At 45.1% G+C, this 67725-nt stretch overlaps 3 protein-coding genes across 9 annotated transcripts; 1 reads left to right on the top strand and 2 right to left on the bottom strand.

The window, feature by feature from the left end:
• Nucleotides 1–17455: 17455 nt before the first annotated feature.
• On the bottom strand, nucleotides 17456–41389 carry LOC111955930 (anillin-like). 6 transcript variants are annotated; one of them, XM_023976310.3, is made up of 24 exons: nucleotides 41203–41389; nucleotides 34221–34374; nucleotides 33309–33785; nucleotides 32754–33106; nucleotides 30930–31428; nucleotides 30468–30718; nucleotides 30168–30275; nucleotides 29852–30041; nucleotides 29416–29636; nucleotides 29064–29215; nucleotides 28670–28817; nucleotides 26129–26264; nucleotides 25776–25955; nucleotides 25367–25493; nucleotides 25203–25251; nucleotides 25045–25098; nucleotides 24505–24531; nucleotides 24226–24244; nucleotides 23929–24041; nucleotides 23530–23583; nucleotides 23077–23163; nucleotides 21190–21297; nucleotides 20797–20969; nucleotides 17456–20421 (listed from the first exon to the last, which is right to left on the bottom strand). In XM_023976310.3, exons 1-24 carry the CDS (start codon nucleotides 41218–41220, stop codon nucleotides 20307–20309), a joined length of 3813 nt encoding a protein of 1270 aa, XP_023832078.1. In that variant the 5' UTR covers nucleotides 41221–41389; the 3' UTR covers nucleotides 17456–20306. The 6 variants fall into 6 exon arrangements, with proteins under 6 accessions (XP_023832078.1, XP_023832079.1, XP_023832081.1 ...); XM_023976311.3 differs by having other exon boundaries at nucleotides 30468–30715; XM_023976313.3 differs by having other exon boundaries at nucleotides 30930–31425.
• Nucleotides 41390–42447: 1058 nt separating this feature from the next.
• On the top strand, nucleotides 42448–52638 carry LOC111956175 (putative tyrosine carboxypeptidase MATCAP2). Of its 2 annotated transcripts, none has more exons than XM_023976625.2 (7): nucleotides 42448–42768; nucleotides 44173–44933; nucleotides 46995–47138; nucleotides 47782–47914; nucleotides 48347–48652; nucleotides 50065–50162; nucleotides 50939–52638. In XM_023976625.2, exons 1-7 carry the CDS (start codon nucleotides 42744–42746, stop codon nucleotides 51095–51097), a joined length of 1626 nt encoding a protein of 541 aa, XP_023832393.1. In that variant the 5' UTR covers nucleotides 42448–42743; the 3' UTR covers nucleotides 51098–52638. The 2 variants fall into 2 exon arrangements, with proteins under 2 accessions (XP_023832393.1, XP_023832394.1); XM_023976626.2 differs by having other exon boundaries at nucleotides 42449–42768; nucleotides 44177–44933.
• Nucleotides 52639–59533: 6895 nt separating this feature from the next.
• On the bottom strand, nucleotides 59534–67417 carry LOC111956224 (endonuclease/exonuclease/phosphatase family domain-containing protein 1; the record flags this gene model as incomplete). Its single annotated transcript, XM_070436377.1, has 5 exons — nucleotides 59534–60053; nucleotides 60287–60481; nucleotides 60640–60784; nucleotides 60960–61088; nucleotides 67301–67417. Coding segments are annotated over 5 exons (774 nt in total), but the record flags the coding sequence as incomplete, so codon positions are not given.
• Nucleotides 67418–67725: the final 308 nt, after the last annotated feature.

The raw sequence follows: 67725 nt of genomic DNA, 5'->3' as shown, positions 1-67725 counted from the left end.
TCATATGGCTGAGTTCACACAGGCAGACCAATTCTGATATTTGTTCCTCGAATTGGTGGGGGGAATGACGCACGTGAACAAACGTGAATTAAAATGCACCGTGGTGAATGAGCGAAAACAGACGGGCCGCGAGCTTCTACCGCGCGTCAGATAGACCGCTCACGCATGTGCGCCCGTCATCGCGCGCATGTTGATTCTGTCCACCCACAACAGACGCGAACTGGACACGCAGGTGGAAATATCAAAAATAACTCTGAACCAACTACGTTCATTTGGAAGCAGGTCGAAAAGCATTAAACATTATAGAAATTTAGCTAGCTTGCTGTTGCTAGCTAATTTGTCCTGGGATATAAACATTGGGTTGTTGTTTTACCTGAAATACAAGTTCCTCTACTACTCCACAGATAAAGGGCAAACCGAGTTCGTTTCCAGTAACGTTAATCACCTCCTTCAGGCTTCTTCGGTCTTTGTCTTCTTCGATGATGTTTAACGGCGGTTGGCATCCAATAAATGTTGTATTACCACAACCAACTAGACTGGAGTACAACTCCCTTATACTTCGCTTATTTATATTTTCTCTAAAACAAGAAATTAAAATTCAACAAATACCCTACCATCTAACACTACTCTCACAAAAAATAAATACCATACTCCACTATTTAAATCTATTTAGTCCTACTTCAGGCCAACAGCCTGAAAGGATGGGACACCACCACTTAAAACCTCTTGAGAATACAGGGGGTAATATTTTCGCATTAGCATAATTTGCTCTACAGATTAAACTGCCTCTTATTCAATTATTGCTCTTACTATATGCATATGAATCATACCATTGGAAAGAAAACAATCCCTAGTTTCTAAATCCGTTTCAATTTTGTCTCTGAGTGATACAGAAGTCATTCAACAGCACTTTCCATGACCAAGAACATAAAATCAAGATGTGTTATGCTGGCTTCAAAGCTCTGCCTATATATGGTCGTGCCCCCTATGACCAGAAACACACCACATTTTTCGCACTTCCTCTGGTTGTCAAGATGACGTCAGAGGAGAAATTCTTTGTTTATCTGGGACTGACGTGAAATAGGACCCATTTCTTTGGCGTGACCGACAACTTCCGACATCTTAATTTTCCAATTTGAGCTGCGTTGGTGTACTGTTTTGCTGGCTTATGTATGCAAACTATCTCCGTGTCGAATTTTGTTTGATACATGTGACCATATCATCGTAATGTATGTTTTTTCAATATAGTTTAATCAGATTATTTGAATTTTTCCGGGAGTTTTTCGGTGTACCGTTGTCGGATTGTATTTACGTTTGAGAAATTCGTGCCACTCGACCGGTACCGGTGCTAAATGGAGTGGGAAAGGAACATTTCTGAACGGAACCAACGACTCATCTTGACAAAGGACACTTTGATCAACATTCTGATGAAAGATCAGCCATAGTAAGACCCAATTTACGATTTTATATCATATCTGTTGTGCATGTGAACTGGACGTGGGCGCCTAGCCGAATCTGCCTGGTAAAAATATCGTGTCCTCCGCTAACGTGGTTAGCTAATAGATTTACATATTCTGTCTTCCCTGTAAAACATTTTAAAAATCTGAAATGGTGGCTTTATTCACAAGACCTGTATCTTTCATCTGGTGTCTTGGACTTGTGATTTAATGATATTTAGATGCTACAAGTTACTTGTGACGCTATGCTAGCTGTGCTAATCAGTGGGGTGAGTTGGGGGGTGCTACCGGATCAGGGTTGCTGACTCGTGAGAAGTTTTAATAACACACCCTGTAACTCGTCGATGTCAAGTCTCGCACACCCAAATACCTTTCTGCAGCTGCCACCACAACCTCTATTTTCTGCGACTTACTTTGCATCCTTTAGTAGAGTTGATAACCATTACTATAAATGCCAAAAATCCAATCTTACTGAAACATATCACTTGTTGATTTATCCCTCTGTACAAGTACAGATCTACAACTCACACCACTTCTCTCAGGATCCCTCCTTCCCATCTTCCTCTACTTTCTTCACTGCCTCAGCATATGACAACTTCTGCACTACTCTAACCCTGGAAACCTCAACCTGCCTCTCTTGCATGGGACATTTCTGATCCCCAGCCCAATGGGCACCCCAACAATTAACACATACCCCTACTTTCCCCAATGCTACACATTCCTTTGTCTCATGCCCTTTGAACCTTATGCATGTTGCCTTGGTGGAGTCATTTACTGTTTCAATTTAATGCATGGGAAAGTATATCCGGATACAATAACAGAAACCTATAATCTTTTAATCTGAAGTTAATACCCTATTTGTCATCACCCTAGATAGTTTACAATAGGGATTGTTATTGGAGATGTCCTTCTCTCCTAACATCCCATGCTGTTGAGATATTCTATGTAAGGCAATATCGCGAGTTTCAAATTCGAACCTGGTGAGAGGGTTACACTTCTTTAACAAACCATCTTCTTATTTCCCACAATTTTTAACCGACTCAAGCTCACCCTCTTCCTCCTTCGACCTCCTCTGCCTCTTTTTCCGTCCATACCTCCTCCGTATTCCAAGTATAACTCTCCTTATGATAATACTGCACTTCTCCTGACATCTTGTTTTTGCCTTGTCAAAGGACCCCATTTAACCGGCTGTCACAATCTCTGTACAATCAGCACAAACCCCTCGGGATGTAGCGCTCAAAAGTGCATTGTAAAGCCATATGACTACCACCTGACAGGCAGGGCAAGAAGAGCATCCAGCAAAGCAGTACCATTCTTATTATACCTCAGTGAGCCATTGGACTTCATATGGAGGTTGGCAACCAACTTTAAGGTGCATTACAACTACCAACGGGAGTGTGGACCTCAGTTCATCTTTCAGTCACCCACGTGGGTATATGCTCCTAAAAAGCAATGAGATGGGAGAGGCCGGTACCAGAGCGCCAAGTCTAGGACCAAAAGGCTCCTCCACAGCTTCTACCCCAAACCATAAGTTGGCTGAACAATTCATAAAATCGGCAATAGACAATTTACATTGACTTTTAAATGTCTCACGTCAGCCACGGAGGAGGGGGTCCCGCAGTCCTTGGTAGCGGGCCGCGTCGGTGGCACTGTATTCTCCTCAAAGCAGGCAAAGATGGTGTTTAGTTTGTCTGGAAGCAAGACGGTGTCCGTGACGTTTGCTGGATTTCTTTTTGTAGTCTGTAATTGCCTGTCGACCCTGCCACATACGTCTCGTGTCTGAACCGTTGAATTGCAACTCCACTTTGACCCTATACCGACATTTCACTTGTTTGATTGCCTTGGAGGGAATAACTACGACGTTTATATTCTGCAATATTGCCCGACATCTTTCCATGGTTGAATGCTGTGGTTCACGCTTTCAGTTTAGCACGCATGCCGCCATCTATCCACGATTTCTGGTTAGGGTAGGTTTTAATAGTCACAACATCAACGCACTTCCTTATAAACTCACTCCCCCAGTCAGCGTATAAATCAAATGCTATTTTCTGAGGCTACCCGGTCTGCATGATCAAAGCAATCTTGAAGCGTGGATTCCGATTGGTCAGACCAGTTTTGAATGGTTCTAGTCACGGGTACATCCTTGACTAAGGCAGCTCCAAAATGCAGGTGTTTTAGCCTAGCTCAGTGCTTTCTGTGGTGGTGGGGCAGCCAGTGGAAAATACGGAGCGTAGGTGTTGGTAATGTTCTCTAGCTGCGCCATGATTATCTCAGTATTCTGTCACTCATGGGGATAGTACATCATGACAACATACTTTCAAAATCTTAGCTAGCAGTCATCATCATGAATCAAGTTGACAAATCTACTGGCAAAACCTTTTATAGATAAAATGTATCGGTTCTCATTTGCCATAAACGTTACACAAATTGGCAATCGCTAATTCAACAATGAGTGGTTTGGAAGGAATCAGTGAGTGGCTAACTGCAAGCATTGAAAAGCAAGCACTAGCCTGCTATTCAGTGGAGTTGCTGTGTGGTCCCAAATCTGGGATTAAGTGTGTTGATAATACGTTTACAGGAGATCAAGTAGAGACATTAGGACGAGGTGGATTTTTGTATAATAAGGCGGTTTATTCATATGTAAAAATATCTTAGTAAATCGTGCAGCACGGTCCCTTCTGTCTGATTCGTATGGAATCGTCTGGAAAGAGGACGCTAAACATATTGTGCTGATTATATATGTCACAAAATGAAGTAGGTTGATCTGGTAGTCTGGCCTTCTGATTGGTCGCTCTGGGTCGTGGGTAGTCCTGTCCGGGCTGATGTCGACGTTTCCATTGGCCCTTCCCACAGTTCTTTGTCTTAAAGTCTCATCCTTGAGCAGAATGCATGTGCGTCTGTTTTAACAGGGGCCTATTCATGGGGGAGGGTTGAGTGTGTGGGTCTGTGGTTACTTATTAGGGTACAAAGTGTGGGGGTATAGTGGGGGATGGGTGCATGTTGTGCCAAGTATAGCTTATGTTGAGAAGTGGTTAAAACAAGTTACCAGTATCTAATACAATTTCTTACAAATCCCCCTCTTCACGTCTCACAAGAGACGTGACATAAAAGTAAAAAAGACAAAGCTATGGGATAAAATTTGTCAGAAGACAAATTTATGATTCCCCCTCTTCACGTCTCACAAGAGACATGACATAAAAGTTTCTTAGTCCTCAAATAGATAGACAGGTCCAGCTTCCCCATCATCAAGCAATGGGAACATTTGGGCCCTTTCCTGATTAGGGTCTATGGCGGCAGTGATAACATGGCTAGCAAGCGTCCGCGCACATGGAATGCAACAGCATCCACAAAGTACAAGAATGCCTGCAAAAACGGAAATAGATACTAGGATAGAGGAAACCAGCGTCTTATATTTACCAAAAGCATCCATCCATGAGTCCCACATAGAAGTGTCCACTCCAGAATGCTGTTTCATCTTACCATTAAGGGTACGAAGTCCCTCCAATGCTACAGTCAGACTCCCATCCGTAGCTGTGTTGTTGGGAATGAAAGTACAACACTGTTCACCAAACATAGTACAGACCCCCCCCCGTTCTGCCAATAACATATCAACCGCGATTCTATTTTGAAATGCCATCAGGGATGTAGCTGCCAATTGTCCATGGACCGCCTCAAAGCCTTGTTGAGTCCAATTACCCAGTTTCTGGACATTAAAATGAATGTAATTAATTTTGTCCACATTTTTATTAACTGTACACCACCAGCAAAATGATGATTCAAAACCCGCGGCTACTTGGTCAACCAGTTTATACTCATCTGGTACCCCCCTGGGGACTCCAATTGCATCAATGTAAGTTGGGTCCCCAGCAGAAGGGCCCACCGTGCGCTTGGTCCTGWTAGGCCAATATTCAGGACCCAGAGCTTGTATACGGGTGAGCAGATCTCGGACGCCTATGGGGTAAACAGAGATGGGCAACAGAAGAGTTACAAGTGCACAGGTACCAGTGGCATTGTGGGGAAGTCTGTCCAACAGACTAGTTCCCCCACACCACCACCACACATCAGCTCTAGACACTGGTTTAAAGATTGCCGTGAGCATGTGAGTGTACAAGCACCAACTATCAGGGAGCTTACCCAACAATATCYCTCCACCTGTCATRGTTATGCATGTGAAGTTAGCTCTAGCCACACTGGAGGAGAATATTGGTTTCTTGACCACCGTGGTGACTACCGGATAAACAGCGTCCCACTGTGAACACTTCTCAGGTGGGTTGTCTTTGTCCATAAGGGGCATTAGACAGTCTCCGCTAATAGCGGCTGGGACTATGCGGAGCAATGGCCTAGCTCCCATGCAAACGACGCAGCTTTGCAGGGTCATGTTAGCTGCTTGTTCGGCCAAAAGGAGCCAGTTGTTATAGAAACCTGAGATTCCAGTGGCAGTAAGAATGGTATCATCAGGGGTGGTAGGAGTGGTGACCATATTAATAGGACCCCAATCGCCCTTCCCCTTAGATGTTAGAACAGTAAACCGGTCAGTAATAGCAGAGGGCTGAGCCTGCTGTGTAATGCAGATTTTCACTGGCCAGTAGAGTAGATCCTCGCTAGAATCTACATGTGGTGCTAGTATAAAATCCTGACAACCCGTCCCAGTACCTGGTCGGATAATTAGTGATAGACCCCAATTATGCAATCCAGTCCTAGTCAGTGACAATCTTTGTCGCCAGATAAGAACTGCTTGCCCTGATGAATAACTGGACCAGTCAGGACCAGTCTCAGCGACCAGGCTCTTCCATGACCACTCCTGAAACCCCCCTCTTGTCATATACCAGTTAAATCTGGTGTATTCCAGAGCATGCCCTCCCAGGCCATTCCTAGCTTTTCCCAATAACCCCCAAGACAGTGTAATGGTGGTGGTCACATTAGCGGGTACACATAAGGTGGTGCTTCTAACCTCTGTTGGAGTGCAGGGTTGGTCTGTGATTGTAGTGCTACGTTTGTGTATGGCAGGACTGGTGAGATCGAGRGTAATGTTGGACGTGACATTAGTAGTTGTAAGATGTGAGAGGGGTGGATGTGTGAGCTGTTGTATAAGCCATGTGAAAGTTCCTAGGGACACTCCAGTAATGATTATGAAAATAACAAACAAGGGACCGGAAATGCCCAGTTTCTCCCAGGGATTGAGATATCCCGGTCCTAGGCGAATAGCCTTAGTTCGTGGAAACTGGGGCTGGCGTCCCATTTTCACCAACTAAGGTTTGTTTGGTTGGAGTCGAATTGAGATTGGCCAAATTGGCCCTGACTTCAGTCAGAGTTCTGGAAGGAGTTGGGGCTGGTGTACAATGTGTAAGGTGATGCCAAGGTGCGCCCGATTTACCTTTGACCTGGACTGAGTGTGAAGTAACCTCCTTYACTTCGTACGGTCCAGTCCACCTGGGTTCTAGCCACTTTCTCTTGTGGACTTTCACCCTTACCCAGTCACCAACTTTTACCTTCCGTGGTGCCGGCTCTCCCGTCAGCTCCCCCTGCTGGACCTTGTGAATCTGTTTGGAGAGAGCTGCAGAAAGTTCCGTCAGTTTTCTCACATATTCAGACATTACAATTTGTTGTACATCAAGGGCGGGCATATGACCTCCCTCTCTCGGTGGACCAGGCATGACTCTACCCGTCATTATCTCATGAGGAGACAGATGGGTGCCTGCACCTGGCGACGCTCTCATGGCCATCAATGCCAGGGGCAGGGCTTCAACCCACGTCAACTTCGAACCTGCACATACCTTAGCTATCTTAGCCTTAAGGGGCTGATTTGAGCGTTCCACGAGGCCCTGCGATTGGGGCTTGTACACTGACCCAAACTTGTGCACAATACCAAATCTTTCCTCCACCTGTCTTAGGTGTTGGTTACTGAAGTGGGACCCATTGTCAGATCGGATTTGCCTGGGGACTCCATACCTTGGTATGAGTTCGGTTTGTAGCCACTTAATGACCGATTTTGCATCCTCCCTTGCTGTTGGTATTGCCTCAACCCATTTAGAGAACCTGTCTACCATCACTAACAGGTACCTTTTTCCATTTGTCACATTATCTTGCCCCATATCTGTGTAATCTATGCTGATGTCCTGAAAACAAGCGTTAGGGACTGGGTATGAACCCATGGGCGTTTGATATGGTTTCTTTGGATTATGGCTACCACAAATGCTACACTCGTCACAAAACAAATCTGTCATGTCTTTCATGTGGGGGTGCCACCAGATGTGGGACACCTTCTGTAAAGTCTTCAGTTTGCCTTCGTGTGTCGTGCTCCAGTGTTGATGTCTTTTCCTCGTATTAGTTCTGGCACAGGTAGTTTGGCAGGGCCACTAGTCTGCCATCATGGCATCTCCACAGTTCGTCAGGTCCTTTGGTGGCCCCTTTCTGTCCCCATACTGAGTGTTCATAGGGTCCTGCTGTGAACTGGAGTTCTTTATGTGTTGCTTTGTGAGCTCAGTCCGAGCTGGTTGGATCTGTAGTACCATTTGTCTCGGGGTGTATCCGCCAGCTTTCTTGGCTGCTTTATCAGCTGCATCATTTCCCTCGCTGACTCTGTTTTTTCAGTTGTTGGTGTCCTTTACACTTCATGATGGCCACCCTCTCAGGTAGTGGAGACCGATTTAATCAGTTTTTCCATCTGTGCCTTGTGTTTGATTGGAAGGTTCCTGTGTGGTGAAGTTGCGTCTAACCCATTGTGGTCCATCAGTATGGACTGCTCCATGAGCATACGCTGAGTCGGTGTAGATGTTCACAGTCTTTCCTTCAGCCTTTTCCAAAGCTGTGTTAAACCTATGATTTCTGCCAGTTGGGCCGATGCAGGTTGTGGGATAATGGCAGATTCCAAGGTCACGTGTGACCCTGTCTGGAAGCTGTTGTACCACGCGTATGCTGCTATGTTCCCTTCCTCTCCTCTATAGCAGCATCCATCTGTTAATACCATAGGTCCGGGTTGGGTTGAGTGGTTCGTCTCCCACAGGTCAGGTCTCAGTTTCAGTCTTTGTGCAGCTCTTTTCTGCACAGGAGTGGGGTACGACTTCTTCAGCGTTGAGTGCGTCTGTCTTCATGTTTTCTTTCTGTGTTGACAAAAAGTGCATGTGTGATTGTGTGTCATTTATTTTTCTGAGATTTTGTGTGTTAGACTTCTTTCTGACTAACTAGGCGCATGAACTTCCTTGTTCTGAATTCTTTATGCTCATTCAGAATATGGCTGGCAACACCATGGTGGGTGTGATTTCCAATGGATGGACACATTACCATGTGGGCTGTTTTTTCAATAGCTTTTGCCACTGCAGCTAATCCTGGAACATGTGGTTTGTCTACTTCGATGTGGTCCAATTTGGAGGAGTGATACATCAACACTCTTCTCCCCTCTGTTTCTGAAAAAGGAATGGATGATGTGAATCCTTCCTTTTCAGAAAACATCCAGATGGAATTTGTTCTTGTAGTCAGTGCTGTCAAAGCTGCTGCCACTGAGAGATCTGTTTTCAAGAGTGCAAAAGCCTTTGATGCTTCAGTGGTCCATGTCAATGACGAGTGTAGGTTCCTTGGTCCGCCTCTCGCACTATCTCTCTAGTGGCTCCGTTCTGGCAGTGTACTCTGGGATGTGGTTCGGCTGTACCCTGTCAAGCCAAGGAAGGACAACATTCCCGACACGTGATGGGGCGTGGATGATGAAGTATAGAGTCTCTGTGGGTTTTGGAGAGTCCTGCTCCTTCTCCGAGATTCTCTGCCAAGGAAAAGGACAGTTCTGCGACAGGCTGGCTTTGCTCATTTTGACCTTGTATCCTTTGACAGCAAGGAGTCCAGTAACGTTTTTGTCATTGTAGACAGAGATCAGAAGTGGGAGCCCCCAGCAAAAGGTCGTCTACATATTGGATCAGTATCAGCATCCATCTCTGGCGTGGATTTTCAGCTCTGCCAGGTGTGTCTTAAGGATATGATTGAATATTCCGGGTGAACACCTATAACCTGTGGCAAACAAAATAAGTGTACTGTTGATGTTCATACGTGAAAGCAAAGAGTGGGCAGAGGCTTCGTCAAGTGGGATGCTAAAGAAAGCATTGACCAGATCCACCACCGTGAAGTATTGGTGTTTTGGTGACAGATTGCTCAGAGTAATGTGAGGGTCAGGGACAGGTAGATCTTATCGGTGCAGAACGTCATTTACTGCTCGGAAGTCTTGAACCATCCGGTATGTTACTCCTCCAGCTTTCAGCACTGGTAGGATGCGGCGTGTTCCATGGAGATACAGTTCGATAGATAACCTGTGCTCTCAGTAACCCATCAATGGTCGTTTTATCCCCATGATCTGTTCGGGTTTCAAACGGTATTGAGATCGGTAGATAGGTATTTGACCTGGATTTAGCAGGGTGATGGTGACTGGTTTCCACCTGTAGTTGGCCCACATCAAAAGGGGTGTGAGTCATATACTTTCATCTATGGTGGAGATCAATGCTTTGGTAGATGGGTGGTCAGTGTATGGCTTACCATGGTGTCTTGGCAGGGTAAGTCGTTCGGAAGACAGTGTTCTTCAGTGTCAACAGTCATGAACCTCCACATGTTTTCAGTGGTGGCCTTTTGTTCCCCGGTGTTTGGTGGGTTCCCACTGAAGTTTAGATGCTCGTTCTGATCATAGGGCCCAGGCTTCTTGCTTCGAACCGTTTCCCACGCTAGTGTAACATGGGGAGCCGACTCCTCCCCTAGTAGGTACCAGGATTTCAGATGAGGTGGTAAGATGACTGGTGCTGCTACTCCTTCTTGTCCACACACAATGGTGCAACACCTGATGGATGGCGTTAGGTGCATCATGTTCTCATCCCAGTCATCGGTGTATGTGTTCTCGTCATTTTCTGTCACATTCAGTGTACAGTGGATTCCAGCTTGCGGGGTTTTGTAGGGGTGTAATGCATAGATCTGTGTTCAGTTGATTGAACTTAAACTGGACCTCTGGAGTCCCAGGACCTGTCCTCCATGCATTTTAGCCAATAGATTTCTTGTGTTGCTGACAACTCMGGGGTTGGGATGATGGGTAACATCAGCACCCTAACAGGGTGCTCCGGTGTTGAAGGAATGGGATCAATGGAGACCTCCACGCCCCTTTCAGTAAGGTAAATTGAACATTTCAGTTTACACAACAGGTCTCTCCCAAGGAGGTTGATTGGGCAATTGGGACAGTATAGGAACTGATGCTTTAGCTTGGATGGGCCCCAGGAGAAGAGCAACGGAACGGTTTTTTGTTGTGCTTCGGGTGTTCCTGATACCCCCACCACCTGTATTGWTTCCGAAGAGAGTGGTTGACGGGATCTTATAGCTGAGTATGTACACCCTGTATCTACAAGAAATTGGTGGGTCACCCCTTCCACCTCACACAGGATTGTTGGTTCTGTGTGTAAGGGGAAGTGCTGGCCCCCCTTCCCGTCCGGTGGTGGTGGGCAGCTTCAGGGCCATGGGGCATATTCGTCTGACATGCCCTGGAAGGGAGGAGGTGGCTGCTGATTTGGGTCTGGATTCGGGTGGTTGTATGCGGGTTGAAAGGCCTCACGTGGTTGGTACATCATTGGTCGGACTCCTCCCCTCTGTCTCGGGGCGTAACCTCGTCCCCTATTTGCCATCCACTGGTTTTGGGCCGCTGTCACTGGGTATGGACACTGACGAGCCATATGTCCTGTCTGCTTACAATTGTAACAGCTCCCCCAGGGTACAGTGTTCCTTGGTTGTTGTCCCCATGTAGACGAATAGCCTGGTTGTGGTGGGTAATAGTATGGTTGGGCTACCATTGGCACTGGCTGCTCCTTGAGCTGTGATGGTATGGGAGGTCCATGTTGGGTCGAGATGGGTGGTTGTTGTTGTTGTATCATTTGTGAAACAGTTTTTTCAATAATTTGTGAGATATCTGGTTGGTCTTCAGCCACCATCTGTTTCTTGGGTTTTTCCCCTTTCTGGGCCTCTTTCAGTTGCAGTTTCAAAAGTTGTACCTGTAGGGACTGGACTTGTGTTTCAGCYCCYCCCTTRTCYTTGTTGWATTGGGTGATRTGRTGATGYACATGKGAGTTGAACTGAGCCTGGGGAAGTGCCATTAACCCCACMGTGSCCCTRAGTTTAGTWCGGACCTCRTTTGGAGCWCCGCTCACCACCATCTCCTTCCACATGCTGACCGTGGTGSCAGTRTRGTCATATGGTTCTTCRTGRACAGTTCTCCATGTGGTYTTYGCTCTGTCKAGGTAGGCTGCYGGTTGTTCCCCTGKATTGATGGTGAATGATGAWAGGGTTGCATGGTTTCGTTCTGTGGGATATGCCCTTCTCAACACTGSMCACAATTGTGCTCGGAAGTCTTCCTGGGCCAGTGCAGCCGGGGCTGTGGCAAGATCTGCATCTCTTATCAGAGCACTCATGGTGGTATGGTCTGTTGCTCTAGCCAGAAGGGCCCTCATGTCACCTAGACAGAGCCGTAGGCCTGACGTCAGTGTTTGCAGTTGAAGGAGCCATGCAGAGGCCCCCCCATGCAGACTGGGTAATTGTTTCATCAAAGTGGTAAGGTCTGTCATTTTCCAGGGTTGGTATTCTTCATGCCCTCCGTCCGGAGTGGGCCTCAACGGCATCTGCATCTCCTTTCCTCCCTTTCTACCATATTGGGGATCCCAGTCTGCCCTGGACGAGACACCCCTGCTGTTCTGTTCCCTGAGACGTACGGACTGTCTGATAGGTTCGACCAAATCTGTCACCTTCCCCAACATTACCCCTTTTATATGGTACGAGCCTTCTCCACGTTCAGCATCTTCTATCATAGATTTGGCCTGTGCCACTGAGTCCCTGATGTCTCTCTCCACCTCTTCTTCATCTTGTCCTAATCTGTTCTCACCTTCATCGTCCTTGCTGTGGTTTCCTCTTAATGAGGCCCCAGAGGAGCATTGTCCTGGAGGCGACCATGACCCTTCAGTGACTATTTGACTATTCCCCCTTGTTCTGTTTCTGAACCAGTCTGGGTTTGGAGTGGAAGAAAACTGAATCAGCTCTCTGTCTTCTCTCTTCAAAGGGCCTGGTTGAGACCCACCATGTCCCTGTAGTGAGGCGGGGTTCGAACCCCCCCCACGTCCCTGTGTGTGCGCTCTGTCCCTTTCCTCCCTTTCTCGATGATCAGGCCTCTCTTCACACACGAGTTGCCCTTCTTGGATCCCCAAAGTCATGCTTCCTTTTAGGTGTCCTTCATGCACCACAAACACCGGTGCCTGTACCACAGCAGGGGTCAAAAAAGGGTTTTGAGGGAGGTGGGTGAATGGATTTTGAAAATAGGGAGGTGGTGTTATTTTCTCTCCCTGTGGCAGTTCTGGGTATAGATGGGTTGGGGCCGATGGGGCKGCTGTGGTGGTAGGTGGGGCATCATTATTGTTGGACATGCCCTCTTTGGTGTCAGTTGGGGCTCCAGTGACCACCCCCATCATATCAGGTTTTCTATAAGGGAGCGCCCTTCTGATTTCTTCAATCGCCCACGTGCCTATTTTTAGTTCTGCCTCTGCTTTCTCCCTTTGTTTTGAACCTTCCTTTTTGAATAATTGGTTCTTATTCCTTTCAACTTCACTTTCTATCCCTTCCTTCACTACTTCCTCTAATTCTTTCTCCATAGTGAGGAGTTGCCCTTTTGATGGGGCCRCCCCACTGAGGTAACCTGCCTGCATCCATTTTAGCCTCACTTCTTCCCACACCTTCTTAACTATTTTATACTGCATCTTTCCCCCTGCTCTGTCTTTCATTCTCTGATCTAAGTATTCATTGAATTTGTGTTTGGGGACTGTGGTTGTGGCCATTTTGTCGTTAAGCTATGTCTGGCTCTATGCTATTTTGGTGCACTCAGCCCGTCACTGGCCAAAACTAGCTTTGTATCTCTGGTGTCTCCCCCTTGTGCACAAAGAATTTTATTGCTTTATGTTTGGCGAATTAATTAAATACTTTCCCAAAGTATTTCGGCAATATCCTTTTGGAACAATATACTAGTATTTTCAAGCGCTTCTATTTTAAATATAATAATAATTTTAGGAACTATTTTCAAAAAATTATTATTAGTTTTCACTTTTTCGATTATTTAAATACTTTGCCAAAACATTTCAGAAATGTCCTTTTGGGACAATATATTAGCATATTCAAGCGCTTCTAGAATAATTATCAAATGAATTCTAGTCCTTAAGGCAAACCCAGCAGCACGAGAGGGAAAAAATCAAGTCAACTTATCAGCAGAAAAATAGCTTCAGAACAGCTCACCCATTTTGACTCGGCGGTCACTTTCACACAGCCTCAATTTAGCATATGACTAGTTAGTAGCAATCGGTCTCGTGGAACGTTCAATCCCCCACATTGATTTGGAACATACAATATCACATTAGATTTTCAGGTTTAATACCTTCTACCATTAATTTCGCTAACACAACTTAAACATACAATATCACATTAGATTCGTCACGGTAACACCTAGCTGATCAATCTATTGCCCGCCTGTGTGAATCGTATTTTTATTTTTATTTTTTTTAATGGGTCCTCACGGTAACACCTAGCTGATTGCCAATTCAACTATCGCCCGACTATACGGATCTCATCTATTAATTATGGATTCCTCACGGTAACCCCTAGCTGGTCAACTTACAGCTATGGCCCGCCTGTATGAATCGTATTTTAATTTTAATTTTGTGGATACCTCACGGTAACCCTCTAGGTCGTCAACTCTCCCCTATGGCCCGTCTATTTGAATCCTTATAAGCTTATTCCTCACTGTACACCTAGTCGATCAACATATCGACTAGTGCCAGACTATGTGAACAAGTCTTTAACCTATTATTACTTAGATATCTTTACACAATGCCTTAGATTCTAAACAATTTCACATAAATATAACAATTCATACTCACTTCAGTACTCCTGATCATAATTTAGATATTGGCTATAATACAATATGCAGATTTTGATTAAACCGGCTCTGCTTACCTTAATATTTTCGAGCTCTTTGATCAGTTTCCTGGGTGAGTTGAATCGCCGACGTCTCCTTCGAACAGGTCACCCCTCCTTCTAGAATCTTTCTCCCACTCGCCTCCTGTCTCATCAACTCTCTATGGACCGAATTGTAAGGCTGATTACCATCCTCTGCTTACCAAGTTTTGTTGATAATACGTTTACAGGAGACAGGAGATCAAGTAGAGACATTAGGACGAGGTGGATTTTTGTATAATAAGGCGGTTTATTCATATGTAAAAATATCTTAGTAAATCGTGCAGCACGGTCCCTTCTGTCTGATTCGTATGGAATCGTCTGGAAAGAGGACGCTAAACATATTGTGCTGATTATATATGTCACAAAATGAAGTAGGTTGATCTGGTAGTCTGGCCTTCTGATTGGTCGCTCTGGGTCGTGGGTAGTCCTGTCCGGGCTGATGTCGACGTTTCCATTGGCCCTTCCCACAGTTCTTTGTCTTAAAGTCTCATCCTTGAGCAGAATGCATGTGCGTCTGTTTTAACAGGGGCCTATTCATGGGGGAGGGTTGAGTGTGTGGGTCTGTGGTTACTTATTAGGGTACAAAGTGTGGGGGTATAGTGGGGGATGGGTGCATGTTGTGCCAAGTATAGCTTATGTTGAGAAGTGGTTAAAACAAGTTACTAGTATCTAATACAATTTCTTACAAGTGTCTCTTTTCCAAGTTTAAAATGATAAACATTCAACATTGGCCATACTGTCAATGAAGCATGATTTGTGCCACGCTCAAAACAACTGTTAACTCGGAACTGTGAAAACGTGACTTCAAGACAACAGGGAATTCCTGAAAAAATTTGTTCAGACTGGGAAATACAATTCTGAGTTGGATGACCGTTCAAAATGTAATTCAGGAACTCAGGCTTCTTTCTAGAGCTACGACCTGAAGATCAATGATATCATGATTCGACCTCGTCTTGAAAGCACCACAAATCCAGAGAATGCCGACTGATAAAATTTTCCCATGAAGGACCACCGTGCCACCTTCCTGTTCAAGTGAGGAGAGCACAAGGTCAGCACAAAAATGTCTTGTATGCCGCAGCATAAATTATGTAATATGCCAGAGAGATATGTATACTGTAGCTAAGAAAGTAATACTAAGTGTATTTTATGCAGTAAGCTGTTCGTAGCCCATGTGCCTCACCCTAATAATCTGGTCTATTTGGCCCTCTTAAATTTCACCTACTGTTCTGATTTAATGTACACTAAGAACAGGCCATGTTCTGAATTCTGTCACTGTGCATTTCGTAGAGTTAAGTTTTCCTTTCACTGGAACTAAAGGGCCTAGCCCGAACCATTATTGCCTTCACCAAAATGTAGTTGGTAAAATGCATTCAGGCCGATAGCATTCTCCCGGCATCGACAAACTCAGATTCGTCAGTCGGACTGACAGATTGTGAAGCACTATTCATCACTCCAGAGAATGCGTTTCCACTGCCCCAGAGTCCAATGGGAGGCAAGCTTTACACCCCTCCAGCCGATGCTTGGCATTGCGCATGGTGAATTTAGGCTTATGTGCGTCTGCTCTGCCATGGAAACCCAGTTCATGAAGCTCCAGCTGAACAGTTCTTGTGCTGACGTTGCTCCCAGAGGCTGTTTGGAACTCAGGTGAGTGTTGCAACCGAGGACAGACGATTTTTACGCGCTAAGTGCTTCAGCACTCGCCAGTCCCGTTCTGGAAGTTGTGTGTCCTACCACGTCGGGGCTGAGCCGTTGTTGCTCCTAGACATTTCCACTTCACAATAACAGGCCTTACAGTTGACCGGGGCAGCTCGAGCAGAGCAGAAATGTAACGAACTGACTTGTTGGAAAGGTGGCATTCTATGGCGGTGACACGTTGAAAGTCAATGAGCTTTCACTAAGGCCATTCTACTGCCAATGCTTGTGTGGCTGAAACAGCCAAAACCACACATTTAAAAAAAGGGGTGTCCACATAATTTACACACTGCTTAGCTTAAGCCAGGGGTGTCAAACACACGGCCCGCGGGCCGGAACCGGCCCCCAAGGAGGTTCGATCAGGCCCGCAGGATAATTTGAAAGTGGAAAAAATGCATAAAAGACATGGAATTAATATTTTTAATTCGCTGCAATTCATGGATTATCCGCTAAGGGGCGCACTCTTTCCATCAGAGTAGAAGACAAGCTGCATCACTGAGACAGACTGAAAACAGCAGACGGTATCAATGCGCCAAATGCTGCTTGTTACGACGTTGTTAATACCTTGGTCTCTACCTCTCCGCTACACCCTCATTAGCCAAAATGTCGTTATCCAAACGGAGAAAAGTAGATAAGGAGTGTAGAATTTAAAGAAAAATGGACCACGTCCTATTTATTTACAGAGATGCACGGAAAACCTTCGTGCTTGGTGTGTTTGCAACAAGTTTCGGTATTGAAGGAATATAATATTCGACGCCACTACGAGACTCATCACAGCGAAAAATATGACGGCTTGCAAGGACAACTGAGAAGAGATAAGATTAACGAATTGCTGGCGGGTCTGAGGAAACAGCAGTCAACTTTCATCCAGAGCCGAGAAGTCAGTGAAGCAGCGGTAAAAGCCAGCTACCTAATTGCTTCTTTACACCAAAACAAAGGAAAGACATGATATTTTGGTTATTTATAGCAGAGTATGGTATAATTTTAATGGTCCGGCCCACTTGACATCTCCCTAGGCCGTATGTGGCCCACGATGCGAAATGAGTTTGACACCCCTGGCTTAAGCCATGTGGAGTAACACACTCTACTCTCACGCAAATGTCGACACTGTTTACTGAATCTGTGTGGTTTCGGCATTATTCTATCAAGGACATTACGTTTAAATTTAGCCATTCTATTTAGTTCAATTGTACATGGTTCCAGCCTATGTTATATTGACATGCTCTTCTACATGGTCTAAAAACAAGATAAAGTACCCTAAATAACATGAAACTGCAACTCTGATCAGCTTGAAAGAAACCCAACTATTTTGGTTAAAGCTGGCTTTTATTTAAGTCTCATTTTTAGAAATACCAGTACATCCAATGAATCTTTGGAGTGCTTGTTGTTCCAATGAAAGACTGGCATTTAGACAGGACAGATCAGGGGATATGATAGAACTGCCAACATTTGGAGAATAATGAACATTTTGTGCACTAATTAATGGGTAGATAAGGCATATTATCCTCCCCAAAACATCACTGTAAAAATCACAAGAGCGAATAGCATCTTCAGTCCTCCAAGCACATGCTTAAAACTTGAACTGAGAATAAGCTTTTAACTTAATGACAGTGTAGAGCTAGCTATACTAAAATGAGAATAGAAATCTGCCCATACAAAAAAGGATTTGCAATAATCTCAACTGTCAAAGTTTTCCATTACAATAGAATGGTGGTATAATATACCAATACCTGCAGATCCACACCCCCTGTTTAACTGTAACCCTTTAAAACCTGGACACAAAAATATAAAACATTGACATAAAAACAAACAATATTAAAGGCCTTTTTGTTCGGTAGTCTCGACAGCCTAGAAGTTTCTACCCACAGTGCGCAACATGATAAATATAAGGTTAGCGAAGATTGCAAAGGGGGAAAAAAGGGAATAGCAAAAAAGGAAAAGGGTATTGAAGTAGAGAATTGTGTGGCTAAATCTAAAATCATCAGATAGGTGTTACGGTTGTTCAACAATGCTTTCAATCATGCCATTCTCCCAATACTATGAAAAAGTGGAGCATTCACACACAATATTCTGGTGCATAACCTTCGCACCGACAATTCTAGAATTGGTTTTGTGACACATCAACTTAAATATTGATTCAAAATGTTAAATTAGACAAAACAAAGTCAACCTATGAAGCCATATCTCATCAGCAAGATGCATAGTGGGAGTATAAGCATAGACAACCAAAATGCTACTTTCTCAATTCTCTCAAATATTTGAGGGTATGGCCTCCCAACACTTTGGACGTGCGTATAAAATACAGGGTCAGTGTGGACTGTGTAAAAGCACCAGCAGCCCTTGTCAATACTGAAATATCTACACAAGTATGGCTTTACTGATATTTCTCACACTCATAACTTAAACCAGGAATAAGCAACGTTGATAAGGGTGGGGCCAACAAAATCCTAACTCATCATGAGGGGCCCCAGTGGCTTGTGGGTCTGAGTACCCACATCCATAAACACACATGCAGTGACCTTGAGAAAAACATTTTAAACGGCCCCCCTTGACAGCGGACTAAATGGGGCCCCCATCTGTAATCTGACCATGACTAACTTACCAATCAAAAAAATGTTTGCTGACATGGGATAATTGAGTGACTGCCTTAACAGAAACTGCCGATGCACAACCACATATCTAAATTCTACCTCTCAACGGTAAGTTGAAAAGATGATATAAAGTTGCACCTGCAAATTGTCCGGGGGGGGGGGGGATCCCATTGTGAAATGTTTTTGTTGTTGTTGCCTATTCATTGATAGAAATACATTTGACTTGTCATGCTTATCGGTCTATAGGTTCATTTGCATCATTTAGTGGAATTAAATTGGCGCATGCGTAGGCAACAGTATATTCTTTATGCATCTTATTTATCACACCCCTACAGCATACAGACAGAGCGGAAAATATGTAAGACAGTGAGAGCTGCTGCAGCATCTCAAACAGCAACAGAAGGCAGGCTTCATCAGCGCGTCACACACCACTTTGGAGGCAGTAGGCTATGCATTTTGAAAACATATACTTCATTGTTTGAAACCTGAACCTAGCCTATTAGATCTCCTCTTTCTAAATGTCTAACGGATATTTTCATCTATCACATGAAACTGCTTGCAGGTGCGGTGCTCTTTTGGTCTTTTCCCAGTAACTGTATTATGGAACAAACATTTGCACATAGCCTACTGCCTTGTGAACATTGCTGAGCTTATAATGTCAATACATTTACATTTGTCATTTAGCAGACGCTATTATTCAGAACGACTTACAGTAGTGAGTGCATATATTTTCGTACTGGTCCCCTGTGGGAATCGAACCCACAACCCTGGCACTGCAAGCGCCATGGGATCATAGTGTATCAACATTAAGCTAAACGTTTGAATTGGTTGCATCAGATTCATTGCTTTAAGGTCATTTTTTTAATGTCGCCTAGGTCTACTGATTGTATGAATTTGGGCTCCATCTTCCCATAACCGTCTCAGAGTCTGTTTGGAATAGGCTATTTCTCAACAAGCTGACCAATAGAATAGGTCAACTTTTCTACTATGAAGGATAGTAGATTGACATAGCTAGTGGTTTTGCTGTCCGTTGCTCGTGTTGTTGGCCGAGGAAAGGTAAATGTGGACAGTTATTCTAACATCTTCAAAGTGGCCATCAGAATCAGGACCGCACATCGCTGCAGCCGACTTGAATGTTCTGTTAATATGACTTACCATAATCAAAATGTGATTTCTGTCATTCTGAGCACTGTGGGTGGACACCCTAATCAGATTACGCAGCCAATACATATGGCTCCGGCAGATTTCTCAAATGTCCTGTAAATTAAAATGTGGCTGGTCAAACGTCCATTTTCCTAATGAAAACCCTGGTTGAGACCCAGACTGAGTTGGAGAATGGGGGGATACAAAAGGGGGCCCCCAGTTGCCCATCCCTGACTTAAATTGTCTTGACTGTCCACTAAAGCATCTCTAAAAATATAATACACCTGTAAATCCTATTTAATAACTTTAATACTGTATTGCACTTAGTCATCGTAAGTGTCACTGATCGTGACAGTCCATATGCAAGACCCAGAACCATGCAGGGTGTTGTTAGCCCTCTAGTCCAGGCGGGGGAGCTGTGCTCTCACACAGGCCTGTGGCAGGAGTCTGGCTGCCACATGCGCAGGTCCACCAGGATCTGGTTGAGCTTCTGCATCCACAGGTTCCTCTCGTCCTTTGTGTCAGCACACAGCCAGTTCCTGCAGGTACACGGAAAGAGTCATATTATGCTTTCAGTATACTGGACCGGAGACCCAAGTCAGTTTACCTCCCTTCTCCCGGAAGCGCGCACTCGTTCACTTCCCTGAATGATTTAAAAGCATTGGATTGTTTTAAGAAATATGGTAACACTAGACACTGCCTACACACATCCAATTGTTTTAAAATCTTTGAGGGGGAGTGAACAAGTGCTCACTTCAGTGAGTAGAGTGCAGAAAATAGAAAACTTGGTCTTCAGTCTGTCAAATGTCATAAAATAAGCCATCAATCTTCAAGACTTCAAATAACTGCTCCACACAAGGTATTTGCCTACAAAACAACACAGGGTACTATAGCAACTTCGACCAGTGACTTACTTGGTGACACACATGGTGTTTTCACACTGGCTGACGAGCGTCTCTCTGTCGTTCTCTCTCTGAGGCCGGACGGTGATCAGCTCAAAGGTGTTAGGTCTGGCACAGAACTCTCGGTTGGCTGGCTCCACCTTACGACTGGTGCAGTTGGCCAAGTTGATGCGACCCATTGGGTTCTAGACAGACATGAACCCACCCAAAGAAATGTAATGACAATTAAAATACATTAAAAGCTACTCTAATTGATAGCAACATGAATTGACATACTGGTACATTAAAACCGTCAAGAATAACCACAAAACCTGAATGCCTATTCCCACTGGTCCTGAAAAATTACTCACAGGGCTCATCATTCAAAACTAAAGACTCCAATAGGTGGCTTCAACATCCCCCTACCTTGCGTTTCTCATCATCAGGGTAGGTCCAGTAGGAAATACAGTATCCTGACAGGACACACCATCTCCTGTGCCATGCTCCGAATCCACTCACATCCTCAAACATAGTCTGTAAAACAAAAAATATACAGATTAAGAAAGCGTTCAAGCCTGTCCAAGGTGAAATTTCAAACGTCTCCCCTCTAAATAACAAAATGTTAGTCTGACAACCTGAGGGCATGGGTGATGTAGATCTGTAAATCTATGTTTAGGCTACAGTGGGGCAAAAAAGTATTTAGTCAGCCACCAATTGTGCAAGTTCTCCCACTTAAAAAAGATGAGAGGCCTGTAATTTTCATCATAGGTACACTTCAACTATGAGGAAAAATGACAAAATGAGAAAGAAAAAAATCCAGAAAATCACATTGTAGGATTTTTAATGATTTTATTTGCAAATAATGGTGGAAAATAAGTATTTGGTCAATAACAAAAGTTTCTCAATACTTTGTTATATACCCTTTGTTGGCAATGACAGAGGTCAAACGTTTTCTGTAAGTTCTTCACAAGGTTTCACACACCTGTTGCTGGTATTTTGGCCCATTCCTCCATGCAGATCTCCTCTAGAGCAGTGATGTTTTGGGGCTGTTGCTGGGCAACACGGACTTTCAACTCCCTCCAAAGATTTTCTATGGGGTTGAGATCTGGAGACTGGCTAGGCCACTCCAGGACCTTGAATGCTTCTTACGAAGACCACTCCTTCGTTGCCCGGGCGGTCTGTTTGGGATCATTGTCATGCTGAAAGACCCAGCCACGTTTCATCTTCAATGCCCTTGCTGATGGAAGGAGGTTTTCACTCAAAATCTCACGATACATGGCCCCATTCATTCTGTCCTTTACACGGCTCAGTCGTCCTGGTCCCTTTGCAGAAAAACAGCCCCAAAGCATGATGTTTCCACCCCCATGCTTCACAGTAGGTATGGTGTTCTTTGGATGCAACTCAGCATTCTTTGTCTCCAAACACGACGAGTTTAGTTTTTACCAAAAAGTTTATTTTGGTTTCATCTGACCATATGACATTCTCCCAATCTTCTTCTGGATCATCCAAATGCTCTCTAGCAAACTTCAGACGGGCCTGGACATGTACTGGCTTAAGCAGGGGGACACGTCTGGCACTGCAGGATTTGAGTCCCTGGCGGCGTAGTGTGTTACTGATGGTAGGCTTTGTATCTTGGTCCCAGCTCTCTGCAGGTCATTCACTAGGTGTGGTTCTGGGATATTTGCTCATCGTTCTTGTGATCATTTTTGACCCCGCGGGGTGAGATCTTGCGTGGAGCCCCAGATCGAGGGAGATTATCAGTGGTCTTGTATGTCTTCCATTTCCTAATAATTGCTCCCACAGTTGATTTCTTCAACCAACCTGCTTACCTATTGCAGATTCAGTCTTCCCAGCCTGGTGCAGGTCTACAATTTTGTTTCTGGTGTCCTTTGACAGCTCTTTGGTCTTGGCCATAGTGGAGTTTGGAGTGTGACTGTTTGAGGTTGTGGACAGGTGTCTTTTATACTGATAACAAGTTCAAACAGGTGCCATTAATACAGGTAACGAGTGGAGGACAGAGGAGCCTCTTAAAGAAGAAGTTACAGGTCTGAGAGCCAGAAATCTTGCTTGTTTGTAGGTGACCAAATACTTATTTTCCACCATAATTTGCAAATAAATTCATTAAAAATCCTACAATGTGATTTTCTGGATTTCCCCCCCTAATTTTGTGTCATAGTTGAAGTGTACCTATGATGAAAATTACAGGCCTCTCTCATCTTTTTAAGTGGGAGAACTTGCACAATTGGTGGCTGACTAAATACTTTTTTGCCCCACTGTATGTCTACACGGCATCTGATGCATGCGTGTACTCACCAGGAAGCCTCTCTCCTCCACCAGGGAGCCCACCTCACACTGCATCTTCAGGTAGATATGGCCCTCCATGGGGCACAGGAAAGGCACCTGGAACAGATTACACAGGACATGTAACACAGGCCTCAGCTGAAAAACAACCAACACCTCCACCAAATGCTGGGTGACAGGACAGATGGGGTTAATGAGGTTTTAGGTAGAATTGCAATCCTGTTGTCTTCTAATAAGAGTCAGTTGGCTGGATGGTGAGAACTTAACTGGATACTGTGCCTGAAACACCCACTTAAAAATAAAACATACAAAAGACATCCAGCACAACTTACTTTCCTCACGACAATAACAACCAACTTGTAGATTGAGGTTAGAAATGTTAGTGCCACAACAGAGGCAGAATATTTTGGTCACAAACCACCACACACACCCCAAAATATTAGTGGTTATGGATGGAGTAGCAACCTTGCTGTGAAACATGTCTCTAAGAAGCTCTCTCTCAATGCCTTCATATTTGATCTAAAAGAGAGAAACAAGGAGAGTGTGTGAGTGAATGAGCGTCCGAGGCTGGCAGGCAGCACACAGACAGTGCAGGTGGGAGAACAAAGACTGTCTGTGTGTGCGCGTTGTGTTTCAGATTTGCAGGCCTGTCTCCCTGTTCCGGCCTCTATCAGGACAACAGTCAGTTCTAACTTCTACAAATGTTACCCCCTACCCTACGATTACCCTGGACATTAACTGGTATTGTGTGCAGACACAGCAGAGGTCAGCCTAAGTGGAAATAGAGGGTGAATTCAGGACAGAAATGGAAGTGAAGAGTCAGAACAAAAAAGTTAAAATGTTACAAAAGTCTTTGGATTTTACCTTCTCCAATAGAAACTTGTTTTTCCCAATTGAGGCAAGAGTCAGCTTGTGAGACCCGACCAGGACAAAGTTACTGGTGCGGACTGTATTAGGGCCCCCAGGACTGGCCACCACTGCAAAGAGAGAAGAGGATTTTTTTGTTTAAGCTATAAAAAAAAAAGTGTTTTAGCAGACATTATCATCCAGAGAGACTTGCAAAATGAATAAGAATTATCAACTTAACCACACATCACAATTACTGCAAGTAAAACCATAAAAATTATCCACTAGCAGCAGTTATTTAAAAAGTATCCTTACCTGGAGTCAAACTGCTCTTCTACAGGGGCAAAGAGAGAGATGTTACGAAGAGGAGAGGCATGTTTAGAATCATTTACAAGATCGCTGACTTTACGTACTGCAAACATCATATATGACAACAGTAACAGAATAATAGTATAATGCATTTCTACATTTTCCATGTGGCGATCATTCCTACCAATCCCCCTGAACAGATACGATAAGTGTTCAAACAAACATTCTGTATATGACCAGAAGGTAGTAGTGTATTAGAGAAGGACGGTAAGAATGAAAGCTTACAGAGAGGAACCTCTTGGGAGTGATGGCCTAGAAAGAGAAAAGGTGATTCAGTTTCAGAAGTGGTTACGTCAGGACATAGACAAGTGAATGAATGGGTAATTCAAAACACTGACTAAACCAACCCTACCATTGAGAGCTGTGAACAAAGCCTTTCAAAAGAGACCCTTCACCGTGTGTTGGAATGGAAAGTGGAGCCTAATGTGTGTTGGGAAGCAGTAGGCCCAGGTATGCCTAGTGTTAGCTGTTCTACTACCGAGCAGTAAAATTACAGTACACCCACACCAAAAGGTGAGTAGGTTTTTTTAAAAATGAGTCCCTACTGACAAGCACAACTTGTGGGCCTCGTGAACACAGCTCTACCAAATCTCATCTTAGAGACAGGACTTTGTTTAAACATATCTCTAAATGCAATGGTATAAATGCATTTTCTGATACATAACAATCGCACTGTATTCAAGTAGAAACTAGAAGAATATTCCAAGTTCAAATATTCAATAAACTGAATTGTAGTTTGTTACACTATATTTGATTAAATCACACCTTTGACTTGCTGGGCTTCTTCCTCTTGTCAGGGTTCAACTCGCGCTTCTGCACCTGTAGAAATAACCAGGGTTAGAGTGAGTAATATCTCAGCTCAAGTCCTCGTCAAACAATAACAATCATCACATTTGCATTTACAAAAAGCAGCAAGAACTCACCAGGCAGTAAACCTCAATATCAATTGCAAAGTCGTTAGAGACGTCAGGCCTAAAATGGAAGAGAGCGAGAAAGGCATTAGAACATGTATGACAGAGAGGGCATGACATGACAGTGGTACTATTCTACAGCATTTCAGAGAGACAATTGGTGCAGTTTAACTCACATGGTGAACTTGGTAGAGAAGGTGATTGCATCTCCACTGATAGCGCTACTTGTGCTGGCTAGTGGAGTAGCAACTGTATTCTCAGCTCCAGCACGGATCATGATGAAGAAGTAATGGCTGGACCACTCTGGAATAAACACATACATAAAGTGGAAAATGTCATGAGTTCAGTCTAACACACTATACATGAAGTATATTACAATTGGATTGAACAATCTACTTGTATCTTGTTTTAGACAGTACAATGTGGAAAACAGGAGATCAATATAACTGCATTGTCCACAAACGCAATTTGGTTGAAGGCACATTACACACTAAAGACATACATCATTCACCAACAAAAATACAAATAAAAAAACATGGTTAGAAGAGATAATTAAGTAACAATTGTTGGGTGTTGGGTCTCTACCTGGCTTGTTAGCAGCAGAGCAGACAAAGTCAGCCTTGAGGGGCAATCGTAGCTCCAGGAGAGAGATGGATCCCTTGGAGGCGGAGACCCCCATGTCCCCACCCTGCCCCCTCCTATGACCGCTAGGACCCTCTCCCTTCAGACGGTCCAACTCTGCCTTCAGTGCCCCCCGCTTCTCCGCTGGAGGGTGACAAGAAAAAACGTAAGAGACTGAAGAAAACAGAATGCAATGTTTGTGTGAAATGCATGTCGATAGTCTTAAGATATAAAAGCCCATCCCAAGGGGTATGGAGCAAATTGGGATTGGCTATCAGTGTGTGCACTGATGTTGTAGGGGTGGAAGGGGAACTCACTGGCTATGAGCAGCAGCCTCTCAGCCTCTGCCTCCACCTGCGAGCCTTTCCCATGCTCCTCATCAGTACAGCAGTTCAGGGCCTGGCTAGCCTGGCTGATCACAGTCTGCTGCAGGTTCATCTCATAGGTCAGAACCTACAAGTAATCAGAAAGATGACATCTTATTGGTCACATGGAACGAGGAAATCATCATCAGTGGTCAGAAGAACCTACATGGAATGAGGGGGAATAGATCCCAAGGGATGTACTTATAAGAAGTAACATATTTTGCACTCAGAGCACTTACACCTTGAATCTATGAAGTCTGGTTTTTGTACAGAGTGACATTTTATACTCTACTACTACATCTCTTACTATTCCCAACAGTAGGACAGGGCCACCTCTGAAATTCACTCTGAAGTGATCACGCTCACGGTAGCCGATGTGAGTAAGACCTTTAAACAGGTCAACATTCACAAGGCCGCAGGGCCAGAAGGATTACCAGGACGTGTACTCCGAGTACGCGCTGACCGACTGGCAAGTGTCTTCACTGACATTTTCAATCTGTCCCTGGCAGAGTCTGTAATACCTACATGTTTCAAGCAGACCACCATAGTCCCTGTGCCCAACAACACAAAGGTAACCTTCCTAAATGACAACCGACCAGTAGCACTCACGTCTGTAGCCATGCAGTACTTTGAAAGTCTGGTCATGGCTCACATCATCCCAGAAACCCTAGGTCAAAATGCAATTTGCATACCGCCCCAACAGATGATGCAATCTCTATTGCACTCCACACTGCCCTATTCCCATCTTGACAAAAAGAACACCTACAGTTGAAGTCAGATGTTTAAATACACCGTAGCCAAACAGTTAAACTCAGTTTTTCACAATTTCGGACATTTAATCCTAGTAAAAATGCCCCGATTTACGTCAGTTAGGATCACCACTTTATTTTAAGAATGTGAAATGTCAGATTAATAGTAGAGAATGATTTATTTCAGCTTTAATCACATTCCCAGTGGGTCAGAAGTTTACATACTGAATTAATATTTGGTAGATTTGCCTTTAAATTGTTTAACTTTGCCCCTCCTGCAGCAAAGCACCCTCACAACATGATGCTGCCACCCCCATGCTTCACGGTTGGGATGGTGTTCTTCAGCTTGCAAGCCTCCCCCTTTTTCCTCCAAACATAAAGATGGCCATTATGGCCAAACAGTTCTATTTTTGTTTCATCAGACCAGAGGACATTTCTCCAAAAGGTACAATCTTTGTCCCCATGTGCAGTTGCAAACCGTAGTCTGGCTTTTTTATGGTGGTTTTGGAGCAGTGGCTTCTTCCTTGCTGAGCGGCCTTTCAGGTTGTCGATATAGGACTCGTTTTACTGTGGATATAGATACTTTTGTACCCGTTTCCTCCAGCATCTTCACAAGGTCCTTTGCTATTGTTCTAGGATTGATTTGCACTTTTCGCACCTAAGTACGTTCATCTCTAGGAGACAGAACACGTCTCCTTCCTGAGCGGTATGACGGCTGCGTGGTCCAATGGTGATAATACTTGCGTACTATTATTTGTACAGATGAGCGTGGTACCTTCAGGCATTTGGAAATTGCTCCTAAGGATAAACCAGACTTGTGGAGGTCTACAATTTTTTTCACAGAGGTCTTGGCTGACTTCTTTTGCTTTTCCCATGATGTCAAGCAAAGCGGCATTGAGTTTGAAGGTAGGCCTTGATATACATCCACAGGTACACCTCCAATTGACTCAAATGATGTCAATTAGCCTATCAGAAGCTTCTAAAGCCATGACATTTTCTGGAATTTCCCAAGCTGTTTAAAGGCACAATCAACTTAGTGTATTTAAACCTCTGACCCACTGGAATTGTGTTAGTGAAATAATCTGTCGGTAAACAATTGTTGGAAAAATTACTTGTGTTATGCACAAAGTAGATGACCTAACCAACTTGCCAAAACTATTGTTTGCTAACAAGAAATTTGTGGAGTGGTTGAAAAACGAGTTGTTATGACTTCAACTGTATGAGAGAATGCTGTTCATTAGCATCAGCTCAGCGTTCAACACCATAGTGCCCTTTAAGCTCATTCCTAAGCTAAGGACCCTAAGACTAAACACCTCCCTCTGCAACTGGATCCTGGACTTCCTGATGGGCCGCCCCTAGGTGGTAAGTCTAAGCAACAACATCTGCCACGCTGATCCTCAACACAGGGGCCCTCTAGGGGTGTGTGCTTAGTCCCCTCCTGTACTCCCTGTTCAACCATGACTGCGTGGCCAAGCACGACTCCAACACCATCATTAAGTTTACTGACGACACAACAGGAGAAAACTCAGTTTGTTGGTCTGAACAGTACAGGGCCATTCGTTTACTTGCTGTCGGCACAGTGTGTTATAAGGACCACCCGCCATTGGCGATTGACGTACGTAATTTCCGTCCGTTTTCTACATGTGGAATCAGTTTGCAAATTACAGCGGCACTCTGTTCAGAGGTGTTAAGTACTCTCGGCCGGCAGACGCTCAACAATCCTACCGGTCTGCCGTGCCTTTACCTTCATCTTCTGTTTGATGCTGGTGTGTCCTTGGCTCCTGGGCTCCTCTGCTGCTCTCCGAGACACGTCCTCCTTCTTCACGATGACCTGCTTCACACAGGGCCTCTCAGTACTCTCCTTGATCCTGGTCGACCTGTACGCATCAATACTAGAAGAGAAAGAAGAGAAAACACATGTAGAGGGTGAACAAGTATCAACAGAGTGTTGATACAAGAGTCTGAATGACCTAAGAGAAAATAGTTAGGGGTCGTATCTTGAACTCAGCGAAACTAAAATGACAAATAAAAATGTTGTTGACGTATCATTTGAAGGGTTGAACCTCAGCCAGTTACATTAGATACCATCAATTCAGTAAGGCACCAGTTAGGATATGTGGCGTTGAGTGGTTGGTTACCTGTAGGGCAGGTTGTGGTCCTCATGTTCGTCTGTCTCTAGGCTGTCTGATGATCCAGCCCGGAGCAAGCGAGCCCTTTGGAACTTACTGGGTCTGGAAACAATGTCAGGAGTCTGGCTCTTAGCGTTGAATGAACTGGCTGGGGTCGACGTCTGGGCAGGGATATACATAAAGATGTATTATGTTGGCCCAAAAATGTCATTACTAGCCATGACATTAGTACATGGGCACAAAAAAAATATGACAAGCTTCCATTCAAAAGCAGTCCATTACATTAAATAGCTGAAAGATTATTATGCTTTGTATGCTTAGCATTTCCCCCCATTGTTTCCAGGTTTGTACTGTAACTCACCATCATCTTCCTTACTGGACTCTTGATCACAGCAGCCACAGACTCAGAGAAGGGGGCCAGGATGGACATCGAGGAGATGTTCAGTTTATCTTCCTCCTCTTCTCCTTCACCCTCCTCACCACTCAGCTCCTCACTCTGGTCCTGGAACCCGTCAAAGTTGTTGATCTCAGAGTTGTTGGACTGGTCCACGTTCATCTCCATCTCATGACTCTCTTCTTCGTCTGCAGTGAGACAATAGTGAGTGGAATGTTACAGTGACGCCATCTCTTAAATTATAAGGGGGACTGCTCTGATTAAGTTTGATAATGACCGAAAACTTAAGACAAAAATTCAGACATTTGCATCTGATTAAAGCATCCGAAGACCTCTATGATTAGTGTAATCTTCAGAAAGCCAAGTTAGTATGATCAAGTAGTGTACTCAGTAAATACAGTACCTGATTCCTCCTCCTGTGTTTCTTCCTCAGAAGGCTTCTCCACGGAGAATTCTACTCTCTTCACAGGGATGAAGGTTGGGGCGGTGGGTTTCTTGGGAGCAGCATTCAGGCTATCCAGAGGGGAAGCTGTTGGCTCATCATCAGGCTGGGAGACAACAGGCCCTCTCTCCTCAGGCTGCTCAATCAGATCCTGAGAGAAATTATTACAGGCTCAATAACATTTCCTTCATTAACTGCTTTGCAGTCGTCCATCATACACCAGTCTGCAGATATGAAGTTTTGTCCAAGCGGGACCGAAATATATTTCCCCACCAACCTTGGCCTGTGTGAGTTTCTTGGTGTCTGCCACCTCCTCCTTGTTCTTCCAAATGCTGTTCCCTTTCTGGAAACGGTTACGAATCTGAGCCAATTCCGACTCACGCTCCTGCAATAAAGAACAAGAAAAGGACTACTTTCCATCAGTCTGGTCACAAAACAAATGTCATAAATGTAATACTTTTAATAAAATAATTAAAAAAGCTATTTATTACAAAAAGAAACGCCTAAGTGCTGTACAAAGGCAAAACTAAAGACATTAAGGTAGATGGTCTAGGTAAATAAAGTGAACTGTACGTACCAGTTTCTGTTTCTGTGCAAGGGCGGTGGCAGTGTTGGCAGCCTGGGCAGCTCTCAGCCTCTCCTGCACCAGCCTGGTGTTGGGGGTCACAGACTGGCTCACTACAGGGGTACGACCAGCCAGGCCTGCCCGAGACAGGTTCACTACGTTTGGGTTATGAGTGGCTGCTCCATGGCAGGTAGCAGGGGAACTCAGGCCAGAACGCTCCTGGCACCTCTCCCCAAAACGCTCCATGAACGACTTGACACCTGCTGGAAATAGAATAGAAAATATTCAGTAACTCTTGGAGGACAATGGAAGTGGACATACACATGTTTGAAACCAGCAATGGTTTGACCAGCAATTGTCAAATGAGCAGAGACTGTGTATTAAAACATCTGATATTTCAGAACATCCTAATAAGCTGTTGACTTTAGCGTAGGAAACACAACAAAGCTAAGTTGAGTGCTCATTCTCGCTCACCTGGATTTCCAGTTGCTCCAGCAGTGCCTCTCTGCTGCAGGGGAGTGGCCGGGGTGGTCTCCTTGGTGAACCTCTCCCTGGTCTGCAGGACAGATGGTCCAGTTGCTCCAGCAGTGCCTCTCTGCTGCAGGGGAGTGGCCGGGGTGGTCTCCTTGGTGAACCTCTCCCTGGTCTGCAGGACAGAGGGTCTAGTGGGCCCGATGGTGGAGGGCTGTGTGGGGAGCTCTGGCTTCTCGGGGCTACCGTTGACCTCCAGGGCTCGGGACAGGGCCTGGTTCTTCAGGGGGCTCTGAGGCACAGGTGAGGCTGAGGAGAGAGCACCTTTCTGGGGGCTGGGGGTGAAGGCTGAGGCTCTCCCCTGGTAACTCCTCTGGGGACTGGATACAGGAGAGGGGAGACCTCTGCCTGTCCGTAGAGCTGGTCTGGCTTCAGGTACTTCAGTCTTCTGAGGGCTGGGGGGGAACACTCTGGTGGACTTGACTGGGGAGTGGACAGGCTGCTGAAGAAATGCAAGAGGGAAATTATTAACCAAACTGTTCAGTAAATCTCAGTCTTGTGCGTCGAAACATAACTATTTAAAATAAGTTATTGCACACCGCTTTCTTGCAAAGTATCACCAATTCATATCTTAATTTCTTATTTTTCACATTCAAAATGGCTGTATAGAATCAGTTTCTCCCATGCATTGACATATTGATATACAGTCAGGAACATTATGACTAGTAACTAAGTCAACTGTTGTATTTATGCGTAGGGGGGCTAGGGTCAGTCTGTTATATCTGGATTATTCCTCCCGTCTTATCCGGTGTGAGATTTTTTTATATATATTTTTTTATCTCTCTCAGCCCTAGGACCATGCCTCAGGACTACCTGGCCTGATGACTCCTGGCTGTCCCCAGTCCACCTGGTCGTGCTGCTGCTCCAGTTTTCACTGTTCTGCCTGCGGCTATGGAACCCTGACCTGTTCACCGGACGTGCTACCTTGTCCTGGACCTGCTGTTTTCGACTCTCTCTCTACCGCACCTGTTGTCTCAAACTCTGAATGATCGGCTATGAAAAGCCAACTGACATGAACTCCTGGAGGTGCTGACCTATTGCACCCTCTACAACATTTTACATTTACATTTTAGTCATTTAGCAGACGCTCTTATCCAGAGCGACTTACAGTAGAGTGCATACATTTTATTACATTTTTACATACTGAGACAAGGATATCCCTACCGGCCAAGAGCAGACGCTCTTATCCAGAGCGACTTACAGTAGAGTGCATACATTTTATGACTTTTTTTTTTTTACATACTGAGACAAGGATATCCCTACCGGCCAAACCCTCCCTACCGGCCAAACCCTCCCTACCGGCCAAACCCCCCCTAACCCGGACGACGCTATGCCAATTGTGCGTCGCCCCACGGATCTCCCGGTTGCGGCCGGCTGCGACAGAGCCTGGGCGCGAACCCAGCCCAGCCTGGGCGCGAACCCAGAGACTCTGGTGGCGCACTGCGATGCAGTGCCCTAGACCACTGCGCCACCCGGGAGACGAACCACTGTGATTATTATTATTTGACCCTGCTGGTCATCTATGAACATCTTGGCCATGTTCTGTTATAATCTCCACCCGGCACAGCTAGAAGAGGACTGGCCACCCCTCAGAGCCTGGTTCCGCTCTTGGTTCCTGCCTTTCTAGGGAGTTTTCCAAGCCACCGTGCTTCTAAATCGGCATTGCTTGCTGCTTGGGGTTTTAGGCTGGGTTTCTGTATAGCACTTTGTGACATCGGCTGAAGTAAAAAGGGCTTTATAAATACATTTGATTGATTGGTGACTCACCTGGTTGGAATCCAGAGCAGGCTTTCTGTTTGATGACTGACTCATTTGTGGACGGTCTGCAGCAGCAGAGGTGGGTTTGGCTCCAGCCTCTCTCCTCCAAGCAGGGGTGGCGGTACTGACACTACCAGGCTTCCCTTGTGCATTGTCTCTGTGAGTGGCCGCGTGGCTGAGGTCGTCCTCCCAGGACCCAATGGTAGCTGCGAGGTTGGCCAGCCGACCCTTCCTGCCTACAGGGGCCTCTGAGGACGCAGCAGCATGGACGGGTGTGGGGACTGGGGCTACAGCCTGCCTCGACTGTGTCTGGTTCTTCACTGGAGACAGAGCTGCTGGGATGTCTGGAACCTCAGATGTACCTTGGAGGGGAAAAACATAGATATTCAAATTTGTCAGCCCAAAATACTAACATGTGTTTAATTTGATTGTTGTAGTATAATTCAAAACTGATATTAGAAGTTGCGTAAAAAATAAATAAATCCAGGTCTTCTATACATGGTTAAGCAGGTGCTACATGTACAAATGAAATGATCGAGCTAGTCAAAAGACCATGCTCCTTACCTTCAGAGTCCCAGTACTGCCTCTGTTCAGCTAGTCTGGCCAGGCGAGACTTCATGGCAGCAGGGGTGGAGGAGGTGGGAGCCTCCCTCTGCTCTTCTCTGCTCCTCTGAAGAACTGGGCTAGTAGGCCTGGTCCTCTGTGGAGCAGCACTCACAGCCACCTTCTCTGGTTTTGGGGCAGGGCGCGCTACCTCCCTGGTCCTGACCTGCTCTGGGACAAGCTGTGTTGGCACCATGGGCTCTGGTTCAGGAATGGGAGGAGCAGGGCAGACATCCACCCTCTCTAGAGAAGAGGCAGAGAGGATGCTGGCTGGGCCTGTTGGGGGCTTCCGGTCAGTCTGGGGATCTGACAGAGTAGGGGTCAGGGTGCGAGGAGGCATTGCAGGCTCCCTGTTCTCCTCACCAATAATGGTGGGCTTGTCAAGTTCACCTGAACGACTCCGCTTGGAGGGAGAGGGCTTGGTGGAATGTTGGGGGGCTGGGGGGACAAGTAAGAAACACACCACGAGTTAAGTTTACACACTGGGAGATTTCCAATCCACAAAATGAATATAAGTATTTGATATACAGACAATCTGAAAAGTCACCATTTTGTCTATTTTTGTACACAGCATAGGGAAAGCTGCAAGACTAGACCCATCCCACTCTGATTTGATCAGATCATTCTCTGAGCAGTTTCAACAGTCAAGCTTCCTGTACGGAAAGCTCTGCACATGCAGGTCAGGAAGTTCGACCACTTCCTGAAGGCTAATGGAACAGTCTGGGGTTTCAAATAAAACAAAACTAATCTACACCATATTCACTATCGCAACCAGAGGGAGCACTGTGCTCGCAAATAATAATTGATGTATTTTATGTTGTATCCCTTTGAGAAAAAAAGTGTATGATCTTTTTGTAGGAAGGCCTTCCTTACCTTTGTCGACGACAGGCTCTGTGACCAGGCTGTTGCAAGTCTCAGCCAGAGGCTCCCTAGTTCTCTTGACCATCTGTCTGTTGGAAGCAGTGGACCTCTCTGCCATCTTCTTCTGCAGGTTCTCCCTGCGAGCACGGGTCCTCTCCAGGAGTTTCTGAAAAGGGAAGAAAAACAATACGTCATTATGACATAACATTTACATTTAGAGCACTGTGTGCACTTTCTCCTATTTCCTAATTTGATTGAATCTAATTAGAACAGGACTTAGTAGTAGCCCCCTGTACTGTCCAGCCAGCATTGACTAGCACATAAAAGTGACATCCTGAGGGACATTCCACACCATTGTAAACTTAAAGTGCAACTCCGCCACTTTTCAACCTCATTCATTATCTCCAACACCCAACCAGTGTCTACATAGGGTTGGGCGATATAAAATTAATTTGATTAATTCGAATGCATGTTTTTGTGCGATATTCCATATTTTGTAAACATTTTTGATGAGCGTTTATGTTCGCCTGTTCTCATGTCTTTTGGTCTCGTCTCCTTCGCCCCTTCCACTGTTACTGAGCATCTTCCCATTTACACATGCACACAAAGCCCCTCCCACTCACAGTAACAAATATGAAAGATCACTTCTTTCAACTCGCTATTTGTATTTGACGTTTGGTCCAACAGAATCGGTCATATGGACACAAACACATGAAGACATTTTACTGTAATAAAGGAGAATTTAACATTACTAACAGCCTTTTTATGTATCAACTCCTCAAATTCAGGCAAACATTCCCCCCCAAGCAGACACATCGATGGCCCTGAACGAACTTTATCTGACTCTTTGTAAACTGGAAACCACACACCCTGGAGCGCATTCATCGTAGCTGGGATTTTAACAAGGCTAATCTGAAAACAAAACTCCCTAAATTCTTCAGCATATCGATTGTGCTACCAGGGCTGGTAAAACCTTGGATCATTGTTATACTAACTTCCGCGACGCATATAAGGCCCCCCCGCCCTCCTTTCGGAAAAGCTGACCACGGCTCCATTTGTTGCTTCCAGCCTACAAACAGAAACTAAAACAGCAAGCTCCCTCGCTCAGGTCTGTTCAACGCTGGTCCGACCAATCTGATTCCACGCTTCAAGACGGCTTCGATCACGTGGATTGGGATATGTTCCGCATTGCGTCCAACAACAATATTGACGATACGCTGATTCGGTGAGCGAGTTCATTAGAAAGTGCATTGACGATGCGTACCACAGCAACGATTAAAACATTCCCAAACCAGAAACCGTGGATTGATGGCAGCATTCGCGTGAAACTGAAAGCACGAAACTGCCCTAACCCATCTGGACAAGAGGAATACCTATGTGAGAATGCTGTTCATCGACTACAGCTCAAGCATTTAACACCATAGTACCCTCCAAACTCGTCATCAAGCTCGAGACCCTGGTCTCGACCCCGCCCTGTGCAACTGGGTCCTGGACTTCCTGACGGGCCGCCCCAGGTGGTGAGGGTAGGTAACAACATCTCCACCCGCTGATCCTCAACACCGGGGCCCCACAAGGGTGTGTTCTGAGCCCTCTCCTGTACTCCCTGTTCACCACGACTGCGTGCCATGCACGCTCCAACTCAATCATCAAGTTTGCGGACGACACTACAGTGGTAGGCCTTGATTACCAACAACGACGAGACGGCCTACAGGGAGGAGGTGAGGGCCCTCGGAGTGTGGTGTCAGGAAAATAACCTCACACTCAACGTCAACAAAACAAAGGAGATGATTGTGGACTTCAGGAAACAGCAGAGGGAGCACCCCCCTGTCCACATCGACGGACAGTAGTGGAGAGGGTAGTAAGTTTTTAAGTTCCTCTGCGTACACATCACGGACAAACTGAATTGGTCCACCCACACAGTCAGCGTTGTGAAGAAGGCGCAGCAGCGCCTCTCAACCTCAGGAGGCTGAGAAATTCGGCTTGTCACCAAAAGCACACAACTTCTACAGATGCACAATCGAGAGCATCCTGTCGGGCTGTATCACCGCCTGGTACGGCAACTGCTCTGCCCACAACCGTAAGGCTCTCCAGAGGGTAGTGAGGTCTGCACAACGCATCACCGGGGGCAAACTACCTGCCCTCCAGGACACCTACACCACCGATGTCACAGGAAGGCCATAAAGATCATCAAGGACAACAACCACCCGAGCCACTGCCTGTTCACCCCGCTATCATCCAGAAGGCGAGGTCAGTACAGGTGCATCAAAGCAGGGACCGAGAGACTGAAAAACAGCTTCTATCTCAAGGCCATCAGACTGTTAAACAGCCACCACTAACATTTAGTGGCCGCTGCCAACATACTGACTCAACTCCAGCCACTTTAATAATGGGAATTGATGGAAATTATGTAAAAATGTACCACTAGCCACTTTAAACAATGACACTTAATATAATGTTTACATACCCTACATTACTCATCTCATATGTATATGTATATACTGTACTCTATATCATCTACTGCATCTTGCCATCTTTATGTAATACATGTATCACTAGCCACTTTAAACTATGCCACTTTATGTTTACATACCCTACATCACTCATCTCATATGTATATACTGTACTCTATACCATCTACTGCATCTTGCCTATGCCATTCTGTACCATCACTCATTCATATATCTTTATGTACATATTCTTTATCCCTTTACACTTGTGTGTATAAGGTAGTAGTTGGGGAATTGTTAGGTTAGATTACTTGTTGGTTATTACTGCATTGTCGGAACTAGAAGCACAAGCATTTCGCTACACTCGCATTAACATCTGCTAACCATGTGTATGTGACAAATAACATTTGATTTGATTTGATTTCCAACTCCTCCAGAGCAGACCACACTAAAACGGGAGTATCAATGAACACAGATTCTGGAAAATTAATGCAACATTTCTGATGCTCAGTCCAACATACCACTAGAAGCATTTTAGCCACAGACTGTTATAGTAGCTGTCTAGTCTGTTAATAAATGTGCAATAAGCATAAAAACATAAGGAATTGGCAACTCATTCTCATTCTGAGAAATGAGGTAGGCCACTTGACTTCAACATCTGAACAAAGTGGACAGGCTAGCATGCTGGTCAAACAGTTGGAGACAGACAGAACGGTGTGTTCATAACAATTCAACTGTTCTATCTTGTTAGCTAGCAAATAGATCCAAGTTAGCTACACTTTAAATATAAAGATTAGCTTGCTACTCACGAGCATGTGGGCTGTTGCTTGAGAGATGTTTATGAGACCTGTGTTAGTTTTCCATAATGCCTGCTACAAGAAATTGGTCCGTTATGCATGGTTCTGGTAAAATGTGTAAACAAAAGGGTACTTGAAAGTCAGATCAGTGATTATTGCAACAAATTATTAGTGGGTTGCATTGTTGTGGAAGGCTTACTTTTAACCTAGGCATAATTTCACAAGACATGAATTAATTTGATTATTGCTGACTATTTGAATGCAGTGCATTTTACATTTAAAATTGCACAAATCTTGATATTTTGAATTGCCCATAAGTAAAAAATAAAATAATTTTAAAATCTAGATGATTTTAGGCCACATCGCCCAGCCCTATGTCTACATACAGTATCAAATGTATTTCATTAATCAAATGTATTTATAAAGCCCTTCTTACATCAGCCAATGTCACAAAGTGCTATACAGAAACCCAGCCTAACACCCCAAACAGCAAGCAATGCAGGTGTAGAAGCAGTGGCTAGGAAAAACTCCCTAGAAAGGCCAGAACCTAGGAAGAAACCTAGAGAGGAACCGGTAGAAACCTGTCCTTTGGTCTGATGAGTCTAAATTTTAGATTTTTGGTTCCAACCGCTGTGTCTTTGTGAGATGCAGAGTAGGTGAACGGATAATCTCTGTATGTGTGGTTCCCACCGTGAAGCATGGAGGAGGAATTGTGATGTGTGGGGGGTGCTTTACTGGTGACAGTGATTTATTTAGAATTCAAGGCACACAACCAGCATGGCTACCACAGCATTCTGCAGCGATATGCCATCCCATCTGGTTTGCGCTTAGTGGGACTATCATTTGTTTTTCAACAGGACAATGACCCAACAAACCTCCAGACTGTGTAAGGGCTATTTGACCAAGAAGGAGTGCTGCATCAGATGGCCTGGCCTCCACAATCACCCGAACTCAAACCAATTGAGATGGTTTGGAATGAGTTGGACAGCAGAGTAACGGAAAAGCAGCCAACAAGTGCTCAGCATATGTGGGAACTCCTTCAAAACTGTTGGAAAAGCATTCCAGGTGAAGTTGGTTGAGAGAATGCCAAGCTGTAATCTAGGCAAATAATGGCTACTTTGAAGAATCTAAAATGCATCTCACAAAGACACGGCGGTTGGAACCAAAAATCTCAAATTTGGACTCATCAGATCAAAGGACAAATTTCCACCGGTCTAATGTCCATTGCTTATGTTTCTTGGCCCCAACAAGTCACTTCTTATTGGAGTCCTTTAGTAGTGGTTTCTTTGCAGCAATTTGACCATGAAGGCTGATTCACACTGAACAGTTGATGTTGATGTGTCTGTTACTTGAACTCTGTGAAGCATTTATTTGGTCTGCAATCTGAGGTGCAGTTAATTGCCGATTTCTGCGGCTAGTAACTAATGAACTCAACCTCTGCAGCAGAGGTAACTCTGGGTATTCCTTTCCTGTGGTGGTCCTCATAAGAGCCAGTTTCATCATAGCGCTTGATGGTTTTTGTGACTGCACTTGAAGTTCTTGAAATGTTCCGGATTGACTGACCTTGATGTCTTAAAGTAATGATGGACTGTCATTTCTCTTTGCTTATTTTGGCTGTTCTTGCCATAATATGGACTTGGTCTTTTACCAAATAGGGCAATCTTCTGTATACCACCCCTACCTAGTCACAACACAACTGATTGGCACGAACGCATTAAGAAAATAAATTCCACAAATTAACTTCACAAGGCACACCTGTTAATTGAAATGCATTTAACCTGATGCAGCTGGTTGAGAGAATGCCAAGAGTGTGCAAAGCTGTCATCAAGGTAAAGGGTGGCTACTTTGAAGAATCTCAAATATTACATATTTTGATTAGTTTAACACTCTTCTGGTTTCTACATGATTCCATGTGTGTTATTTCATAGTTTTGATGTCTTCACTATTATTCTACAATGTAGAAAATAGTAAAAAATAATAATAAAGAAAAACACTTGAGTAGGTGTGTCCAAACTTTTGACTGGTACTGTAAGTTAAAGTTTCAAATTTCTAGAAAAATATGTTAAAAAGTTCTACCCAATGACAGTGATTTTCAAACACAGATTTGCGGTGACGTGGTGGGCAAGAAAATACACCCCCTCTGGCTAGAAACTCATTGCAGGTTTTGAAAATCACTTTCTTACGTTTAAATTCTACACTGATATCAGAGAAACGTTGATTATGTCCTTCTCATCTTTTTAACCACAGATCAGAAACGCACTGTTTTCACATATGTAGACATTGGTTTGGTGCTGGAGATAATAAACATGAGGTTGAAAAGTGGTGGAGTTGCCCTTTAAGTTGGTGCTATTTTAGTATGTTTTCCTTTCTGTTCTATTTTATTGAACCCATAGTGAACAGTGGATGGAGGGGGGTCTATGGCTTTCGTCCACATCACAGGGTCAACAAAAACTACTGGGTTTGAAGGAGATAAAAGGCTGCCATTGCCTCTAAAATCCTTCTCCCTGGCCTTCTCATGTCCTGTCTGTTCTTCTCATCTGTACACTAAAACCCTAGCTGGCCTCCCAGTCCAAAGCAAACAGTCCTAAGGCATGATCTATTGCCCTGGCTGCTACAGTGCAATACAACACATTCCTGCCTGTTTCAGAGTTGCCTGAGCAGCTCTCTCACCCGGCTAGGCCGTGTGGAAAACTTGTTAAAGTGGTCGTCATTCTTTAGGAATGAGCCACTCCTGTCATGTTGTGGCTACTGGATTTGAAATGTCCCGAGGCCTTTCTATTGGTTGGAGTGGAAATTTGAGGGATTTTGTGTACTGCTGATGGCCGCTGCTTTTTCTATATCTGAGTTGTCATGGAACACAACCAGTTCCAAACCAGAGTGGTTTTTAAAATGAAATCTAGCTAGTCCTCCTCATGGTGCATTTGGTCAAATTGATAGTGAAATTTAAAAGGGAAATTGTCAGGCAGTTGCTGTATGGAAATTAAGGGGAAAACACCCAGTGTAAATGAAAACACTAAAGTTAACTCCTGTATTCATACTCTTAATTTTGTCATACTGTAGTTTTGACTAATACAGTCAAAGGTTGGAACTATTCCAAGCTCCAACTTGTCCTGGGGAGACTGGAATCCATTCATTCATTCCCAATAAGGGAATTGTAGATTTCGCACTCCCTGCTCGCACGTTAAGGGAGGGGCTGGAGTTGTTGACAAGAAGACAGTCATCCGACTGCTTTATGCAGGCATGTAACGTACAGCATTATAATTATGAAGAGGAAAAATACCTTTAGAACAGGAGCTACGATATGGAAGGTGTCGGGGTTTAGATGTAACTTCTATAACAGCTGACTTGGCTATCTAACAAGCAACGTTTCCAACAACTTTCAGTTAAGGTTAAACATTTGAAATCAGCCAAAGTTAGCTATTTAACAAAATATTTAAATTCCCTTTTGTTGAAGAACAAATGAACGAGGTAGTTAACAGTTAACTAACGCCCACTAAATTAACACGTGATTAACGTCAGCTTGCATGCAGGTTTTACAGAATTATTTCAGTGCTACAAATACGTAGTTTAATGACAGTCACTGAGTATTTTGGTTATCAAACAAGTTTAACATCTTAATGCAACGCAACAAGCAAATTGTTTTTGATAGCTAACATTAGCTGGCCATGGAATGGTAGCTAACGTTTGCTGGCAAATGTTACCCATTACTTATTAGCTATAGTAGATAAAATAAAGAACATGTGCACTCACCTCGGTAAACGGATCCATTCCGATAATAGTTTATCTTTGTTCAAATCTACTGACTTAGCTATATTAAATAATTATCGTTTATCTATCCTAATTCCACAAACGCGGAAAGTTTAAGAGCCGACGTTTCTCCAAACCAGTCGCCTCCGTTCCTGTTTTTTATTAAAGAAACATCTGTTCAAGATTTGAATTTCAGCGCTTTCTTCACCGCGCAGACTCCGACGGTTGGAATCGCGCAGGATTCACGAAACAGCCAATGATAAACACAATGGGCGTAGACAGACGCAGTATAGCCAATCAGATTCAAGTTTCACTCTCTCAATTCGATTCAAAGGGCTTTATTGGCATGGGAAACATATGTTTACATTGCCAAAGCAAGTGAAATAGATAATACGCCAAAGTGAAATAACAAAGTCTAGGTCCAAGAGGCTTCTAAACATCTTCTACCCCCAAGCCATAAGACTCTTGAACATCTAGTCAAATGGCTTTCCAGACTATTTGCATTGCCCCCCCATCCCCTCTCCACACCACTGCCACTCTCTGTTGTCATCTATGCATAGTCACTTTAAATACTCTACCTACATGTACATACTACCCCAATGTGCCCCGGCACATTGACTTCTGTACTGGCACCCCCCTGTATATATTGTTATTTTTTACTGCTGCTCTTTAATTACTTGTTACTTTGATCTCTTTATCTCTTATCTCTTGTCCTTATTTTTATTTTTTTAACTGCACTGTTGGTTAGGGGCTCGTAAGTAAGCATTTCACTGGAAGGTTCTGTTGTATTCGGCGCATGTGACTAATACAACTTGATTTGATTTTAAATCAGAAATGAACAGTAAACATTACACACACACACACACACACACGCACACACACACAGTACATAGAGACAATTTAGAACCGATGTCACATGTAGAGAAATATCTCTGAATCTGATCAGCTGAATAATAATAACCAAGTTGTGAATTTGTCTAATTATATCTCTAGAATAGAACAGAATAGTTTGTCTGTCTGTGTCTGTCTATTGTACTTTCTCTCAACCACACAAAGCCAATGGGACAGCTTACTCAGCTGTATACTGGACATTCAAGGCCCTACCTTCAGCGATACATTAGTATAAACTATGTATAAACTATAATGACACAAAAAATCGTATCTCGTATTTTTACTGAAAATAACAATCTCACAGAAGCACAAGTGTTTCTGTGTGACGTTGCCCGGGCACCATGGAAACAGCTCGTATCTGGTGTCTCGGCTCCAGAACTAACGTTAGAGCGACACGACTGATGCCGAGGAGCTCAAAATAGGACATTCTCTGCTAGCTGGTTAGCTGTTGTTATCGTTAATTGACCATAGCCAGCTAGTATTGTTCAGTTTCATCTCGCTAACCAGCGAGCTAGGTTAGGTTACTGACAGTTGGCAAGCTTGTTAGCTAACTAACGTTAATTGTTAGCTAGCTATAATAGCAAGCTAACGTTACTTGTTTTTTGCTTGGAAGACGTTGTCAAGAGGTTGACCGCAGAACAAAGTCTCAGAGGATGCTCGAATCAATAAATGTCACTGGTATGTATGCACTTTATCTGTGTATGCCTTGAATTTACTTGAATATTTCCAACCTGGTCAGAACGCCAGCAACAACAGAAACACACTGAACTTCAAACAGATACAATGCTTTATTGGTTACTGTTATGTAGCTGAGCATACTTTATGATGATTTTAAAGTGTCATCGTTATTAGGTTTATAACAGTTGTGCTGCATATATGCTCCATGTTCCTATCATTCTGCAAATGTTTTGACACTAACTTATCAGTAATGGAATGTTTTTTAGACATAATTACAAAGCTGTCATAAAGTAGTTACATGCTTAATAATAATAATGCATTTTATTTTAAGCGCTTTTCAAGACACCCAACGTCACTTTAAATAAAATCACACATTCAAATAAATAGCTATATAAAAGTACAGCCAAATTGTTATAAAAGTCTAAATATGCATTCTAACTTCCAGTAGCTATTGTACTGCATTACTTGTCAGTACTATACTTCCTCAAAAATCTAAATGAAGCTATTTTTGCAGTGCAGCACGACAATTATTTTGTAGAAGAACTGCAAAAGACACCTGTTGCTGTAATATAGCAGAAAACATTGACATGGTCAAAAGGGATATTTATCCATTCTTAATATATTTGTTCCGTGACCAGCTACTGACTCCCTTATCTTTTGGAATGATTCAGCTTGGCAATGTTATCTGGAATGGTTTGTTTTCAAATCTGTTGTTGCCATGTGATCTGCTGAAGCCCTGAAGTGGTTGTGTTGTTAGTGCAGTGGTTGCATAACTTCCACATCAGCGCTCCTGTCTGAACAGAGTGGTTATACGGAGTGTGATGATGCTCCTGGTCATCCAGCCATCCCACTGGAGCTCAGGACACAAGGCTCTGCACAAGGGCTGCTACCCTGTCAGACTCTGGAGACATGATTGGAATAATTAGGTGACTAGGCCTACATCATAACTGACTGTGCTTTGTGCATAGAGAAATCAATGAAGCATAGTTGCTAGTCCCACTAAGGACTGCTGATACAATTGCTATAAAGCTGTAACTGCAGAGTATGTCGGATATGTCCATATGAGGTCTATGCACTGTGATTGTATGAAGGGGAGGAGGATAGTAGCAGCCTTTATTGCCCGAGGCTGATTGAGTCAGTGTTGCACTGCAAACCCAAACTGATGATATCACCTTCTGAGCTATTGAATAAACTTCTGTTAGGTTTCTCTGAACAACGCACGCATACAGCTTTAGAGCTGAACTGGCTGCAGACTGAAGACACTCCTCTGTGTCTTGTTCTGTAAGAGGATTATTCTATGTAGGTACTGTTCAGCGAGTGAGTGAGAGAATCTAAAATAAGTAAGCTGCTGCGTCAGCATTACTGACTCAACCCTCGGTCAGTCATCATCACTTGTTGTTTCAGAAAGGCTCCATTGGCCAGAGAAGGAGCAGTCTAAGAAGTTCCTCCTTAGCTCGATGGTGCCGGTAGAGATGGAGATCTCTAAGAAGTACTCGAGCCCCACGGTGCCAGACAAGCGGCCTGTGAGCCCCACTCAGGTGTGCCTGGAGAAGCTGTCATCCAGCATCCTCAAGGACCTCTTCACCACGGGAACCAGCAGCTACAATGTACTCCTGCAGGCCGAGGAGGAGGAGAGACAGAGCCCCAAGCACTCCCCGTACCACAGGCCCAAGAAGACTGTGAGATGTGCCTCTACAACCTGCAGGTCACACGACAGCCACCACTGTCCGTCTGTAACTCCTCTGTTACTGTTGGGCCAGCAGGGCTGCGGAGACACCAGGCTCTCCTCCCACCACCATGTCTTCTCCTCCGCCTCAGGGAGCTTCCCCAGCGGGCCCAAGCCAGCCCACAGCACCAAGGTCCTGGGTAGCACCATGTGCCTGTCCCCGCGCCCTGTCTCCCGGCCCCGGAAAACCTGCTTCACCAGCTCACCCCGTACCAAGCTGCCCTCTCTGCAAAGAGGAGGGGTGATGCGGGAAGGGGAGAATGCCGGGGTCAAGAAGCTCTGCATCCTCACTGCCATCAAGCCGTCCAACGTGGAGAAGGAGAAGGTGAAGTTCTTCAAGTCGGACTTCAGCTACAATCCTCAGTTTGAGTACAGCAACCCCGTGTCTCCGCTGGTGCTGGCTCGCCACAACAACGCCTCCGACCGCTTTCTGACACAGGTGAGACCCATGTCAATTTATTAATAGCACTTTTCGGCCATTTTAAACCAGAAATCTACCTACACATCAGCTAACACAGTGGAGAGGTGAGGAGTGAAATACCATGTCAATTACTGTCACAGGTAAGTGTAAGGCCAGGAACGGGAGACAGGTTTTATACAACTATTTTCAGCAAAGGCAAGAGGTAGACTGAGCTGAAGTAAATCTGGCCACTCAGTGAAAGCCACGCAACCAGGTAGCAGACAAATCCCGTCAGACAAGATTGGATGGATTATTTGGGAAAAACTTGCTTTAAAACTCCAGCTTAACACACCAGTCAGGAGATAGAAAGAGATACCAGTGCTCTCTCAGTCTGAGCTGTAGGGTTGAGGCAGAAAATATCTATCCACATTAGTATGTATCAAATGGATATCCACATTAGCCCTTATTCTGGGCAGATATCCAACAAGCTACTCTACCGACAGATCAATAGTTGAGTATGTTAAAAGTCATGTTGTGATTACCCCAACAAGAAAGACAAGAGAAATCAGACACCGTAAAGGTTAATGGATACATGAATAGGAATGCACATCTTTGTATGATACATAGATAGTTAGCGGAGCTACAAGAATGAATTGAGGGACAAATACGTTTCCAATAAAAGGCCCGAGGTTTATGCTTTAAAGTAACGAGTACTACTGTAAATCACAAGGATTGTACTAGATAGGCCGCTGTCTAAATTATAGTTCAGTAGAATTAATAGTATGTAGTCTGGTCTAGTGTTTTGAGTGCGGTTTGAACTTAGTAGCATCCCCTCAGGTGTTCTGTTGCATGCTAACTACCTGGGTAACACTAGTATACTGATAGTAACATATGGCAGCCTCTTTAGTTGAGTGAAGACTACAGGAAATGCACTGTAAAGTGATCCTGTGGAGGACATTGCAGTTTGTGCTATCATGTTTTCTTTCTTCCACTCCTGGCACCAGTCTTGTTTTACACACTCCCAGTGTGTACAACTGTGTGTCCATTCATTCTACTGATGTAGATTTAATGTAGAAAAGGACACCTTTTTTGTTAGATACTCCATGATCAGAATGAACTGTTATTAAACCTAAATAAACGATGAAACACAAATTAGGCTATCTGCCCAACTTTAGGAACTGATTTACTCTATGTGACGTGAACAGGTAATTGTAGTATTGCATAACAACTCCAGTTACTGTACATTTCACAGAACTGACTTGATTTCTGGTCTCTACTTGATCTCTGTGGCGTGTGTGCTGGGGCGAGAGAGAGGATGATCTCTAATGACCTGTAGAGAGTAGGGACTGTCTATTAGGCCTAGTCCACAGCCCTGAACACACACTAGAGAGAATGGAGAAAGCACTGACCTGTTCTGCCCCGACCTGGCTACAAAATGACTCCAAGTGCTATTCCCAATAGGGAGCTATTTATATAGCTCAGGGATGGACAACTGGCAGCCCACGGGGCCCTGCTCAAGGTGCAAATTCAAAATTTGGTTGTGCATCAACAGTTTTTCTATTGTTATGTCAGTCACTGATAGTCACTTAATTAGCCCATGTCAGCAAAACATTTGTCGATTGTTAAGTTATTCTAGCGGACTGCTATCTAAATGTGAAGTAATCAAGGGCAAATTAAAGCCCTATGGCAAAATGTGTAGAATTGTAGGAAATTACCTGTAAAATTGCTCATTTTCTCTACACCCTATGGCAAAATGTGTGGAATTGCACAAAATTAACTCTAAAACTTGGGGGCAACTGTGGCCCATCATGATGAGTTCAGATTTTTGGAGTCCCCAACCCCCATTAAAGTTGCCCATCCCTGATATAGCCTAATTATAGGGAGCTGTTTTCTATGCAGTATATCCCTTCAAACAAATCAACTGAAGGATGAGACAAGTTCTTGTTATTTTCCTCAATATCATCTGAACACAAGTTGCACTGGAACTGAATCAAGCCTTTGTAGCTGTATCCTTACCAAGATAATACCGCAGTCCATCATTAGATTTGAACATAATGTTGTCTGTTAGTTGATGGCATGTCATTGTGTTTCTCCCTACAGGCGGTGCGTATCATGGAGTTGGCCCTCCAGAAGTATGGGAACTATGAGAAGTTTGAGCAGGCCACAGGGGGCAACTTGCTCACCAAAGGCCGGATCTGGTACCTGGTCAAGAAGTACATGGAAAAGGAGGGGTGTATTGGGGAGGTGAGAGAGCATCTTGAGTAATCTGATCCTAGATCTGTGGTCAAGGGCAACTTTTACCTGGAGAAAGGTAGAAGGTACCCCTTAACACAGATCCTGGGTCAGCTATGTTTTAACCATCTAATGGCTATGCCAGAGAGCAGTTCCCAGGTACACCTGGGTATAAAAGAACAGCCACACAGATACAGGAGAAGGCTGACATCCCCGCGGTGACAGGCAGCTTGTACAAGGTTTCCGTTTCCCTTAGCACATCCTCCTGACCCCTCTGTTGGCCCTGTCGTTTTTGCTGAATAGATGAATAATAACCTCTGACATGTTCTGAGCCATGAAGGTCATAGAGAATACAGGAAACAGCCAGAATAAACTACCAGGCTGCCAAGACGGGCTGGTTCGCCATGTTCCTCCTAAATCTCCCCCCCAAAAATCACTATAATTAACATTCTGCACACCCCAATCAGAACAATTCCCTCATATGACGTAACCGCCACACAGTCCCCTCCCCACATAGTAACCCCATATCCTGCTTTGGTACTGTAGCGCTTATTAAGGTACACATTCCTTAACTACATATCTCTCTGTGGTGTCTTTGCCAGATAGTGCTCCATATGAAGTGAGTCTCAACATCACTCCCTCTGTCTGTTGTCAGATAGTGGTCAATGTGACAGACGACCTCCTCTCCAGAGCGTCCATGACGGTGGTGAACAGCCGGCCTACTCTGACCATCAACATTGCCACAGCCCGGGAACACTGGCTGGAGGGCATGCTACGACATGAGATCAGTGGGTAGTATAACTCCATTATACCTCTATCATGCTTAGTTTTGTCAAGAGGTGCACAAATCTCAGTGTTTTTCCAGTATTACAGCCACACAGTAATGTCTTTCAAGGGTCTTTCGATGCACACAGTTTCTCCTGGATCACGGAGAATGGATCAGGAGTGTTAGGTTCAAAACATGTCTTGGTTCATAAGAAGCACATCCGCAACCACAGCACATTTAAATTAACACAATCATTACTCATGGTACTGGACCACTCAATACTGAACTTGCTGTGTGCTGCCTCGGCCCACTACTCTGCTCTGCTGTACTCAGCAGCACTGTTATTTTTTCTAGGATGAGGTCAGCTTCCATGTACATTGTCAATGGGTCTCTTCACCCTGTTGGTGCAATATAGCCACTGTGGTCATTTCCTGTGTCTGTGCCCTCTCCCCAGGCACACACTACTTCCGGGGAATCAACAACGCCCAGCAGCCGTGGAGCAGCGGAGTCGGCAGGAAAAAGCACAACCTCCGACCTTTGAACCCTACTGAGGAGGGGCTGGCCAGCATCCACTCTGTCCTGTTCCGTAAGGACCCTACCCTGTGGAGGGCTGCCTTGCTCTACTACACTGTGTACCATGCCAGCCGCATGTCCTTCTCTCAGCTGTTCCACAGCCTGGGACGCTTTGTCCAGGACCCCAACACACGCTGGGACTACTGTGTACGAGCCAAGAGGGGGCAGACCGACACTGCACAGCCTGGTAACTAACACACAGACACACACGTTTGTTCACACGCCCATACATAGGCATTCCTGCATGCAGGCACACACTTATCTCTAGCTTTAGCATCAAATCAAATCAAATTTTATTAGTCACATACACATGGTTAGCAGATGTTAATGCGAGTGTAGCGAAATGCTTGTGCTTCTAGTTCCGACAATGCAGTAATAACCAACAGTAATCTAACCTAAAATTCCAACAACTACTACCTTACACACACACACAAGTGTAAGGATAAAGAATATGTACATAAAGATATATGAATGAGTGGTGGTACAGAACGGCATGGCAGATGCAGTAGATGGTATAGAGTACGGTATATACATATGAGATGAGTACTGTAGGGTATGTAACATAAAGTGGCATAGTTTAAAGTGGCTAGTGGTACATGTATTACATAAAAGATGGCAAGATGCAGTAGATGATATAGAGTACAGTATATGCATATGAGATGGGTAATGTAGGGTATGTAAACATTGTATTAAGTGGCATTGTTAAAGTGGCTAGTGGTACATTTTTACATAATTTCCATCAATTCCCATTTTTAAAGTGGCTGGAGTTGAGTCAGTATGTTGGCAGCGGCCGCTAAATGTTAGTGGTGGCTGTTTAACAGTCTGATGGCCTTGAGATAGAAGCTGTTTTTCAGTCTCTCGGTCCCCTGCTTTGATGCACCTGTACTGACCTCGCCTTCTGGATGATAGCGGGGTGAACAGGCAGTGGCTTGGGTGGTTGTTGTCCTTGATGATCTTTATGGCCTTCCTGTGACATCGGGTGGTGTAGGTGTCCTTTTATCCTACTGGAGTCAGCATTTTCTACCAGGCCTTGGGTGTTATGAGTTATGATGTAATGAACTTGGGCTGTTTCAGTATGTACTGATTGTCACGAATACTACCGAAGGTGACTCCCCTTCCCGTTCGGGTGGCGCTCGGCGGCCGTCGTCGCCGGTCTACTAGCTGCCACCGATCCCTTTTTCCTTTTCGTTTATGTCTGTCTAATTGTTTTCACCTGTTTCTTGTTGGGGTTTTGGGAGGTGTACTATTTAGGTTAGTTTCGCCCGCTAGTGTTTGTGCGGGCTTATTTTGTGTGTTCATGTTACGTCGGGAGTGGATTATTTGATTGTGGGTTTTTCGCTGTCCAGCTTATTTTAAACAGTGGTCTGTGGGTTGTGTTTGCACCTTTGTTTTGGCGTCACCCCTTTTGTACCTGTTCCTGTTTTCACTGTGGACATTAAAGCGTTTTGTTCCCGTAAAACTTTTGCTCTCTCTGCGCCTGACTCTACACCCATCATTCACCTGACGTTACACTGATGTCATCTTGATGGGCTTGTTGTATATTTCAGGTTGTTTCAGAACGTACTGATGTCATCTTGATGGGCTTGTTGTATATTTCAGGTTGTTTCAGGAAGGACCAGGTGTACCTGGACGGCATCCTGAAGATCCTAAGACACAGAGAGAGGATTAACTTCCAGCTGCTCATGTCCCTGGGGAAGGTGGGTAACGGGGTCTGTTTAATGTGTCAGACTAGAACCCGTAGACATAGCAAGAGTAGGTTTATCAGGAGGCTGCCTAACCGGCTAACAAGGTAACCAATTCTTATTCTATGGTCTGCATCCTATGCCTTTTTGTGCATAATGATTATTTTTCAAAGGGTTTGCATTAAACTGCAGACAGGAGACACAAAGGCAATACGTTGGATGTGTTTGACTGCACAGCTTTCATATTATTCTCCTCTCTTCCTCTCTCCTTCACCATAACGACAATGCTTATTTGCACATGAAATTGAATGAGATGCCAGGTTGAATAAGCTTATGTAACTACAGCTGTATGAGAGAGCAGAGCAGACCATGTTATTCTGCTGAGAAGAATGACTTCAGGCATAGGGAGGGAACACATGACTCACAATGTGTTTCACACAGATGGGCTTCCAGTGTTACTGCTGTCTGTCCTCCTAGGCTTATCTGTATAGCACAGGTGGCCAACCCTCCTAGAGAGCTACTTGGTATGCAGGCTTTTGTTCCTGCCCTGCTCGAACACATCAATGAGCTGCTCATCAGGGCAGTTCCAGTTGTGTTAGAGTAAGGCTGGAACAAAAGCCTGCCAGGAGGAGGGATGGCCAGTGGCACTCCCTGCTTAATAGAAACCTTATTTTATTAAATTAGCACAAATTCCATTTTGATTGTTTCTGTCTGTCTGTTTTATTTTGCTTGTTCTAAAATACATTCGCATGATTTCCATCTTGATTGTTCCTGTCTGCCTGCCTGCCCAGGTGTCGTACGAGGATGTGGATCGTCTGAAAGGCCTGGCGCTGATGGAGCATGTGAGGATACCTCACTTCCTGCAGGACACGGCGTGCTACGCTGAACAGCTGGAGAAGATCATGGAGGTCAACCAGCTGACTGACGAGGAGCTCAGGGTGCTCATCTGAGACATGGAGGAGTAGAGGGCCTGCTCACTCAGTTACTCCAACACATAGCTTGTACAGGTTAACAGCAACCTGACCAAGATCCATTTGGGATTGAAATGTTATGTATATAACAAAGGCATAGAGGTTGTTATGAGGTATGTGTTGGAGTAAGTGAATGTGCGGGTCCTTCTGGCCCGTGTACCCCATGAGAAGTGACGATACGCTCCTCATCTGAGCATGCCCAGAAAGAGGTGACCCCTGACCCTCCAGCACACCTTACCTCCACCGAGCTAATGAGCTACCGGAACCTCATTAAAGTCAGTGGCATAATTCACAGTGACATTCCTGCATCTCTCACCATCAGTACCATCCCCAACAGGCAAAATTGCATGTGATGTCATGATGATGTCATTTCTTGGTTGTAAACTGGCTTTCCACCACATATGGTAGCTGTGTGACGTGACATGACTTGTGCAGCGTACTGTATTGTATGTAGGGTTTCTCTCTCCATCTCTCTCCATTTCTCCATCTCTCTATCTCTCTCTTGCACCCCAAAGCCAAGTGTAGTTCTTTTTTCAAACTCCTGTTCCAAAGACTAAGGGGTTCCTATACTAATGTTTCTAAACAGAGTTTTGCCGTACTGGTTGGTTGCTGTTGTTATAGTTGATGTTCAGGTAATGACCCATGAACCAGAGAGTGTGTGTGTTTGTCAGGGTCGGGCTGCAGTGAGAGACAAACAGAAGAGAGACGGCTTTGGTATCATAAAAGCACAACATTGACTCATGATGTGCCAGGTCACAGTGGAGAAAGGCATGTGGAAGAGGCAACCTAACGAAGCACAAGACGGCAGCATAGTGCTGAGATAGTAGGATTGGGACAACATAGAAATGCATTGTGAATCATATGTATTTGTGCCCAGTTGACATATCCTGCAAGAGGTTACCTTCGCGCAGCAATCCCTCCAAAACACCCACTTTCTTACGATTTGCACTTTTCTCTCCAGCATTGAACTGCTTTGTTTCTGGCGGTTTCCTTAGAGATAACCTTATAACCGTACACTGATGAACTCTCCTTTCTGCATTTTAAAACTAACCAATAGGCCTAGTGTTTTTAAAGGCACGGTGTAACAGTAATATTGTACTGTAATGTTTTTCTCCTTTTTGTCAAACATGATTAACAGGTTGTTGATGTTCTGGCTTTTGGTACCTGTTTTGAGAACTGAACACTGTGATATTTGATAAATATTGTTCAATTGACACTTTCAACTAGCCTGGTCCTAGATCAGTTTGTGCTCTCTTGCCAATAGTTATTTACAATGACCATAGGAGTTGGCAGGATAGCACAAACTGATCTGGGACCAGGATAACTTTGACCTGATGTAGGTAGCATGTTTGCTGCCGCTACTTCACCACAAATGGCCCTGGGTATGATCCAACTGTATGATGAGCACTAGTGTTTATAAGTGACATTGCGCTATGTATTGTATTGTACTGTATTTTAATGCCTCCTGATGGTCACTGAAGCCCTGGGAATCCCTAATAAAGCGGATCCATCACCTTGGAGACGTGGCTTTGTGTCTCTGTCTGTTCTTAATCTGGGGCCAGAGATGTTGAAGTCGCCTTGTCCCATTCATTCATCTCAGGTTTCACTGTGAAACGACTCCATTGGGGCTCCATGTTGAAAGGCCCCTACAAGCTGGACAATTGGCCTCTGTCCACACGGAGACGACCCAGAAGAACAGGGCCTCTTATCCTGGGCGTCCACTCTGCTCCAGTTAAGAGTTTTCATTTTGTTAGGGCGTGAAGTGTATTTCACATGGCTTGGAAGCCAACCATAAATATTTCACAGAGACATTTTGTTTTAGAGGCTTGTTTGGTCGAAGTGGGTTAGATGTTTATAGGACAGGGGTGACAGCTGAAGTGTGGGTGGGCTGATGGAGGGGAGGCCTCTGTTGTCCACATTTTTCACCACTAGAGGATCGTCACATCTACTTTCTCCACAACTCCATAAGGGAGAGATATGATTTGACTGATATGTGAAGAATCACTTAAAAACGGAAAAAAGCGTAAACTTAAACCCCAACATCATGTCAATGATGAAAGTAGAATCATGAATATTACAAAAGGAGCATTTTACTTTGAACACATTCAATCCTAATGTGACCGCCAGTATTGAGCAATAGTAACCATAGTCATACTGAGGATATGATTGTATATATGTCATCACAGACCAAAGGTTATCTCTGAACTTCCTCAACCTGCAATACATGATGCTGACAGTGACGTAACCATAGAAATAGAGGATGTAACATCCCCCAAGTACAGTTCACTCAGACAGGTGCCACTGAAAGAAGAACTTGGCTGAACTGAAACAGATCAGCTGTCGCCAGAGCAGAACTCCACACTTTCCAGACACACTTATCTTCAGGATGTGAACGCTTCCAAATAGATATCTCAGAGACTAATAATCCTTATTTTCACATTACTCATATGGTTGGAATGCCAGGTCTACCTTTTCAGGAGACTGATAAAGAATACTCTTCAATGTCTGCCCACATGAAAATATACTTAACTTTACTATAGAATACTACAGTACTTACTATAAAATTCTATCGTAAACTGTAGTATACTGTAGAATACTATACTACACACTATAGTATCCCTCGATCAAGTGTAGGACTTACTATAGAATGTTGTAATATATTGTAAATACTACAGTATTATCTGCAATAAAAACACTGTAGTAAATAGTACAATAAGGTCTGCAAAAACACTCAAATTGTTTAACTATAGTAAATACTACGGTATTTAATTTGCAAATACCCTCCCCATTCCCTCGTAATTTGAGCCACCAATAAGTGAAAAACTTACATGCCAAGTATAGACCATATATTGTGTTCCCTTCAGATTATAGAAAAGAGCAGAAGATCTGAATTATCCATTCAAACACAAGTCCGGGCTGGTTAGCTAAAGGAGCCCCGGCTGCCGCCCGCGACCTACTTGAAGGTAATAGTGCTCACTGTTGCCCCTAGTGGCTGGTTTCCATGTCATCTCCCAACGTCCTCAGACATGGATAAAAGTCGTTTCTGACTTGTATCCAGGGTGACCTGGCTGAAAACACTACTGTAAATAATACAGAATACTACAATCCGCAAAAACAATACTTTCGTTACTATAGTATATGCTACAGTTTTCTTTTACTAAAGTAGTTTCCCTATAGTTAACTGTAAATATTGTAAATACTATTGTAAATACTACAATATACTACAGTATACCGCAGTAAATACTAGTGTTTTTGCGGACTACAGTGAATACTACAGTAAATTCCAGAAAAACACTACAGTATTACAGTATTGTGTTTACAGTATTTTTTTATGTGTGTTTTGAAGTGTTATAATGCCAGTCAGACATGGGATTCGAAACCTCTGGTTACTGGCACGCTTCTCTAACCTCTGGTTACTGGCACGCTTCTCTAACCTCTGGTTACTGGCACGCTTCTCTAACCTGCTGGATTAGCTGGCACGGCTTCTCTAACCTCTGGTTACTGGCACGCTTCTCTAACCTCTGCTAAGAGGCTACATTCCATCCCTATCCCTCAGATCAAGATGAATAAAGTTAACAAATCAAACTCTGCAGCGGGTTCAAAAGATCACTTATATGAAAAACAGTCACTCGTGGCCTCGGGTGCTTTCTCGGTTTTACAGAGCAGCTTTGATCTGCTAAATGTCACCATTGTCGTCTGGTTGCAAAACAATAACAATTCAAGGAGGTTTATTGTCCTCGGATGAGGTTATTACCCTGTTTTTCGTTCTGAATGAAACGTGACCAGAGCAGAGTGTAATGTGAACGTGACCAAGCAGAGCATGTGACGTGAAAGGCAGAGTGTAATGTTGAACGTGACCGAGGGCAGAGTTAATGTGAACGTGACAGAGGCAGAGTATAATGTGAATGACTATGTAGGCAGAGTGTAATGTGAACGTGACCAAGAGGCAAGTGTAATGTGAACGGACCAGAGGCAGAGTGTAATGTGAACGTGACCAGAGGCGAGTGTAATGTGAACGTGACCAGAGCAGAGTGTAATGTGAACGGACCAGAGAGCAGAGTGTAATGTGACAGCGTGACAGAGGCAAGAGTGTAATGTGAACGTGACCAGAGGCAGAGTGTAATGTGAACGTGACACAGAGGCAGAGTGTAATGTGAACGTGAAGCAGAGGCAGAGTATAGAGACCCAGTTCATCAGGGGCCCTTCATTCATATAACATTTTATACTAAATATCTGCGTGCGCTATTTCTGGAAAAAACTCCAAACGCACAAAAAATGTTGAGATTTAGAAACTTGGCTCACGCAATAAATACCCGTTTCCCGTTATAACGCAGACCTGCTTATAAAACTGTGCGCGCGTGAACGAGCATTATATTCCGTCTGAATAACGCCCATAATGCACCTTCCATGGTTACAATGACGCTATTATTTGCTGTATACCTTGAGGTATTACAATGAAACAAGCATATATCTAAAGAAATATAAAAGGCGAACTTCATCAAATGTTTTGGAGATGTTGGCAGAATGTATTTTTTATTTTTTTTGAATTATTTTTATTTCTTTCATCACATTCCAGTGGGTCAGAAGTTTACATACATTTAATTAGTTTTTGGTAGCATTGCATTGAAATTGTTTAACTTGGGTCAAACGTTTCAGGTAGCCTCCACCAGCTTCCCACAATAAGTTGGGTGAATTTGTGTCCATTCACACTGACAGAGCTGGTGTAACTGAGTCAGGTTTGTTCGACACACTTTTTCAGTTCTGCTCACACATTTTCTATAGGATTGAGGTCAGAGCTTTGTGATGGCCATCCAATACCTTGACTTTGTTTGTCCTTAAGCCATTTTGCCACAACTTTGCAATTCCATCTATTTTGTGAAGTACACCAGACCCTCCTGCAGCAAAGCACCCCCACAACATGATGCTGCACCCCCGTGCTTCACGGTTGGGATGGTTTTCTTCGGCTTGCAAGCCTCCCCCTTTTCCTCCAAACATAAAGATGGTCATTATGAACAAACAGTTAAATTTTTGTTTCATCAGACCAGAAGACATTTCTCCAAAAAGTACAATCTTTGTCCCCATGTGCAGTTGCAACCGTAGTCTGGCTTTTTTATGCCGGTTTTGGGGCAGTGGCTTCTTCCTTGCTGAGCGGCCTTTCAGGATATGTCGATATAGGACTCATTTTACTGTGGATAATAGACTAACTCTTTTGTACCTGTTTCCTCCAGCATCTTCACAAGGTCCTTTGCTGTTGTTCTGGGATTGATTTGCACTTTTCGCACTAAAGTATGTTCATCTCTAGGAGACAGAACGCGTCTCCTTCCTGAGCGGTATGACGGCTGCGTGGTCCCATGGTGTTTATACTTGCGTACTATTGTTTGTACAGATGAACGTGGTACCTTCAGGCATTTGGAAATTGCTCCCAAGGATGAACCAGACCTGTGGAGGTCTACAATCTTTTTTCCTGAGGTCTTGGCTGACTTTTGATTTTCCCATGGTGTCAAGCAAAGAGGCACTGAGTTTGAAGGTAGGCCTTGAAATACAACCACAGGTACACCTCCAACTGACTCAAATTATGTCAATTAGAAGCTTCTAAAGCCATGACATCATTTTCTGCAATTTTCCAAGCTGTTTAAAGGCACAGTCAACTTAGTGTATGTAAACTTCGGACGCACTGGAATTATGATACAGTGAATTATAAGTGAAATAATCTGTCTGTAAACAATTGTTGGAAAACTGACTTGTGTAATGCACAAAGTAGATGTCCTAACCAACTTGCCAAAACTATAGTTTGTTAACAAGACATTTGTGGAGTGGTTGAAAAATGAGTTTTAATGACTCAAACATAAGTGTATGTAAATTTCCGACTTCAACTGTAGTTATTTTTCAAGAGGATTGCTTCATTTAGCGTAGCACTTTCTTGCAGCATCTTTTACAGCAAAGAGATGTTATATTTGAGATTCTTCCAAGTAGCAACCCTTTGCCTTGATGACAGCTTTGCACACTCTTGGCATTCTCTCAACCAGCTTCATGAGGTAGTCACCTAGAATGCATTTCAACTAACAGGTGTGCCTTCTTAAAAGTTAATTTGTGGAATTTCTTTCCTTCTTTATGCATTTGAGCCAATCAGTTGCGTTGTGACAAGGTAGGGGTGGTATATAGAAGATAGCCTTATTTGGTAAAAGACCAAGTCCATATTATGGCAAGAACAGCTCAAATAAGCAAAGAAAAACGACAGTCCATCATTACTTTAAGACATCAAGGTCAGTCAATCCGGAACATTTCAACAACTTTGAAAGTTTCTTCAAGTGCAGTCTCAACTGGCTCTCATGAGGACCGCCACAGGAAAGGAAGACACAGAGTTACCTCTGCTGTAGAGGATTAGTTCATTAGAGTTACCAGCCTCAGATTGCAGCCCAAATAAATGCTTCACAAGTTCAAGTCACAGACACATCTCAACATCAACTGTTCAGAGGAGACTGTGTGAATCAGACCTTCATGGTCGAATTGCTGCAAAGAAACCACTACTAAATGACACCAATAAGAAGAAGACACTTGCTTGTGCCAAGAAACATAAGCGATGGACATTATCCTGGTGGAAATCTGTCCTTTGGTCTGATGAGTCCAAATGTAAGATTTTTGGTTCCAACCGCCGTGTCTGTGAGACACAGAGTAGGTGAACGGATGATGGAGGAGGAGGTGTGATGGTGCTTTGCTGGTGACAATGTCAGTGATTTATTTTGAATTTAAGGCACACTTAACCAGCATGGCTACCAGAGCATTCTGCAGCGATACGCCATCCCATCTGGTTTGCGCTTAATAGGACTATCATATGTTTTTCAACAGGACAATGACCCAACACACCTCCAGGCTGTGTAAGGGCTACTTGACCATGAAGGAGAGTGATGGTGCTTCATCAGATGACCTGGCCTCCACAATCATCCGACGTCAACCCAAATGAGATGGTTTGGGATGAGTTGGACCGCAGACTGAAGGAAAATCAGCCAAGTACTAAGTATGTGGGAACTCCTTCAAGATTGTTGGAAAAGCGTTCCAGGTGAAGCTGGTTGAGAGAATGCAGAGAGTATGCAAAGCTGTCATCAAGGCAACGGGTGGCTACTTTGTAGAATCTAAAATATATTTTGATTTGTTTAACACTTTAGTTACTATATGATTCCATGTGTTATTTCATAGTTTGGATGTCTTCACTATTATTCTACAACGTAGAAAATAGTAAAAAATAAAGAAAAACTCTTGAATGAGTAGGTGTATCCAAACTTTTGACTGGTACTAAATGAAATTGGTAAAACAGTATGTAAACATTATTAAAGTGACCAGTGATTCCATGTCTATATACGTACATAGGGCGGCAGCATCTTAGGTGCAGGGTTGAGTAACCGGGTGGTAGCCAGCTACTGACAGTGACTAAGTTCAGGGCAGGGTACTGGGTGGAGGCCAGCTAGTGATGGCTATTTAAGATAGCTGTTTTTCAGTCTCCACTTTGATGCACTGGTACGGTCCACCTTCGGGATGATAGCGGGGTGAACAGCCCATGGCTCAGGTGGTTGATGTCCTTGATTATCTTTTTGGCCTTCCTGCGACATCAGGTGCTGTGGGTGTCCTGGAGGGCAGGCAGTGCACCTGGTGATGCGTTGTGCAGACCGCACCACCCTCTGGAGAGCCCTGCAGTTGCGGGCGGTGCAGTCGCCGTACCAGGAAGTGATATAGCCCGACAGGATGCTGTCAATGGTGCATCTGTAAACATTTTGTGAGGTACTTACCCAGAAAGACTCACAGCTGTAATCGCTGCCAAAGGTGAGTAACATGTATTGACTCAAGTGTTCAACCCCCCTACGTAATTAAGATATTATGGTTTTATTTTTCATTTAAAAAGAAAACAGTATGTTGTGTAATTGACAAGAAATTACATTTAAATCCATTTTAATCCCACATAGCACAAAATGTAGAAAAAGTCAAGTGGTGTGAATACATTCTGAAGGCACTGTATACAGTAGTTCAGAGTTGTTTGTGTGTGTATGCATACACATACTGTATGCTATCTTCATCTGGTCAGACAATGTGTTGAAAGGAGCTAGTAATTGGTTGCTGGGCTCCATGCCAATTCTCCTCGTTTCCTCACTTCCAAACACACACACACACACAGTGCCCACTTACACAATTTAATAGAACAGCTTTAAATGGCTTCAACAGCTAAGCTCCAACCTTAAATGTACCAGTATTACTGTGCAGCAGTGTGCAAGCTATAAGCTACAGCCACTTTAGGTAGGTCACAGGCACACGTACAACAGAATCATGTGAAATTCACATTAGTTGTGTTTGCTTGTATCATATTGAACAAGCTAGGGCTCCGGTGGTTGGATCTCATATATAAGATCAGTCGACTGGACACAAAGGGAATGTCTATTCATTTCCTTTTATTTCATATACATATTAAAAATGTTTTTGGCACACTCATGTCTGTCTATAACATACATATATACACACACCTCTTAAATGATTTACTCCAAAACAATGTCATGATAGTCTCTACTGTACATTGATAAAGGAAACTAAAAAGGCAATCTCGGTGCTTCAATTCACATTCGTCAGGTAAATCCACCCGTTGATCCACTGCAAAACCAGACCAAAGCAGGATCCAGTCCAGAGCACAGTCAGGTCAATTTGACATGTCATGATGTCACAATCTCCCGCCACATCTGTATGTCCGTGGCGACCGCGAGTGGTCGTCACCGTTCGTGTTTCGACATACTTTCTCCTCTCTCTACCACGGCAACTCTGTTTCTCAGCTCCTTCAGCGCCACGTCCACAAAGAACTCGGCCATGACAGGACAATGGTCGGACGCCACCCCGCCCCACGACCAGTTGTCAGGTATCCAGGGGTTGGTCAGGCCCTCCCGCACCACCACGCAGTGACCTGCAGGGGGCAGCACATACATGTAGATACATACAGGTCAGAGGTTAAACATTCAGATAAAATTCCTGGTGGCACTCAAATCACTCCATAGCCAAGCTCATCACAGTAACAGACATGCAAATCGAGCATTCATGTGCCAATGGTTAGATTGGTATCTTATTGCAGTGGGCATAACTAGAACGGTATGAATGCTACATATTCTGACACACACATCTGTAGACAGACAGATGTACCTGCGTAGATCTTCTTCAGTGACTTGCTGACCCAGATGTTGTCCAGACAGAGGGAGCCCTGGGGGAAGCGGGTGCTGATGTTGGTGAACATGTTGGGGGGCAACAGGGGGCTCAGCCGCTCCTTCCTCAGCTGGTCTAGCTCACTGCTCTGGGGGGAAAGGCCAAAGTCCCCCAACACGACCAGGCCCTTCTGAACTGTCACACAGAAACCACAGATGGACATTAGCCATGTAGCGACGTCAAATAACCGAATGCAATAACCCACCGAGGAAGAGAAAGAGGGTAAGAATAATGGAAGAGAAAGAGGACATACGTTTTGAAAAGACAGAATAGGGTGACCTATAGCTACTGACCTTTCAGTGCCTTCTGGATACTAGAGGTCAGTCTGTGGGCCTTGACTTCCTCAGAGTGGTGGTTCCTAACGTTGGACTCCTCAGCCCCAGACACGGCCGGAGCTCTCATGTGGACATTGACCATCGTCAGCTCAGACGATCCAATCTAGTCACATATTAACCATTAACATTATTTTAGTCTGTCCGGCAGGACATTATATGGTTATAATGGTATTGATAGGGGCAATAAAATGAGTAATGCGTTCTGTTACAGTCATTTTATGATCATCATTTCAGCATAGGGAGATCCCACAAAACACACACACTCCCTGTTGACTTACATAAAAGTGGGCAAGATACGGCCGGGCGTGTTTCCCATTGCCGTTGCCAACAGGACTCTCCAGGACGGAAGCATCTTTCAGGTCAATCCCAGAAGAGCTGTCCCACAGGAACCCAGAATAACTGACTCCCTGATGGGAGAGAGGACAACAGACAGACAGCAGTTGATGGGAGAGAGGACAACAGACAGACAGCAGTGAAGAAAGGAGACTAGTCAAACTTCCAGAAAACCCTTGAACCAGAATTGGAGTCAACTCCCAAAGCCTGAGCTCAGTCTCTATATCACTAGGGAGAAGGGGGGGGGCTAAGTGTTTCCTGATCTGCCCTCTCTAAATATAGAGAGCCTGGGGATGTCTGGCCTGTATACAGTAGATGAAGGCATGGCTGTATCTTCAGTTCTCCTCTCTGTTAGTTAAATGAGATCTCTCACCTAGGGAAGTATAAGCCTCTCTGAGTTCTGGTGGGTCTGCCCCTGGGGCAGGAGGGGATCATGTGCTGGGATAATGGGGGGGGGGAGATTAACAGGAGGGTGAGACACGGTCAGCATCACAGACAGCGAGCCAGATAGAGAGACAGACAGAGAGACAGACAGAGACAGACGTGTGTCATAGATAATTAAGGCCAGAGAACAAGGCCAATGCAGCAGAGCCTCAGACAGATATGATACCCACTGGCTACATCCTCCTGCTGCTAATTCAATGGAGCTTTCTAAACCGTGTGCAGAAAGCAGACACAAACACTTGCACAAAAAAAACGAATCAAATTGTACACACACACACACACACACACACACACACACCACCAAAAGCCATTATAAAAACTAATCGAATCGTACACGGAGATCCTGCTCTATAGTGAACAGGTCAGAGCAGCAGCAGAAGAGTTATAGCTCCATTCCAGAGCATCTTCACAATACGGCTCCTTGACAAACTGCAGACGCTGACAGTGGCAGGACTAGGAGAGGGAGGCTTGACAGTGGCAGGACTAGGAGAGGGAGGCTTGACAGTGGCAGGACTAGGAGAGGGAGGCTTGAACGTGGCATGGGACTAGGAGAGAGAGGCTTGACAGTGGCAGGACTAGGAGAGGGAGGCTTTGAACAGTGGCAGGGGCCTTGACAGTGGCAGGACTAGGAGAGGGAGGCTTGACAGTGGCAGGACTAGGAGAGAGAGCGCTTGACAGTGGCAGGACTAGGAGAGAGGCTTGACAGTGGCAGGACTAGGAGAGAGAGGCTTGACAGTGGCAGGACTAGGGCAGGGAGGCTTGACAGTGGCAGGGAAGGCTGACAGTGGCAAGAGGCTGACAGTGGCAATAAGGAGGCTGACAGTGGCAAGGAGGCTGACAGTGGCAAGGAGGCTGACAGTGGCAAGGAGGCTGACAGTGGCCAAGGAGGCTGACAGTGGCAGAGGAGGGCTGACAGTGGCAGGGAGGCTGACAGTGGCAGGGAGGCTGACAGTGGCAAGACTAGGAGAGGGAGGCTGGGAGGGCTGAAGGCTGACAGTGGCAAGACTAGGAGAGGAGGCTGGGAGGGCTGGAAGGCTGACAGTAACGGACTAGGAGAGGAAGGCTTGATAGTGGCAGGACTAGGGCAGGGAGGCTGACAGTGGCAGGGAGGCTGACAGTGGCAGGGAGGCTGACAGTGGCAGGGAGGCTGACAGTGCAGACTAGGAAGGGAGGCTGACAGTGGCAGGAAGGCTACGTGGCAGGAAGGCTGACAGTGGCAGGAAGGCTGACAGTGGCAGACTAGGAGAGGGAGGCTTGACAGTGGAGGGAGGCTTGACAGTGGCAGGACTAGGAGAGAGAGGCTTGACAGTGGCAGGACTAGGAGAGAGAGGCTTGACAGTGGCAGGACTAGGAGAGAGAGGCTTGACAGTGGCAAGGAGGCTGACAGTGGAAGGAGGCTGACAGTGGGCAAGGAGGCTGAACAGTGGCAAGGAGGCTGACAGTGGCAAGGAGGCTGACAGTGGCAAGGAGGCGACAGTGGCAGGAGGCGAAGGTGGAAGGAGGCTGACAGTGGCAGGAGGTGACAGTGGCAAGGAGGCTGACAGTTGGCAAGGAGGCTGACAGTGGCAAGGAGGCTGACAGTGGCAGGGAGGCTGACAGTGGCAAGACTAGGAGAGGGAGGCTGGGAGGGCTGGAAGGCTGACAGTAACAGGATTAGGAGAGGAAGGCTGACAGTGGCAGGACTAGGAGAGGGGGGCTGACAGTGGAAGGGAGGCTGACAGTGGCAGGGAACCTGACAATGGCAAGGCTAGGAGAGGGAGGCTGGGAGGGCTGGAAGGCTGACAGTAACAGGACTAGGAGAGGAGGCTGACAGTGCAGGACTAGAGAGGGAGGCTAGGAGGCTGACAGTGGCAGGACTAGGAGAGGGAGGCTGAAGGCTGACAGTGGCAGGACTAGGAGGGGAGGCTGGAAGGCTGACAGTGGCAGGGAGGCTGACAGTGGCAGGGAGGCTGACAGTGGCAAGACTAGGAGAGGGAGGCTGGGAGGGCTGGAAGGCTGACAGTAACAGGACTAGGAGGGGAAGGCTTGATAGTGGCAGACTAGGGCAGGGAGGCTGACAGTGGCAGGGAGGCTGACAGTGGCAAGACTAGGAAAGGAGGCTGGGAGGGATGGAAGGCTGACAGTAACAGGACTAGGAGAGGGAGGCTGGGAGGGCTGGAAGGCTGACAGTAACAGGACTAGGAGAGGAAGGCTTGATAGTGGCAGGACTAGGGCAGGGAGGCTGACAGTGGCAGGGAGGCTGACAGTGGCAGGGAGGCTGACAGTGGCAAAACTAGGAGAGGGAGGCTGGGAGGGCTGGAAGGCTGACAGTAACAGGACTAGGAGAGGGAGGCTGACAGTGGCAGGGAGGCTGACAGTGGCAAGACTAGGAGAGGGAGGCTGGAGAGGGCTGGAAGGCTGACAGTAACAGGACTAGGAGAGGAAGGCTTGATAGTGGCAGGACTAGGGCAGGGAGGCTGACAGTGGCAGGGAGGCTACAGTGGCAGGAGCTGACAGTGGCAAGGCTAGGAGAGGGAGGCTGGGAGGGCTGGAAGGCTGACAGTAACGGACTAGGAGAGGGAGCTGACAGTGGCAGGAAGGCTGACAGTGGCAGGAAGGCTGACAGTGGCAGGAAGGCTGACAGTGGCAAGACTAGGAGAGGGAGGCTGGGAGGGCTGACAGTGGCAGAATAGGAGAGGGGGCTGGGAGGGCTGACAGTGGCAGGACTAGGAGAGGAGGCTGGGGGCTGACAGTGGCAGGACTAGGAGAGGGAGGCTGGAATGCTGACAGTGGCAGGACTAGGAGAGGGAGCTGGAAGGATGACAGTGGCAGGACTAGGAGAGGGAGGCTGGAAGGCTGCAGTGGCAGACTAGGGAGGGAGGCTGGAAGGCTGACAGTGGCATGACTAGGAGAGGGAGGCTGGGAGGCTGACAGTGGCAGGACTAGCAGAGGGAGGCTGGAAGGCTGACAGTGGCAGGACTATGAGAGGAGGATTTCATGCTGACAGTACTAGAGGTCAGAGAGGGGACAGGGCTGGGAGGCTGACAGTACTAGAGGTCAGAGGGGGGGACAGGCTGGGAGCTGACAGTACTAGAGGTCAGAGGGAGGACAGGGCTGGGAGGCTGACAGTACTTGAGGTCAGAGGGAGGACTAGGAGGGATGGTTGACTGACCCCCCTCCACATTATCTGTACTATCCATCTTACTTGACAGGAGCCATCAGGCACAGAGCACAGAATAAAGCTCAAGTTTACTTCAAGGGTCAATTTCAAGACTGGCTTCCTCGGAGGTTAAACACTGCTTTCTAGTCCTTGTGGTGTTTGGAAGACAGAGTGTGTGTGCCCTCAGAGATTCTTTATGGGTTGGACAGACATTATGGGAAAAGCGCCTCTCTAAGGGTCCCTAAATCAACCAGCTTTAAATCATACTGTACTAGACCATCTGACCTTTGACCACTACAGCAGGCCTTCGATCAAATCGAGTCGAAATTCAACAGCTCAGACACAAGAGGTATGTGGCAGGGTCTACAGTCATCACGGATTACAAAAAAAAACCAGCCCCGTCGAGGACCAGGATGTCTTGCTCCCAGACAGGCTAAACAACTTTTTTGCCCGCTTTGAGGACAATACAGTGCCATGACACGGCCCCCTACCAAAACCTGCGGGCTCTCCTTCACTGCAGCCGAGGTGAGTAAAACATTTAAACGTGTTAACCCCGCAAGGCTGCAGGCCCAGAGGCATTCCCAGCCGCGTCCTCAGAGCATGCGCAGACCAGCTGGCTGGTGTGTTTACGGACATATTCAATCAATCCTTATCCCAGTCTGCTGTTCCCACATGCTTCAAGAGGGCCACCATTGTTCCTGTTCCCAAGAAAGCTAAGGTAACTGAGCTAAACGACTATCGCCCCGTACACTCACTTCCGTCATCATGAAGTGCTTGAGAGACTAGTCAAGGACCATATCACCTCCACCCTACCGGACACCCTAGACCCACTCCAATTTGCTTACCGACCCAATAGGTCCACAGACGACGCAATCGCAACCACACTGCACACTGCCCTAACCCATCTGGACAAGAGGAATACCCATGTGAGAATGCTGTTCATCGATTACAGCTCAGCATTTAACACCATAGTACCTCCAAACTCGTCATCAAGCTCGAGACCCTGGTCTCGACCCGCCCTGTGCAACTGGGTCCTGGACTTCCTGACGGGCCCGCCCAGGTGGTGAGGGTAGGTAACAACATCTCCACCCCGCTGATCCTCAAACACTGGCCCCACAAGGGTGCGTTCTGAGCCCTCTCCTGTACTCCCTGTTCACCCACGACTGCGTGGCCATGCACGCCTCCAACTCGATCATCAAGTTTGCGGATGACACTACAGTGGTAGGCTTGATCACCAACAACGACGAGACGGCCTACAGGGAGGAGGTGAGGGCCCTCGGAGTGGTGTCAGGAAAATAACCTCATACTCAACGTCAACAAAACAAAGAAGATGATTGTGGACTTCAGGAAACAGCAGAGGGAGCACCCCCCTATCCACATCGACGGGTCAGTAGTGGAGAAGGTGGAAAGTTAAGTTCCTCGGTGTACACATCACGGACAAACTGAATTGGTCCACCCACACAGACAGCGTTTGGAAGAAGGCGCAGCAGCGCCTCTTCAACCTCAGGAGGCTGAAGAAATTCGGCTTGTCACCAAAAGCACTCACAAACTTCTACAGATGCACAATCGAGAGCATCCTGTCGGGCTGTATCACCGCCTGGTACGGCAACTGCTCCGCCCACAACCGTAAGGCTCTCCAGAGGGTAGTGAGGTCTGCAGAACGCATCACCGGGGCAAACTACCTGCCTCCAGGCACCTAACACCACCCGTGTCACAGGAAGGCCATAAAGATCATCAAGGACAACAACCACCCAAGCCACTGCCTGTTCACCCCGCTATCATCCAGAAGGCGAGGTCAGTACAGGTGCATCAAAGCAGGGACGAGAGACTGAAAAACAGCTTCTATCTCAAGGCCATCAGACTGTTAAACAGCCACCACTAACATTTAGCGGCCGCTGCAACATACTGACTCAACTCCAGCCACTTTAAAAATGGAATTGATGGAAATTATGTAAAAATGTACCACTAGCCACTTTAAGCAATGCCACTTAATACTATGTTTACATACCCTACATTACCCATCTCATATGTATATACTGTACTCTATATCATCTACTGCATCTTGCCATCTTTATGCAATACATGTACCACTAGCCACTTTAAACTATGCCACTTTATGTTTACATACCCTACAGTACTCATCTCATATGTATATACCGTACTCTATACCATCTACTGCATCTGCCATGCCGTTCTGTACCACCACTCATCCATATATCTTTATGTACATATTCTTTATCCCTTCACACTTGTGTGTGTGTGTAAGGTAGTAGCGTGGAATTGTTAGGTTAGATTACTGTTGGTTATTACTGCATTGTCGGAACTAGAAGCACAAGCATTTCGCTACACTCGCATTAACATCTGCTAACCATGTGTATGTGACTAATAAAATTTGATTTGATTTGATTTGATTTGATCAAGGATCTTTGTGCTACATCTGGTCACTGTTAACAGACCCTTAGTAGAGAGGTTATTGTTGAGCGTAAAGGTTAGCACATTTTTCAGTAATAATGTCTGTTTACTTCTGGGCTTCGTGAACTAATTGAGATGGGTGGTCTGTTTCAGATGGAGCGTGAGATTGTAAGAGGGCTGGTGGAAGAACAGAGCGGGAGAGAGACGGAAAGAGAGAGAGAGGGGGAGAGCAGCAAGAAAGACGAGAGAAGAAAATTGTTTTTCGTGCAGTGAGGTCATCAGTATCCTTACCTTGTTGGACAGTCCTGTGGGTTTCTCAGAGACGGTACTCTTCCAGACCCCCGTGGTCCTCTCCACTTCCTCACGCTGTCCAACGAGCCCTGGTTCAGTTCCACACAGAACTGCAACACAATAGAGGGTTTTGTATTATTACACAACACCAGACTGGACAGAAGACCATAGAAATAGTGTAGTAGTCATTCAGTCATTCTATTTCTATGCAGTGGGCAATGCAATGGATGTAGGGGGCATGTTACACAGCAGCTGACTGGACATAGCAAGTAGTATCACAACTACTGTCAACACACTATTTTTGTCTCTGCGTTTATTTATCCGCTACAATCTGCTTTTAAATAGCACAGCAGATATTTAACAACTTGAAATTAGCACCGTTTTGGTATGAAGTGAAATGACTCGTCAAATGATACTTTTGAAAT

Source organism: Salvelinus sp. IW2-2015, linkage group LG31 (genome assembly GCF_002910315.2).
Source record: "Salvelinus sp. IW2-2015 linkage group LG31, ASM291031v2, whole genome shotgun sequence".
Taxonomy (NCBI): domain Eukaryota; kingdom Metazoa; phylum Chordata; class Actinopteri; order Salmoniformes; family Salmonidae; genus Salvelinus; species Salvelinus sp. IW2-2015.
This window is presented reverse-complemented; position numbering and strand designations above follow the sequence as displayed.

Excerpts from the sequence above, each read along its gene's own strand:
- LOC111955930 (XM_023976310.3), bottom strand. Across the intron at positions 23,584-23,928 it reads ACAAGTTTCTATTGGAGAAG|ATCAAATATGAAGGCATTGA; the intron begins GTAAAATCCAAA and ends TCTCTCTTTTAG. Across the intron at positions 21,298-23,076 it reads TGGAGGAGAGAGGCTTCCTG|ACTATGTTTGAGGATGTGAG; the intron begins GTGAGTACACGC and ends TTTGTTTTACAG.
- LOC111956175 (XM_023976625.2), top strand. The coding sequence starts at position 42,744 with ATGCTCGAATCAATAAATGTCACTG. Across the intron at positions 42,769-44,172 it reads CGAATCAATAAATGTCACTG|AAAGGCTCCATTGGCCAGAG; the intron begins GTATGTATGCAC and ends TTGTTGTTTCAG. Across the intron at positions 47,139-47,781 it reads AGGAGGGGTGTATTGGGGAG|ATAGTGGTCAATGTGACAGA; the intron begins GTGAGAGAGCAT and ends GTCTGTTGTCAG.